Raw genomic sequence first — 70,562 nt, forward strand, 5'->3', positions numbered from 1 at the left:
ATGCACCAGGAGTCTTCATGGAACTAATGAATAGGGTGTTCAAGGAATTCTTAGACACTTTTGTTATAGTGTTTATTGACAACATTCTAGTGTACTCTAAGTCAGAGGTAGAGCACGAAGAACATTTGAGGAAAGTTCTACAGTACTGAGAGCCCAGCGGTTGTACGCCAAGTTTTCCAAGTGTAAGTTTTGGCTATCTGAGGTAGCATTCCTGGGTCATGTGGTGTCAAACAGATGAATCACAATGAACCCAGCTAAGATTGAGGCAATGATGAAGTGGCCAAGGCCAACCACAATCACTAAAGGACGAAATTTTCTGGGATTAGCTGGATATTACATAAGGTTTATCCAGGATTTCTCCAAAATATCTTCAGCGCTAACTCAGTTAACCAAGAAGGGCAAGCCCTTTGTGTGGATATCAGCTTGTGAACAAAGCTTCCAGAAACTCAAGAAGAGGTTGGTGACAGCACCAGTTCTCATAGTTCCAGATGGGTCAGGGAATCTAGTGGTGTACATCGACGCATCAGGAAAAGGTCTAGGGTGCGTGCTCATGCAGAAGGGTAAGATGATAGCATATGTTTTTAGACAACTAAAGGAATATGAACGAAACTACTCCACTCATGACCTTGATTTAACGGCAATGGTGTTCGCACTAAAAACATGGCAACATTACCTATATAGGGCGAAAGTCCAAGTATTCACTAACCATAAGAGCCTCAAGTGCCTATTCAAGCACCAGTCCTCATAGTTCCAGATGGGTCAGGGAATCTAATGGTGTACATCGAAGCATCAGGAAAAGGTCTAGGGTGCGTGCTCATGCAGAAGGGTAAGATGATAGCATATGCTTTTAGACAACTAAAGGAATATGAACGAAACTACTCCACTCATGACCTTGATTTAACGGCAATGGTGTTCGCACTAAAAACATGGCAACATTACCTATATGGGGAGAAAGTCCAAGTATTCACTAACCATAAGAGCCTCAAGTACCTATTTATGCAGAAGAAGCTTAATATGAGATAGAGGAGATGGTTGGAACTAGTAAAGGATTATGACATCGAGATCCTGTATCATCCAGGGAAAGCCAATGCTGTAGCTGATGCATCGAGCAGGATGAGATGAAGAGGACAGGAATCGATGTTGTAATTAGAGGTGGTACTGCTCAAATAGCACAAATGACCATGCAACCCACCTTATGAAAACAAGTTATTGGCGCTGAGAAGTCTAATGAACACCTTAGGAACGTGTGGAGTTAGACAGAGACAGATAGACCAGCGGGATACTCTATCTCCTCAGACGAGAGCCTGTTGTGGAAAAATTTTCTGTGTTCTCGTGACGAGAAAATCCTTAAAGATATTATGATGGAAGCCCTACTTCTTACACGTTCCACCCTGGAAGTACAAAGATGTATCATGATCTTAAAGGATGTTATTGGTGGCCAGGGATGAAAAAGGAGATAGCAGATTCATAAGTTGATGCTTGACCGGTCAGCAGGTGAAGGCCCCGAGATAGCGTCCAGCAGGATTGCTACAGCCCTTGAATGTCCCTCAGTGGAAATGGGAAGCAATTTGTATGGATTTTATCTCGGGTTTGCTCAAGACCAAGTAGAGTTTCAACATAATCTAGGTAGATGTAGACAGACTTACCAAGACAGCTCACTTCTTCCCAAGCAAATCCACATATCGAGTGGATCGGTGGGCTCAGTTGTATATCGGAGAGATAGTACGCCTACATGATGTGCCTGTGTTTATAGTATCAAATCGGGACACCAGGTTCACCTCTCAGTTTTGGAAAAGTCTCCAAAAAATATTGGGAACTTAGATAAGGTTTAGTACAGCATTTCATCCTAAGACCATGTGTTCTTGAAGGTAGCCCCTAGAGTGGGTGATCGGGTTTAGAAAGAAGAGAAATTAAGACCAAGGTTTATAGGCTCCTTCAAGATTTTAGAGAGAGTTGGGGTTGTGGCTTATAGAATTGCTTTACCACCAAACCTCGTCGACATTCACAATGTATTTCATGTGTCTATGCTGCAAAAGTAAACCCCAGACCCTACTTATGTGATCGAACACGAAATGCTTCCTCTATGGGAAGATCTGTCCTACGAGGAAAGACCTAGTAGAATTTTGGCTCGGGACACTAGAAAACTACGCAACAAAGTTATTCCCTTGGTGAACGTCTCATGGGGTAACCACCGAGACAAGGAGGCGACCTGAGAATAGGAAGATGACGTAAGGAGAGCCTAGGTCTCATGGGGTAACCACCGAGATGAGGAGGCGACTTGGGAACAGGAAGATGGCATAAGGAGAGTCTATCTCAAACTCTTTTAAGAGCTGCCAACTTCTAGGGACGAAAGTTTCAAAGGAGGGGAGAGTTTGTAACGCTAAAAAAAATAGTTAAAGTCAGAGGGGCAAAATGGAAATTTTCCCTCAACCCATTATAGGGTCTTAAGGATTTTTCACAGAGCACCTACAAAAGAGAAAAGAGAAAGAAAGAAATGTTTTTTTGAGTGAGCAAATTGGAGGAAATCGTTGACGAGGAAAAAAGAAAGCCAAAGGAAAATTTCTAAAGAAGAAAATAACGGAAAAACAAAAGAGAGAGACAGACGTATTGAATACATTTGTTTCTCATTCATTTAGCATATTTAAATAACAAGCATAATCTAAAAATGGAAAGAGGTGGTGACTCAATTAAAGCTCTTCCACTCCACATGGATATTTCACTCACTCTAATTTTGTGGCATTAACAAGAAAATAGGTAGGGATTTATCTAACAATCTCCTCCTAAAGCCCTATCGTATATCTACCTTATTGTTTGAACTTCGATTTAAGTCCTATTGCTAAGTGTCCTGGTGGCATGTTCTCTAAGCTCCACGTCTTGTTCGGCCACCTCTTCTTTGAGCTCGCGCGTCGCCAGTCCATGTGGTTCACCTCCTCCCAGTAGGTCTTCCATCCTCTGTTACCTGGCCACCAGACCATCATTGTGATCGACATCCAACATCGAATCTATAGTACATGGTGTTGCGAACTCCACTAGTTCAGGGGGTGCAGCCGGAGTTGTGGTTGAGGTTGGCGTAGGCGTGTCTGGTGCAGCTGCTGGCTGTGGTGACGACTCCCGATGATGCGCTCATCCTTCTCCCGGCTCGGTGACAATGTACTCCACCTTGAATTGATTTGGGTTTTGGCCTGCCTCGGTCACATCGTTCCACTGCCAGAAGGTGCTCTCGTCAAAGATGACGTCACACGACACGTGAGCTCGCCCCTCTGCAGGATCATAGAGCTGATACGCCTTACTCCCGGGTTCGTAGCTTATGAAGATGACCTTCAGCTCTCTTGGATCGAGCTTGGTGAGGTGGGGACACATGTTCTTCATGTATGCAACACTGCCGAACACTTGGAGATGATGTACCGTTGGCTTCTTATTGTACCAGGCCTCATATGGCGTCTTCCCGTCGAGGCTTCGTGTTGGGTTCATAGACGATGAAGACGACCTTCAGCCCCCTGGGATCGAGCTTAGCGGGTGGGGATGCACGTTCTTCATGTATGCGACACAGCCAAACACTCGGAGATGATGTACCTCTGACTTCTTGTTGATACCAAGCCTCGTGTGGCGTCTTTTTGTCGAGGCTTTGAGTTGGTGACCGATTGAGGAGATAGACGGCGACCGTCATTACCGCCTCTCCCCAGAACCTCCTAGGCATACCGACCGTCATCAGCAATGACCTTCCTATCCTAACGATGGTCTAATTTTGGCGCCCTGTATGTCGAGCTCATCGCAATACTTACCAAAACTCGCTGAGGTGAATTCTTCACCTTGGTCCGTGTGCAACACTCCCATCTTCTTCCCCCATTCGGCCTTTGCTCGTACTTGAATGCGCTTAATCGCCTCTACCACCTCACTTTTCACTTGTAGCAGGATCAACCACATGAAGCGGCATTTGTCATCGACCAGTAGGAGGAAAAGTGTCTTGTCGCCTAGGGTCATCGATTTGATGAGCCCACAAATATCATCGGCTTAACTGAGTAGATGATTTGTTTCTCATTCATTTAGCATATTTAAATAACAAACATAACCTAAAAATGGAAAGAGGTGGCGACTCAATAAAGCCCTTCCATTCGACGTGGATATTCCACTGTTTTATGGCTTTAACAAGAAAATAGGATCACTCTCACTAAAAGATAAGGATTTATCGAACAAGAAAGTTGAAAAAAAAAAACTTGAGAGGGGAAAAGTAACTAGCCAGACTTCTCGACGAAAAACCATCATCAAAGTTCACTCTTGACCAAGACTTACATGCAGAAACTTCTTCTTGAAGAAAAGGAGGACTCGTGTAGTCGAAGTTCAGTCTTTCATCAAGATTCGAGAGGAATCCGCAAGGTAAGATCTCGAATGTTCGTCTTCAAATATGAGATCTTCCTTTGTGAATAGAATGCTAAAGTTTGATATCTTCATCTAGGGAAGATCCATCGTTGATCTCGTGAAGAAAATCGGCCTAAACCGTTGAGATTTGAGAATTCTTCCAAGAACGGTAAGGGTGTTAATGGACCATCTTTCGACACTCATAACTCATCGTATGGTTAAGCAAAAATCAAGAAAAAAAATACTAGCACATAATTTGTAGTACGATCTAAAACTTCGATGAAGAAATCATTTTAATTTGGATTAAGAATAGGGAGATAAAAAAAAATAGAAGAACGTCGGAAAACTAATAAGAAATCTCATTTTTCTGGTAGGAGGAGAGAGCAGGCGACGGCGTGCCACGTGTCTAACAGCGAGAGGTTTCTCGTGTGCTGATAGCCACTAAACACACATTGAACGTCGCCTAGAGCGACACGATTCCATTCTTCCAGTGACACTCATCTACAGCAGCACCAACCCGACCCGTGTTCCTCAGCCGACCTGGTACTCGCACGAAAAATCGAACCGCAGCTACCCATAGTCCAGCCAAACCACCTTACCCGAACCTAACCGATGTCTCGTGACTGCAGAAAAGCGTGCGCGAGCGTGGCACTCGCACGTGGAACTTGCGAGTGGGCTCATCTTGGCGCGTGGTGAGCGCGTGGCAAGCGCATGTAAGCGTGTTTTGGTTCGTTCGACTTCTATTTTCCTAATTTTCAACCTGATTCCTATTCTAACCCAATTTTTATGTGATTTAGGACCTAGTTGGACAAAATCAGTATTTTTGAACACTCTACTCACTTAGGAACGCTAACGTAAGGGCACGAGTCAGCCAGGTAAGTCGCCACACCGTATTTAGGAAGGGATATTTGTAGGAATCACTTGGTTTGCATGCATGCTAGTCTATTTTCCTTATATGTAGCTCTTTATGGATCAAATGTAGGTATTTTGATTGTTAAGAGTATGGATGTATTATGAAGAATTATCTAAGTGTTGCAATTATGTTTTAAGCTTCTACTTTATATGTATATGTTTAATTCATGCTAAAAGGAGGAAGGGTAATTCATGCTAAAAAGAGGAAGGGAACTTATGAACTCTACGCTCCGGGAGCTTGATGGATGTTATCGTCCCGTTGAGCATATTTGTTTATTTTTGCATGAATTATGTATGATGATGCTAGATACAGATGTATGCACACTCAGTTAGCTTTCATGAGCCACTGTAACGATAAGTCTAGGGTTATGTGGTTAGAGTGACAAGTCACTAAGTATAGACCTAACCCCCTCCCTAGAAGCCTAACAAACCACCACGACATACGAACCACCTTAGAGTACCCTTAGGCTGCTTGTGCGTGATTGGTGTCAACTTCGTGGGGGACCAGGGGGTTCCTGATCAGAACCTGACTGCTCTTAGCCGTTTTAGCATGGGAAACGTGTGTCCACGTCGTATAGACCATTTAGCTGGATGGATTAAGGGGGGTAGCTCTCCCCGACTAGGGGGACTATCATGGACCTAGGGGGTTGCAGCTCACTTCCTAGGTAAGATACTAGGTAGTCTCAGAGCCATGCCGAGGTGGCTACTTGTAGTGCACCAAGCATACAAAGGTCGGCATAAGGGAACTCTTAAGGTTTAAATGAAAGAACGAAGAACCAAAGAAGCCCCAAGGAGATAAGACCAGAACTAGACGTCCTAGAGCCAAAGAAAAGTTCATGGGAATTTGTTAAGATTAGGATGCGATATGAGCCTACAAGTAGGTGGCTTAGTGAGTATCACTTTTATACTCATCCTTGCTATATCTTCCTTTTTCAGGTACGTGAGGCGTTGGGTCGAGAGAGAGCGCATTACAGGATGTGGATTGTCTCAGAGGAAAGCATGTCCCCAGTCGTCAGTCCGGTCTTACCAAATAGTAACTTTTGTCCTACATGTTTTCTTCCATTGTCAAAACGCCCTTCTTATGAAATATATGATTGATTTTCGAAATGATGTTTTCCTTTGAATTTCATGCATACGCACTACACATTATTCTCCTTTTGAGTCACGACTCGTAGTAAATACTGGGTCGTGACACTTTGTCTTTCACAACTCTCATACCTCAAGCTTCAAGGCTTGGTAGACGCTCACAGGTTTCAAGTGCAAGGTTTCAGGCGAAAGTGGGTTTGTAACGAATATTTCAAGCGGGTGGATCCCTGAGGATTAATGTGATTCCACTTCACCCAACGCCTCCTTAAATTCTTCTCTTATTTTCTGGTCTCAAGTGGCCTCGAAAATTGGTGGCTAAGCAGTCCTTTCGCTATCAATGGCGTTTGAGCACCATCGGCAGCAGTGTACGGTCGTCTTCCCTCTTCATTTTTTTTTTTTATTTATTTACCCAGTGGGTATTAGAGTTAAGAATTGTTGGAGTTCCACAAATTGACTAGTTAAAGAGAATATCATGGGTATATATGTGAGAGACACTATTTATATTGTTATGAGATCTTTTGAGGAACCAAACACAGAGTCAAGATAACTTATGCTCAAATTGGGCGATATAATATAAAAGGAAATACAAAAAACTCCAAAATGTAAAAATGGACTGACACTTTGAAACGACCCCCTTTATGACGGCACAGCTCTCAAACACTCCTCCACCTCGACCGACAGTCTGCGAACACCTGAAATGGAAGGAAACAGGGATGAGTATAAAAGTTATACTTAGTAAGCCACCTACTTGTAGGCCCTCATTACCTTCTAGGAATAACAGATTCTCACTAGCTCTAGGACGTCTAAATCTGGTCTTATCCCCCTTGGGCTATTCTGGTCTCCATTCATTCATTTTAAACCCTGAGATTTCCTTATCTCAAGGTGTGAATGACTGATGACCTATGAGGCGCTACCTCGCTGTAACCTCCCAAGTTCATAAAGTCACCCTCATTGGGAGGCACGACCCCTCCCTTATCCCATTAAGCTAATGGATTGTACGACGTGGGTCTCTCATTTTCCATGCAAAACAGCTAAGTTCAATCAGGTTTTGATCAGAAACTCTTGTTCTCCCACAAAGCTGTTGACATTGTTCACACATCTTATAGCATAAGGACAACTCTTAAGATGGCTCGTAAGTTTTGGTGGTCTATTAGACTCAAAAAGGTTAGGTCTAAATTTAGTGACTAGTCAACCTAACCACAAGTTCCTAGTCTTAACATGAATTGGTTCATTAAATACATGAAAAGTGCAAAACATTCATCTAGAGTCATCAAATATCATTTCATGCAAAATAAACATAGATGATCAACGAAGCGATAACATCCGTCAAGCACCCAGAGCGCAGATCACAAATTCTCCATCCTCCTTTCAAAATGAAATAAACATTTATATAGCGAAAACATAAGGCATATTAATAGTCTACACAACGTGCTTCCATACTCTTAATATACTAATCATCTAAGTTCAATTCATAGGAAAAACTATATACCTAGGGTAAATATTTTAGCATGCATGCAAACCAAGCGATTCCTATAAATATTTATTCCTAAAGTCCATATGGTGATTTACTTGATTGATGTGTGATCTTTCGTTAAATGTTTCCACACGAATTGGGAGTCTAAAAAGAGAGATTTTCTTCCATTAGGTCCTAAATCACATAAAAATAAGGTTAGAATTGGAATCGAGATAAAAATCGAGCAAATGGAGATCGAACAGAAGCTACCACAGGCTAGAGAGACATTCCACGTGCATGTGCAAACGCACCTTAGATGGAGGTTGCGAGTTTTGATTATGCCACGTGGCGTGCCCTTTCATTAAATGTTTCCACACGAATTGGGAGCCTAAAAAGAGAGATTTTCTTCAATTAGGTCCTAAATCACATAAAAATAAGGTTAGAATTGGAATCAAGGTAAAAATCGAGTAAATGGAGATCGAACATACAAAAAACTGACCCTCACACGCCAGCCACATGCTACCACACGCTGGAGAGACATTCCATGTGCATGTGCAGACGCACCTTAGATGGAGATCGCGAGTTTTGATTATGCCACATGGCGTGCTCGAGTTGGTCAGTCGATGACAAGTGCGTGGATTTAAATCCGAAGGCAAGCACTGTGAACCCAAATTTCCTTACATTGACGTGTGGCACACGCAGATCAGGTCGGAGCATCTTTTGGGTCGGACGTGGGTGCGGGTTGGAGAAGTAGTCGCATTCATCGGTCAAATGGAGCTGCGTCTTTTTGAAATTTTACTTTAACACGAATTGATTTATGGACGTCGGAAGTTAGTATGTTACCCCTTTCTTACCGTTCTTGAAAAATCTCTCGGGACAGCAGTTTTCGATCAAGATTTTCGCCAAGTTCCTTTATGAAATCTGTGTAGAATCCTTCCTAAACAAACATATCAAAATCTTAGGACTTAATTTGTAAGTAACGGCTCAAATATGAGGGAAAACGGTGAAAGATTTCCTCGCAAATCTTCTCCATTCTTAACAAAAAAATGAGACTCCAGTCACCCAAATCTTCTTCCTTCCAAGAAGTCCTTGCAACTAGATTGTGGCCAACTTCCAACCGTTCTTTCTTCCTCCCCTCTTTAGGTTCTCTCAACTCTCTCTCTCTCTTTTCTCTCTTGCAGGCCATTTGCTAGGGCTCGACTCGAATCCCTATAGTGGCTGGAGAGGTAAAATGACTTATTTGCTCCTCTGTTGACTTTGATCATTTTTTTTAAGTGTTACATCTTCGTTCTTCCACTTTATAATGGCATGAGCTTATGACCGTCTAGGATTCTAAAAAATCGGGATGTTACAATCCATATAGTTTTCCATAACTATTTAAATGTATTAAGAGAATTTATTATTTGAAGTTTATAAAAGCTTGGTGTAGTTCCGTTTGGGATTTTGCTACTTTTCCATATAAACATTCATAAAGATGAAAAAAAAATGACAAGTTGCATAGAAGTGACATTGATAAGAAGACTACATAGTAAGTCCTAAAAAGGCATTTAACCCACCGTCAAAAGTCTAAAGTCTAAAGGCAATTAACCCAATGAATTATATAATATTTGGAAGCTACATGGTTGAAATAGCGCACCTTATTATTCTTGTTAAGCATTAATCTCTATCATTCTTGTGTCTCACCACCCATCACTTCACCAGTTGCCATTTGTAAGAGCTGACCCTTTACCTTCATGTTGCAGCAAGAGGTGTTAGTTAACACTTAACTTCTGATCCGATCCGATCCGATCCGCTCTGCTGTGATGTTTTGAAAAGTTGGGGTGGTCTTTAAAGCTTTTTAGTTGCGCATTTGCAATATAGATTTGGAGATAAAGGCCTTTAGTTGATTGGAAAACAGGTGAGGCCCAACAAGACCAGAAAGCATGCAGGCCATAGTTGAGGGTCCTGCTTATCTTTCTCGTTTGAGTTGAAAGCTTCTTAACACAAACCAAGTTTCTCAAATCATACGAAAAAAGTTTTAACATTTTTCCCATCAAGTATCAACGAAAAGCATGCAACAACAAATAGAAAGTACAAAAAATAAAGCGTTGTTTGGAAGCCTTAATGAATGAGCAATGTCCAAGTCATCTGATCTAAATGTCCAAATGGCGGATGGCTCCAATCTGATCTAATTAATTGAATGGCAGCTCAAACATAAGACGCAGTTATGAATATGACAGAAAAGCCCAAAACAATTACAAGCATGAAAAATAATACGCTACTTTTCTCTATCTTTTCTTTCCTTTTCTTGCTTTACATCAACACTAAAGTACCACCAAACATCATCTTTTCTTCCTCTTTTGGGCATTTCCATTTACACAAGTTATTGATTCCCATCAAACTTGTACACCCAATTAGGTGAGTATTAGTTACAACATTCCATTTCTGACTCTCCATTCACTCCACTTTACAACTTAAGTTTCTTCAGGCGCTTCTTAGTTTTCATTATTACACCTCTCTGCGTGTGAAAGAGCATGCTATTCTTGTTCTGTGACAGGTGTTGGTGTGCAGTCAAGAAGAAGTCAAGAACCCAATGATTGAAAATTGGGTACTGAGGAAGTCAAGAAACAAGGAAAGAAGGTCGTCGAAGTAAAAGATGGTATTGGTGCATCTTTCCAATATCAAATGACCTCACACCCCCATGTTCTGGTGCATCGCCTTGAACAACACTCAAAGGGACAATCTTGGTACCAGAAAAATAAAATGTGTCTCTTAAGGATATTCTTCTACCATAAACGGGTACAAATGTTAAGACGTCTTACATCTCAATTGATGCGACATGCTCCGACCAAGTGGTTTACTGTTCTTCTCTAAAGCCTCCCTTTAGACACACTGGATAACCTTGCCTCTCTTAATGTAAGGTTAGTAGCTAAGGGATCTACTCAAAATTAACGACATAGCTACAAGGAGACATTTGCCTCTCTTAATATTCATATCACAATGGAAATAAGTGACAAATTTATGAATGGAAATAAGAAAAAGCAGATGTAAGATTGCATCAATGGAAATGGATCCACATCAAAAATTGGGAGTGTCAAAAGAACTTCCTTACAATGAACAGAGAGTTTTACTAGAGGCTAGTGGGGAGACTTGTATATCTAACTCACATTCGACATGACATAGCATACTCCATAAGTATAATTAGTCAATTTATGCATCACCGACGAGAGCCTCATCTTCAAGCAACATATAGAGTATTACATTACTTGCAAGAGACTTCAGGAAAAGGAGCCTTATTTAAACAAAAACAATCCCCGTGCATTGGAAGCTTACACGGACATTGACTATGTTGGATTAATAGTAGATAAAGATCTACGACAAGGTATATACTTATCTTAGAGGTAATTTAGTGATACAGAGAAGCAAAAAATAATTAAAAATAAAAAATAACAAGTGTAAAATGTGGGGGCTACACCATTTGTTGAATTGGAGTTTCAAGCTATTACACAAGGGCTATGTGAGCTCTTACAGTTGATGATAATCTTTGATGACTTGTAGATTAAGGGACAAACTCAATGTTTCATGACTTAGTCTACATGAAGGTGTAGTATTGAAGGTGGAAGGTATAATACCTAATCAAATGTTGAAAGTTAGCTCCCCATTGTGTTCAAATTGCGTTGCTGCAGTGAATTTCTGATGGGAATACATTTGAATATTCAACAGTGTCCAATTTGTATCCCTGGATTCACACTGCAAGCATTATGATATCAGATAAATCACAGTTGCCTCAATAGAAACGTAACAATGATGAATAGGAGAACAAATCAAGATGAACAAAAACTTGATGATCCATATTACCAACTCTAACTAAATTAATCTTGCAACTCTAGACCGTACTTCAAAAGTTATATTTGTTGTACTGGTGTTTCATGAGCTAGTTTTAGCTCAATGGGCTCCTAAGGGTGTTATCCACCGGATCATCAACCTCCAATCAATCACCAGTAATCTCCACAAGAACAAATGCCATTGGTGAAATGATGAAATCTGCTTATGTCTCTTACTATAATCTCTCGCCCAAAAACTTCTGATGCAAACTTCATTACGGTATGACAGTCTCCACAGGTTCTTAAGTTCTTTTTTATCCTAATTGGAGCCCCGGCGGGAAGGCTCAGCAGCCCAAGTGCAAGGGCTAGTTTCTCGCTATGGTACCACAAACTCTGCTCCTTGTATGCTTCTGCCATGTTTATTGCAAATTCAGTTTCAGCCACATACCCTTTCTTCTTTACCAACTCCTTCACCTTCTCCAACATCTCGTAAATCTCCTGCGTTTTCTCATGTGACTTATCATGCACTGTGAACACATATGTTGAATTCTTTATGTCAATCCAGCTACATCCTGGTTCCTTCCTCACTCCAATGGCTTCCATCTTTCTTCTAACCACGTCGGCCTCGCGTAACATCCCATTACGTGTCAAGATGTTACAAAGCAGCACATAATTTCCAGGATTATCTGGTTCCAATTCAAAAAGTTCCAGAGCCACTTCCTTACCCATTTCAAGGTTGCTATGATTCCTGCAAGCACTAAGCAGAGCACCCCATACAGAGGCGTCTGGTTTGATAGGCATCAGTTCTATAAACCTCTTAGCTCTATCCAACTGCCCAGCACGACCAAGCAAGTCGACTATACACGCATAATGCTCATATCCAGGGCAAATTCCATGCACTTTTATCATTGAATTAAAGTAGAAGAATCCTTCTTCGATCCGGCCAGTGTGGCTGCAAGCAGAGAGAACAGAAACAAAAGTAATATAGTCAGGTTTAATCCCCTCTCTCAACATTTGCTCGAATAACTCAACAACCTGGTTAGCATGACCGTGTTGTTGACAAGCTGCAATTATGGCTGTCCAACAAACCACATTACGGTCCACAGTCTCTTCAAATGTCTGAAAAGCATCTACCAAGCTGCCGCACTTTGCATACATCGTGACCAAAGAGCTTGCAACACACAAATTCTTCACGAATCCAGATTTTATGATCTGATTATGGATGAGTGCTCCCTGATATAATGCTGCAAGATTTGCACAAGAATGAAGAACAGAGGAGTATGACGCTTCATCAGGTATTAAACCTTCCCTCCTCATCATCCAAAAATTATTGCAGGCATCTTCATAATTGTTATTATAAACGCATGCCATGATCATAATGTTCCAAGTAACAACATCTCTAGCTCCAATGTTTGAAAACAACTTCACAACATCGTCAAACAAGCCACACTTACTATACATGTCAATCAGCGAGTTATTTACATAAACCAAATTCCTGACACCAAGCTTGAGAGCAACTCCATGAACTTGTTTCCCAAACTCCCAGTTACCAACATTGGCACAAGCACTCAAAGCGCTAGAAAAGCTTACCTCATCAACAGCAGTTAGATTCTCTAGTAGAAGCGTCTTAAAGAAGAGAATGGCCCGATCATATAGCTTGTTCTGCAGGAATCCCACAATCATAGAGTTCCAAGACACTAGGTTTCTCAGGGGCATTTCCTCGAACACCTTCTCGGCCCTGCACATATCACAACACTTGGCATACATGTCAACTAACGCACTGGCAACAAAGACGTCAGCATGGAACCCGTGTTTCCAAATCAAAGAATGCATCTGATCCCCATGAACAGAAGCCATAGTGTCAGTGGAAGCAGATAAGACAGCGGAGAAGGTGTAGTGATTGGGAAAAACCCCAGAACACCTCATACGGTTAAAGAAAGTCAAGGCGTGAAAGGGTCTTTTAGAACGGGAAAATTGGGTGATAAGAGAAGTCCAAGAGACAACGTTCTTAGAGTCATGTGGGGTTGAGGAGAAGAGCAACAAGGTGTGGTCGAAAGAACCAGATTTGGCGTACAAGTTGAGGAGGTTGTTGAAGAGGAAAGGGAGGGAAAGGAAGGCAGTGGTGATGAGATGGGAATGAATTTGAGTGGCATGTTTCAGGGTCCGCCCAGAATTGATAAGGCTGTTCAGAGAGGTTGGAAGGGGAAGTAGTTTACAACTCATAACTCGTACTCCTACATTAATCACTACGAGGTTCAACCAGAGATTGTTGGTCCGATTAAGAAGAGAATTTAAAAGGAACGGAAATCACTTGCGATTCTTCGGCCACTTGGGTCAACAAGATTCACAAAACCCACTGCTGTTCTCGGCATAGAATCTTCAGATCAGGACTACTGCTCTCCAATTTTGACGGTCATAACACACAAATGTGAAATTTGGGTTGAATCAAACCCATGTTTGTATCGAACCTACTCCAAGCTCACCAGACATTCAAGCCTGGCCCAACAGCACAAATGGCCCAAACCCACTAGATTTTAGTATCCAGGCCATAGTTGAGGGTCTTGCTTGTCTTAATTCAGCTCCATAAAGTCTACCATGATCTGGAGGAGACCGGAGGGTTTAGCTCGAGTTGGAAGTGACATATAAGCACTTATGAATATGAAAATCACTTAACGAAAAGGCCAAACAATTGTAATCATGAAAAACAATACAGAAGCTGTAGACCCAGTTGCTTTTCTCTCCACCCTGTTTGATTCTGTTTTTGTTTATGATAAATAAAGGAGAACTAAAAGGAATGGTATATCATCATCATCATCCTCATCCTCATCAATAATTCCAGGCAAGATCATGTGACAAAAGTGTGTCAGTGACAGACTGGTTTTGGCTGCTTCTTCTCTTTACTCTTCTACTAACTTGGTTGAGTTTTCTGAGTTCTTCCCAACCGCATCATTCCTTTCCTTCATTTCTTCATCTTCTTTCAATCTCCATCCTTAACACTCCGACAACTGCCGTTTTGTTCTTCACTCCACAATCATTATGGCTACCCAAACCCAAACTTCTACATCCGATGAGGTGAGTTTTTCCTTAATCATTAATGGATGTGAAGATCGTTTGTTCATGTTCTTAGATTCTTGATCAACACCCACTTCTTAGTTTCTTCTATTTTTAACTTTAAACACCCTTCTCTGTGATATGTTTGATACTTTGCATGTAATACAGACTGCATCAATTCCCTAATATTTACTTCATCTGGGTAAGAGATCATTACCAACATCTTGATAGATTATAGCAGAGTTATGTTTGTTTCAATCTGTCAATTCCTTCACCAAAATTTAATGGATTCTTATAGTTAATTATTACTGTACTGTAGCAAACCAAGAAGTTTAGTGAAGCAGTAAAAGTAACAGAACAAATAGAAGAGACAGGAAAAGGTGAAAACTTGCCCACATCCGAAGCAAAGGCAGTGGATGAGCCTCCTATTCCTGAGAGGCCATCGAATGAACCCATTGTAGGAGAAGCACCAGAGCTGCCAGTTATTGCGTTCATGGAACAGGGTATAAAGGAGGAGTATGATGCAGCTGAAGGAGAAGTCATACAAAAAGAGAGTCTGGAGGTTCTACAAAATGTAGAAGAACAAGCGTCAGAGATTGTGAGCCTCGTTCCAAAAGCACAAGACGAATCATCAGTAATGGCAGAGTGTGGCAAGGGTCCAGCAGATGCAGAGGAGGAAGAGACAGAGGCAGACAAGGAAGCAGAGAATAATGTTCCAGAACAACCTGTTGAACCACAAAACAAAGAAGCTGAAGCGATTGAGGTTCTTCCAATGGAAGAAATGATTGGAACAGCTGAAGCTTCAACACAAAAGGAGCAGGCAGTTGACAAAGAATTGGAAGAAGTGATAGCAAAAGAAATTAGCATACCCACAGAAGCTCCCAAGGAAAAGGAACAGGCAAGGGCAGAATCAAGAGAAGTGATAGAGCCTAGTACAGAGTTTGTAAGCGCAGAGAAAGAGCCAAGTTGTGTTGTAGCAGAATCTGCTGAAACTCCACTTAAAGTCATAGCAGAAGACACTTATGAAACTCAGCCTGTGGTAGCAGGGAAGTCATTAGTTGATCTGATAGCAGAAACCAAGATAGAAGAACCCCAAGTAGCAGGGCTTGGAGCTGCCAATGTATCTGAGTTGCAAGTAAAAGATGAACAAATTGTGAGCACAAAGGGATCAAACCCCACTCAGAAGCACTCGCACAATCTCTTATCCAAACTAAAACACTCATTGGTGAAGGCAAGGAAAGCCATCATTGGAAAGTCACCCACCTCAAAAACTCTTTCCTCCCAACCAAGGGATGATATTAAAGTCAAGTGATGGTCTGCACTTAATAGCCAGATTCAGAGTTAAGTAATTATCAGAATATATGTTGTGAGGATTGGATTTTTTTTTTGCATAGTTGATATAGTTGCAATGTAAAATTTGATATTATACCGTCATGTGTACATTGACTGCAAATTTGTGGATTTTGTGTGTGAAGTGATACGGTATTACTTATCCAAGGCGTGTTGTATGTGGCTGCATGTTGGATGTTTCGGTCATGCTTGTCTATGATGTATTGTTCATGACCGTGTTGGGATATGGAGCCTGATGCCTATATTTGAGAGATATTTCGAAAATATATAATAGAGATATATTTGTTAGATTATATATAGTAGGTTTAAATCTTTGGAAGCTATATTTAGTAAACTGAAATCATATATATACCAAATTAGTCACTACTCTCAAAATGTACTAAAAACCTTTAGCCAATATTTCTACTTGTATTTCCTCTTTCCTATTTTTTGTGTTCATCTTGAGTGTGCGATGTTAAGCGATCCTAACAATGGTATCAGAGCGAGGCGAAATTTACCACGATCCGCGAAGATAGAAATTTCAAAGATTGGAATTGAAAAGTTTGATGGATCCGATTTTAGTTTCTGGAAGATGCAGATTGAAGATTGTCTGTACCAGAAATGTCTTCACGAGCCCCTGTTGGGGGTGAAGCCGAATACTATGACCACGGAGCAGTGGAAGCTCAAGGATCGTCAGGCCTTAGGGTTGATCCGGTTGACGCTGTCCAAAAACGTGGCGTTCAATATTATCAAGGAAAAGACAACGTCAAATTTGTTGAAGGCACTGTCGAGTATGTACGAGAAACCGTCATCTATGAACAAGGTGTATTTGATGCGGAGATTATTCAATCTACAAATGTCTGAAGGTGGATCTGTTATGGACCATATAAATGAATTCAATATGATCTTAAGTCAACTGAGTTCGGTGGAAATTAATTTCGAGGATGAAATTAAAGTGTTGATTTTGATGTCATCTTTACCTGAGTCATGGGATACTATTGTTGTCGCAATCAGCAGTTCTCGAGGATCTGATAAACTGAAGTTTTATGAAATTCGAGATGTAGTTCTCAGCAAAAGTATTCACAAACGAGAAATTAGAAATTCATCTAGCAGTGCTCTCAGTGTTGACCAACGGGGAAGAAGTAAATCAAAGGGCCCAAACAATGGGCGATCAAAATCAAGGAACCGAGAAAAATCTCCAAACAAACCAAATGTAAAGTGTTGGAGTTGTGGAGAAAAAGATCACTTTCGGGCAGATTGTACAAAGAGGAAGCAGAATCACAAATCAGAGAATGACGATGATTCGATACATTCAGTAGAAGACAATGGGGATGCTCTAATCCTCAGCATGGACAGTCCGATTGAATCTTGGATTTTGGATTCAGGTGCATCTTTTCATTCGTCTCCAAATAAGGAGTTGTTTCGAAATTTCAAGTCTGGAAGTTTCGAGAAGGTGTATCTTGGTGATAACAAAGATTTGAAAATTGAAGGAAAAAGGATATCTGCATAAAAACTCCGGCAAGAAATCAGTGGACATTAAGGATGTCAGATGTATTCCTGGTCTCAAGAAGAACCCGATCTCTATTGATCAGTTGGATAGCACAAGTTATGCAACAAAGTTTGGTAAGAGTTCGTTGAAGATTGTGAAAGGTGCTATGGTGATTGCATGTGGCACAAAATCTGGAACTTTATACACCACTACAAGGTGTATGTATATGACTGTTATTGCTAAGAGTGCTTCAAATTCAAGTATATGGCACAATAGACTTGGACATATGAGCGTTAAAGGAATGAAGATGTCGAAAGGAGTTTTGGAACGTCTGAAATCTGTTGATATGAGTCCTTGTGTGAACTGCGTTATGAGCAAACAGAAAACTGTTAGCTTCACAAAGACTACCAGAAAATTGAAAAAAAGTACCGGGACAACGAAGCAAGTGGAAGTTGAGGTTGAGTTGCTAAAAGATTCACATAGTGATGTTGTAGCAAATACTCAAGAAACTCTTGAGACTGTTGCTAAGAAACCAGAGGTGAAGCAAGTGGGAGTTGAGGTTGAGTTGTTAAAAGATTCACATAGTGATGTTGTAGCAGATTCTCAAGAAATTCTTGAGTCTGTTGCTGAAGAACCGAAAGAGGAGCAAGTGACACCTGAGCAGGTGTTGAAAAGATCATCTAAAGCCATCAGATTACCAGATAGGTATGTACTTTCTTTACACTATTGGTTCGTGACCGATGAAGGAAAACAAAAGCCCCTTGATGAGGCCCTACAGTTGGAGGATACCACTAAGTGGGAGCAAGCCATGGATGATGGGATGTCTAGGCTTCAGAAATGCGTTGATCTTTCCTCTGCTGAAGCTGAGTACGTGGCATTAGCTGAAGCTGAAAAGAAAATGATATGGATGACAGACTATCTAGAAGAATTAGGCAAGAAGCAGCGCGAGAAGATTCTTCAGGTCGATAGTTAAAGTGTCATACAGTTGGCGAGGAACCCGATCTATCATTCAAAACTCAGAAGGCGATACTATTTCACTCGGAAGTTAGTTGAAGATGATGTTGTGTTTGGAGAAGATAAAGGGTGCAAGGAATCCAGCAAACGTTTTGTGTTGATGTTGTAACATTGAGGTTGTGCACAGCCTCAATTGGTATGGTACAGATTTAGAATGAAATTGTTGATTGACTGTATTAGTCTCCAAGTGGGAAATTATTGAAATATGGAGGCTGTCGAGATATATTTGGAAGATATTTGGTAGAGATATGATAGAGATATATATTACCGAAATTTGGTAAAGGTTAAATATTTGTTAGACAAAATAAACGGTAAATAAAAATTACCTCTAAATTGACAAAATCAACCCTCCAAAATTTTACTGAAGAAATGAACAAAGACGTTAAAAAAAGTGAGATTTGAAGCCGAAAAATAGTATTAAAACAGGAATAGGTTGCCTTTCAATGAGCCATGAAGGAGAGAGAAGGTGGGAAACGTGTCAAATTGTGATGATTTGTCCGTTTGAATTTTGTTTCGCCACGTTTCGCCATTCTACTGGGTTGCCACCTCAGCTGTCCACCTCATCACCGCTAGGATATCTCTTTTTCCATCCTCTATATTTAAAATCATACCTGAGAGTTTGAATGGGAGCAATTTTAAAAATAAGTTAATTAAGAAATGCTTAAAAGAATTTAAAGTTATTATTTATACCAACAAGCTGCACTTTTTTTTAGATAGTTCGATTATAGAAATTTCACAGTTAACGTATTTTGCTAAAATTGATTTTATATTACATGTGAGAATAGACTAGACGTTATTTGATGATGATTATAATAAATATTTTGGTGTAATTGAGTGGGTTGTGGGTACGAGTTTGTTGTTGACAACACAAGTAACCACGTGTGACCAATTTTTAGGCAACTAAGTTATAGAAGGACTCATACGTGGCTCAAATTCCCATCTCTCTTGCTTCATTTCTTATATATTAAATATATTTCTACAATTTCTACTATATTGTATTTTTATTGTCTAGAACTCAATTCCCGTAAAAATTATTTATTTTTACAAAAATAGAAATAAAATAGGAGACAGAAAAGAATACTCTCTTGTCCAAAGTATGGGGAATAATCTTTTTTTAGTTAAAGAACATAAAGTTAAACAAAAAAAAAAAAAAAAAATTAATTAGTAATTATATTAAACTTTAAAAAAATGTTCAAAAAAATATCTTTTATCTGTTAATTTCGAATAAAAATGTTTAATACTGTGTTAGGAAATATACAAACGTGGAGTGTTTCAAAATTATTCTTGAAATTCAAAAATTTTCATTAATACTTTTCAACTTAAAAAAAATAATAATTATAAATTTAAGTGCAGTAATAACCCCTTTTATTTCGATAAAAAAATATATATATATAAAAAAGTATTACCATTAATATATGAAAATGAAACTTGTCTATCTATATTTCATAATCTTTTCAATTATAAAAATACTATCAATAAAAACTATTAAAAAAGATTCTAAAAGAATAAAGGGGTTGATGTTACGATGAAAGTTGAAACATATTGGTTAATCTTGATACAAACGATATCATTCATATATTACTGGTTAAAAGTATTTTTTTTTTATTTTTTAAATAAAGGTGTTTTTTAAATTTTTAAATAAGTAGAAGGTATTAATAAAATTTTTAAAAATTTTAGTATTTTTTAAATATTTTTAGGAAGATAAAAATATTTTTAAATATTTTTAAAAGTGGAAGGATATTTAAAACTTATTTAAAAGGTAAATCCCAATATTAATATAAGAGTTTTTTTTTAAAAAAAAACCTATTTTAAAAATTTAAGGGTTTTTTTGAATTTTTTTTAAGGCAAACTTAAAAGGACTTTTTTCTCTAGAGCCTTCAAACAAAGGACGCTCTCCTACTTTATTTGACACTTTAGTCACTTCTTGATATACCTTCGAGGCTTACAATTCTTTATTCGATATTTGAGGATTCTATTGATATAATTAAGTTTAGGGCATGACTCTGATACCATATTAAAAATCATAAATCTCCACAGTAATATGATATTGTCCACTTTAAGCATCTTCCCCAAAAGGCCTCATGCTCACTTATAAACTCATGATCTTCCACTAAATTAACCAAAGTAGGACTCTGCTCCTAATAATCCTCAACAACATATGCTCGTATCATATCTTAATCAATAACTTAAATTAATAAAAAGGGATATGAATATAAATTGTAAAGTCAAAGTTTAATTAATGGGTTGTATTTCTTGGAAATCAATCCCTACTAATCCTTCTTTTGGTTGGCATCGAAAAAGATGTTTATGAACCAGCTAGGCAGCCAACCAGAATCCAATTTCACATGTCCTTTCTCATTTACAACTCTTTTTTATTTTATTTTATTTGTTTATAACAATAATTTTCATAACCTTTTTGCGTCAAGAAAAAAGAAAATACACGTGGAAACGCATTAAACCTGCACGTGACTGGGCGGTTAGCTTCACGTGCATATGTGCTAAGAGCTTGAGAGGGAAGGGAGGGACCATTCCACATGCCACGTTAAAGCGCTTTAATCTCCGCCCTCGCATTTGCAGTTGCCAGATGCGGCAACATCTCCACCGTTGGATCTCTTCGTTTCAAAAACATTGCCCCGACACGTGTCTCATTTGCTCTCTTTTACGTCACTTTGTTTGCACTTGTTAGCCCACAATCCATTCTACCTGTTTCAATTTTTAATTCTTTTAATCACGCGCTTTCCTATGCTACAACAATTTTTTATTATACCACAACACTCTAAATTCATCCTATAACTCAATAATTAAACTAATTCGGACTAATTAACCCAAATCATATTCGTTAGATTTTTTTTAGTTAAGGTTGTTAGACGAACACGACCCTCTACAATGATATGAAATTGTCCATTTTGAGCATAAACTCTAGTAACTTTACCAATGGAGAGAGTATTGTTTGTGTTATAACCCCATGATCCAACACCTCCCTTCGAATAAAGCACGTCTTCCCTTAATTGAGGCATGACACCTTTGGAGTCTTAGTCATTTTTTATTGCCTTCGTTTCGTATCTTCGAGGAGACTTGACTCCTTTTTCTTTTTGGAGTCCTTTGTTCGACATTTGAGGATTTATCAATCTATTGGCACGAATAAGTTTAGGGCATGACTCTGATATCATGTTAGACGAACACGACTCTCCACAATGATATGATATTGTCCATTTGAGTATAACCTCTCATGGCTTTGCTTTGGGCTTCCCCAAAAGACGTTAGAACAATAGAGATAGTATTCTTTAATTATAAACTCATGATCATTCCCTAAATTAGTCGAAGTGGGACTTTCATCATCGAACAAGGGTTAGATTTGAACTTTTTAAAATTTGTTGGGTTGGGTTATAAACTTTCTTGGAATGGTTCCCATCACAAATCCAAAAGCACCCATGAATGCAAATTACGTGTAAATAAGGGGGCATCCCGCGACCAATGGTGAAAGGCCACGTCACCTCCACGACTACTATTATTCCCAATAAAAGAATTAAAAAAAAAAAAAAAGGCTCCCTTGTGTAAGTTGGTGTATATATATAGAAGTGTGAAAGAGGCGAAACCCCACCATTGCTACCCACAACCACTGCGTCTAAGGCCTCCTCCATTCCCCTCTGTTGAATCCGAAGAAATTCAAAAGCAAAAAATGGCCGACCCGGGCACCGCCAACTGCATCGATATCCTTCTGGCTATTCTTCTGCCGCCTCTCGGAGTGTTTCTCAAATTTGGATGCCAGGTCTGTGTTGCTCTCTTCTTTTCTTCTTATACTTTGGTTAATCGATTTTGTTGAGTTGATGAACATGTAAACCCTAATTTGGTGTTCCACAGGTTGAGTTTTGGATCTGTTTGGTGCTAACTTTGTTCGGATACCTCCCCGGGATCATCTATGCTGTTTATGCCATCACCAAGTGATTCCGAGTGGTGCTTCAACATCATGATCATCATCAAACTGTGTGTTTAGTTTGGTTTGTGTTATGTGTTCGTGTGCTTCCTTACTAAATTCTTTTTTCTTGCGTTTTGTGGTTGTTGTTGGTTGTATTGATTGAATTGGTTGTTGTAAACAATATCCATCCAACTTTTTCTTCAACTTAATTACAACTTTACTTATATTTTAATCTTTGATTGTTCTTCACATATCCGAATTGATGTTTAAATAATTAGGAACAAATTAGGCACCAAATAAAGGAAGAAAAGAGGCCCCACCCGTTGATATCTATGAATTATATAAAACAAGGATGCCTATCACTTTACAACAAATAAAGTATCCAATTCCAATTCCAATTCCAATTTCCAGACGTATTTGGTCCTCTTTTTTAACTTTTCCTCAAAATGGGATTCAAACGCCATCAATTTTTTAACCCCTTTTTCTTGCATCTTCATCCTCTTTCAAGTCCAGCTATCCTCTTTTGAATGCCAATTTCTGGCCTTAATTGCTTTTAATTTGTTTTGGGAGTGTTTTAATTGATTTTAGTGTGTCGGTTCAAATTTGTTGAATAAAAAGTTTCAATAAAAAATCAAAAGTTATCACATCACTTATTAAATCAATGATAAAATTACAAATTATTAAATTTGAAGCTACTTCGAATAACCAAATATAGTCCATTAAATGATATAACTTGGACCGACAAATAAGGCCAAATTCAAATAATTGAGCTCAAATGTCATCTAAATTAAAAGTTCACAATATTATAAGGTATTTCTTTAGGGTTTAGAAGTAGTGAGAAAGTCCAGATTTCTCCGAACTCTTAAGAGTTGCACCTTCAAAGATCCGACGACTTCGAAATCCAAAAACTCTAATATTAAAAACGTGCGTTACTAGCTCTTTAAATGATCCATACACATTTAAAAAAGAAAATCAAACAATCAAAACACCAAAAATGAAACTTAAAATTTAAATATTAAAATAAATGAATTATTTTGAACAAATCTCACCCCACAAATTTAAAATATTTGATATTTGATTCTACCAAATTTGATCTCAACTTTTTATATATATATATATTTAAAAAGAAATTTTTTTTGAAAGTGGGGTCTAATTTTTGGATAAAATATCTGTGGATAAAGTAATACATATGTGTATATATAAATATATATAATAAGATGAGGAGAATGGCAGACAAAAAACTTCGAAGCTTATCTATCACCTTATTTTGATGTTTGGACAACTTACTTACAAACAACCCCTAATGCCATCTTCTCTCTCCTCATCTTTAGGTTTACATAAATAATACTAGGTGTATATTCACTCCAAAAATGTGGACCAACCCACCCAAACTAATACTAGGTGTGTATATTCAATCCAACTATCTGGACCAACCCAACCCAATTCTTATAGTTTGGGTTGGGTTGGATTAGCCTTTCGGGTAGGGTTAGGTTTATTTTTCTAAACTCGAATTGAATCGGTTCGGTTTCGGGTTTGTGAGCAAAACCTTCGGATTGACCCGAGCTAAATAAAAATATATAAAATATACTAAAAATTATTTCGTAAATGTACTCGCTGGCGAATATTATTTTGTTATTTTATTATTTTTTTATTGGTTTTATGACAACGTTGAACTATGTTAATATGTTATCATTTTTGTTTTTTTTTTATTGAATTTGTGTTTTCTAAGCTCTAAACTAATCATGTTTATTGTTTATGTTATCCTTATATTCTTGTTATTTTTAGTTGTCTTCCCTTTTTATTTTTTATTAATTTTTTTTCAATAATTATAGATAGAATGTGTGTTTGTCGGTCAATTTTTAATATATTTTATTTAAGATTGTATTAGTTATAAATGACAAGATAAATAAAACTAAAAAAAATTGACAATCCAACCTTGACCCAACTCCGAAAATAGAGGGTTGGGTTAGGTTGTGAAAAATTTTGGATTAGGTTGGGTTACTGATCCAACCAACCCAAACTGTTGGGTTGGGTAAAAAAAAATCTCCCAACGCGACCTAATTCGGACCATGTACACCCCTACCATCATTCATTATTCTAATTCTATCCTATTCCTTCTCCCACCCAATTATTTTTTACTATTTTTTTTTTAAATTTTCGACCTCCCAACAATTTGGTCAACTAAAGGTAAAAACATAGAGGTTCAAATGACCGAAAATCTAACCAACTAAACCACCTGCAACCTTTAACCTCATGCAGCCCACACCACAACCGAAGCCCAGCCCGCGTGCAATGCACTACAGCAACCACACCTTTACCCCAATAACCACGGTACCTACCCTGTGTTAACCCACTATTTAAGCCATTAGACCACACGACCCACTTGCAAGTCACCACCCATCAAACCAGACCCGCATAAACAAAGAACTCAACCCGACCCAAAAAAGCAACCCACGCCTCGACCCGACTTGTAACCCGCACCCGCGTCAGCCCCCTGCTACGTGTCACTGTCTGCAGTCACTGACTCCATCGACTCGACTCGGCGCGGCTCCTCAGCTAAAAAGGCTTTCATTCTGCTAAGTTTATACGTTTTTACACCTATTCTTGTTTGTGAGTCACTGAACCGGAAATTGACCTTAAGACAATTAAAGTCAGTATTAGGTCTGATTCCTCATTTAAGTTTAATTAAATTAGCAAATGAGATTTCCCTGGTATATTTTTTGTTCCAACTTTGTCGTTTTATTGGACCTTAGGCAAAGTTCGCCAATCAAAGATTGCAGAATCCAAGCTTGTTCGACCACACACGCCGCCTACACGTGCATGTTCAATCGTCGGTGACACAACCAAATTTCCTCCACACTAGGCCAAGTCATTCGGCTTGACCTTGCCTCTACTCGGGGTCAAGGTCTCTCAATGCAATATTGCGTCTCATCTTTTCATCTTGATCTCCATCGACATGGCCCATATGTCTTGATGTCATCCCATGTCTCGGGGTGTCGTTGGCCATCACAACTCACTCAGTTATGCCGTCGAGAACGGGCCCATGTGTCGCTCATCTCATCGAAACATCCCGAACATCCATCCATCTGGGTTCTATCGAGGCATTGGCCCTCTTGTACCCGTGCCCGTATACTGTATCGGATAGCGGGTGTATGTAGCAACCTCCAACATGTGGGTTGAGGTGCAATATCGGCACACCCGTGCCGCTCGGTACTGTCCTTGGAAAACTCATTTCAAAGGAAATTGCCTGAGACACTCGTCTCGACACGCTCGCTTTTGCTGTGACACACGTATGTGCCACAGGGTAGCTCGCTTAGGCCACAGGCCCCAGGGGTGGTGGAGAGCTAACACTATGGTACCCCTACACTACATTTTGAGTAATTTTTAATCCACTAGGCATAGACATGATTTCGACAAATGGTCATACGGTGCCATGGAGCACCCATCTGGTGTCCGATTGACACCAAATTTGGCGAGCATTCATATTTTGTATGGATGGAATTAATTCCAGAACCGTATGTACGAATTCCTTTCGAAACCTCGAATTTTGAGGTTAAGGCCTGGGACCCTACCTGACCCTTCAACAAGCCTATATTTGCCCCTCTTGCCTATTCGATGTCTCTATCTTGCTTATGTCTTGAATTGTCTTCAATTCCCACTATGTGGTTGTGTTAGATGATGCACCATTCTCCTCGGTCGCATCATGACACTTGTCTAGGCACTCGTGTGGTCAGTGGACGCCGCTTCTCTTGTCGCAATGTGAGGGTCACAACCTACTCTCTTCTTGTCGCAACGTGAGGGTCACAACCTACTCTCTTCATAGTTAGGTTGTGATACAAGGAAACCTTGTACGGTTGACGACAACATTGTAAGTACAGACCATGACACATGCATATAATAGTGATATTTAAATTATTAGACGGTAGGTTAGTATAGGGCATGTTCATTTTCAATATTTACTTTGTTTTATTTAATATTTCGTTGAGACCTTTCTTTGAAAATATGTGAGTCATGACATTGTTTAATGAATATGTTTTTAAAGGATTATTTCAACATAAGAGAGCATGTTATGATGATGATAGTAACTTTAGGTTAGCAATCATTATATTAATGTTATACGTTGTTATACGTTGTAGGCAATATATTGATATCCATATATACATATATATATATATATATATATATATATATATATATATTTGGAATTTTTTTGTAAATGTTATATTTTATCTCAAAAGGCCTCCAAGTTTGTAATATACATTTGGTATATAGATTTTTTTGTCTTGCAGTTTACATGCATAGATGTCAAGCATTCGTCTTTTTTAGTGACCCAAATACTTGATAGTAAGATTCGACCTACTGATGACTTACTACTCCGAGTGATCTTTAGCAAACCTTGAGCATTGGCTACGTTCTAGGCTCACGCAGGTATGTTGTTGTCGATTTTCTCGTAGCACCATTGGTGAGTAACGATCAAACTATGTAACCGTAACTGAGTAACGTCACACTAGAACAACAAGTTCGAGAGAGAAAAAAAGAAAGAGAAAGTCGTTAGGGTTTCGGAGTTTATTAGGGAAGAAAAGAATAATGTGTTTGTAACGTTTTGTTATTCAATACTCGTTTTTATTTTAATTTAAAAATTTTGAATGATTTGGATAGATATAGTTAAATAGGGAAGGAGAAGTAGTTAAATGTTATGGATGATATTAGATGCAAAGAAGGGAAGAAACAGAAGGCATGGAAGAGCAAGCCAACCCAAACGCACGAAGGTGATAGCAATAAATAATGATTATAAGGTTACTATAAAGGGTAGGAAGTTATTGGATCTTATGAATAAATAATACAATATCAATTAATAATCCTCACGATCATCTCAATATTTGAAAATTAAAAGCGCCACCAAAGACCAAATTTAATTGCTCCAACCAGGAACAAGATCATACACACACATATATATATGCATATGAATCACAAGCATAAAAAAGAAAAAGGAAAATCATGACAAGGAAGAAAGTGAAGCTGGCTTACATTGTGAACGACTCCGCAAGAAAGGCGACGTTCAAGAAGAGGAAGAGAGGGCTTATGAAGAAGGTGAGTGAATTGAGCACGCTTTGCGGGATTGAGGCATGCGCGATCGTGTTTAGCCCCTATGATGCTCAGCCTGAGCTGTGGCCTTCCCCCATCGGCGTCCAGCGCGTTCTCTCCCAGTTCAAGAAGATGCCAGAGATGGAGCAGAGCAAGAAAATGGTGCGTTTTTCAGACACCCTTTTGTTTCTTTTCAAAATTAAAAAGGAAACAGAGTGAGTGTACTAACACAAGCTGCGCTTTCCCTTGACACAGGTGAACCAGGAGACGTTTCTGCGGCAGAGGATCGCCAAGGCCAACGACCAACTGAAGAAGATGAGAAAGGACAACCGGGAGAAAGAGATGACGCGGCTTATGTTTCAAAGCCTCACCGCTGCCAAAGGCCTTCATGCTCTCAACATGCTCGACTTGAACGACCTCACTTGGCTCATCGATCAAAACCTCAAAGACATTACTAAACGCATCGACTCCCTCAAGAAGCCTCCGCCCCGCTCTCAGCCACACCCTCACCCTCACCCTCAGCCGCCTCCTCCTCCGCAGACGGCCGCCTGGCTTATGGAGCTTGTCAGCCCTCAGGACCAAATGGGGTTCGTGGGGGATGACATGCTCTTGCCCTTCGGGGATCAAACTTATAGCCATAATAATGCGATGTGGTCAAATGCCTTTTTCCCTTAGCTTTCTGTAATTTTCTTTTCTGGGTCTTAGCACACTCCTTCCCCATCCCCATCCCCATCCACATGCAATCTAATCTATTCTATTCTATTCTATTCTCATCGTCTTTTCTATATTATTAGAACTCAACCCAAATAATTTCATAACCTAACTTAAATCATACGAGTTGGATTGGATTGATCAAGTTTCGCGTTTTATAAACGTGTACCTAAATGAAGAAGTTGGTGCCAAAATTACAATTATTGGTAAATTACAAACTCTAAATCATTACATAAATAACAATGGAACTAGTTTTTATGATTCAAAATTTGTAAATAATTTAGGGAGAGGAGCAATAATAGTGAATAGCAATTTAGGGAAAGAAATTGAGGGAATCCAAATGGATTGTTGATAATTGATGACAGAGTAATTAATATTGGATTACATTTAATTTTGGAGAGCTTTGAAGGTAATTTAGTGTATTACCAAATTTTAATTATAACTTTCCATCATGGGATTGATGCAACCAAATGATTAATGTTTCCATTTTATGCACCCAACAAATTTATATAATTCTCATTCCCTTATTTTCTTCTTATAATCTTATCTTAATCTTCCACGCACCACGCAGTAGTTCAAAAATGAAACATGTACGTTTAATCTATGAGTTGTTAAGTTCTTATGTTTCAAATAATGCAATATTAATTTCAAATTAATATTTATGGAATGATTTGAAAATAATCCAGACAATATAGACATGTCAATCTAGTTCTTGAACTTTTAAACATGTTTGATAGATCTCTAACCTTTTCATTTTATGTTTAACAAAACCCTAAAATATTTTCAAAATTTTCTCTCTGTAAACACTAAAAACTCGTTAACGAATTAGTTCTTGCAATTGTTTAGAGATTAAATTTGTCCTTTAACTCGTCCAAATGAAGCTGGCTCATAATCAATTACATGAGTTTGAATTTTGAATTTTCTTACCTTGCATGGATATATTGAATACATTATGAACCCGTGCAAGTGTTGGGACTTGGGTAATGCCAATCGTTCAATCTACTCCAATATCCCAATGAACCGGTGAAGCACGATCTCAGTTTCTATTTATCTCCAAACCTTTCGACGTCTTTCCTAGAAGCTATTTTCAAGAACACATTATTGCTTACCTCAAACTCTAGATCCCTACATCGTGCATGGTTCCTAATCGCTGGTAGAATCTCATTTATGGTATGAATCAACTTTGGTTCCAGTAGTTTACGTTCTCCAACTTCATCTCAATATATAGGAGTCTTAGATCTCTTCCTACAAAAGGCTTCAAACAATATCATATTGATAGCCGTCTGTAACATTATTATACGTAAACTCCACGACATGTCCTCTAGAGTTTGATTTAGGCGTTCGGTTTAATTTTCTAGTATTGGATGAAAAGTTGTCTTGAACTCAAATTGAATACCCGCACATGAGAGAAAATGATACTCCGTAAAATCTAAATATCTCTTTCATATATAAATGTCCTCAACAGTCTACTGAATATGTAGACTTCACTAGTATGAGGTGTGCTGATTTGGCAAGTATGTCAATTATGCCTATATCATTATGTAGTATTTAGTTGTTGCACGATAAAATTCATAGCTACGTCCTATCACTTCCGTTCTAGTACATTTAAAGGTTGCAACAAGTTTACTTTCTTTTTTCTTTGTGCTTTGACGAGTTAGCAAATTCTAACACATCTCTCTTTTTACCTGTTAAGAATGAGATAGAAAATAGAATTGGAAAGGTGTATATTATCTTTGATATTCATATCATTTAAATAGGATACAAGAAGTACAAATGAGAAAAATATAAAATAATTAAATGCTAAGAATAAAATAAAATATACTCTATTATATCTAAATATATTCCATAAATAATATATCTCAACCATACCTCACTACCATAAATACTTGTACATTTTGGTGCTATTGGGATGTATCATGTAACACCCAAGAACTTAAAAAGGCTTCCAAGGAGGAAGTCATGCTATTATGTACGAGGTTTGGAAAACAAGAAAAAATGAAAATTTCAAATTTTTACCGAACTTCTTAGATTTTTAACCATTTATGGGGAAAAATGGTCGGATTTTTCAAGAAAAATAATATTTAAATAATTAAAATTTTGAAATTACCAAATTACCCCTGAAAGAGTGGACATATACGAAAATGCCCCCTGTACGAAATCTGAACGTCTACAGTAGCAGTCTGCACAAAATGCCACGAAACTCAGTTCCCAGCCGTCGGATCTCCCCCAAAACTGGGGAGGATCTAGAACACGCACACCTCAGCATATCCAACGGCCAGAATTCAAACTTGAGGTCGGTGAAAGCCTGGTCGGAGCAGAAATTCTGGCGAAAAAAAAAAAACCCAGAAAACTCAGGGAAGGAATTGCAATGATTCTGGACAATTCAATGGAGGTGGAACATTCCTCTATAAATTATGTGGTAGGGGAAACTAATAGGAACAAGAATCGAGCTCAGTCGGGACCTTAATGGAGTGTTAAGAGCATTAAGATTTTGGGTATTGTATCCTCGGATATTCTCCAAATTCTGAAGCTATAGTCTATCTTTTTCATTCAAACCTGTTCCTACACATTCTAAAGATAATTACCCAGAGGTTTGGTGAAGGAATAAAGCTCTGAAAGTGTCCCTATTCTAACCCCCCAACTTCGTACGCCATTGAAGAAAATCCCAAAGTAAACTCAAACCCCAATCCGAAGCTATAAACGTTTTCGACGGATAAAACCTATCCCATGCGATTTCTGCACCCCTCGGGATCATTTTCAAAGAAGGCCTCGAAGGGAGGCAATCTAAGGAACAAGCGTTATCGAGGAAATTCGCTATCGCGCAAGTTTTTGAGGAAGAAATCCGAATTCTTACTTACGGCCATTAATTCCCACAATTGATGTTCCAAAGTGTTTAAGGGGACTAAATGTAACATGTTTGATGAAGGAATCGAAGATTAAGACGGCTTAGTTCGAGCTGACCCATCGACGGAAAAATCATGTTCTGGGTTAAGTTGCAAACAGAAGGAAAGAATATTAGCTTATTTAATCTTGTATTAACCCTAATTTTTGTGTATTTGGTGTTTGTATTTTAAATTAGGTCAATTTTTAGTATTCTTGAATAAGATCAAGAAAAATTATTAGCAATGATTGGTGTATGGTTAAGATTAGGGAAGTTATTATAGTTATTAATATGTGGCTAAGATGGTAAGTAGTTGAGAATAACTTTATTGTGCAAAAATCACTTTCTTGTATGAGTGTTTCTGTCAAAGAATTCAAGATTCGCCTCAACCACGCCCAATCAACTCCTAAAGACTATCCCTTTAGTTTAAGATATATATAAGGAAGACTTTTGGTGAAGGAGGCGTGACCTGAAAGTGCCTGCATCGTCGTAACCAATAGCAACATCTCTTGGGTGTACTCCGGCGATTGAACGAGTTTTCCCCCAACTTTGAATGCCTATAACTTACGCTGTAGTTCATTAGAAGGTGAGTTATCTATTCCAAACTCGTCCCTGATAGTTGATCGATAAGTTTTATAAAGGAATCAAGGGGATAAATGTTTTGGTTTGGGCTGACGGACTTCGTTTTCAGACAGAGGAGCAATGCCGCGAGTCGTCTCTTTCCCGTGGGAGGAAGAAGACGATGACGTGGCCGGTTCAACTGAACCTGCCACATCAACCCTAAAATTGACCATCTTTGGTTTTTCATCAAATTGAACCCCTTTCTAACCGGTTCTCACAACATTCTTAATGGTTCCAGAAACTAGACTCATTCAGAAAGCTACTAAAGAAACTTCGGAGGAAAAAGAGTACCGGAAGCTTGAGGAACAGGATCCCAAACACTAGACAAGAGGTAAGTAGTCACTTTGGACTTTTATCAAGAAATACTGGTAGGAATCGCTTGGAATTCTATATGAACCTTAAACCAAGTATGATCTAAGGTTACATGAAATAAAAATCCAAGAACCACGAGTTAAGACCCTGAACCAATCCAATTTCTCGAGAATTAGGTAACGTTTAAATCACCTACTAAATGATCTCCACTGCATATGAAATTTTAATCCTGTGCATTTTATGTCATTTTGGGCATATGTATGAAGTTTGGTGGTCATTGGAAGAGATCAGATAAGAAAATCGAGTAACGTTAGAAGATGACCGTATTGCCCCCTAAGGAAGACTCTTTACGATTCAAGCCCTAAACAACCTCCAAATAGAATGAAATGTTGCATGAACCCTCATCTTTGGAGGTGGTAGATGTTAGGGAAGTTGAGGGTCATTAGAGAACATTAGGGGTGAAAACAAAGATACGGGGTAAAACGTCCCTTACGACCCTTATGGATTTATCCCCTGGGTGACTAAGAAAACATCCGTGAAATAAGTGACTCCCCATATGCGCCCTTGGCCTCTAACAAGATTCTACATGCTCAAGAACATGTTGGGCTATTCCTAAAAAAAGAACCCTTACGATTAAAGTTTGGCCCAAGACATTATAGGTAAAAATCTAGGATTGTCAAGAATCCAAGAAAACACCTAGGTTAATGCAAACATCATGCTTAAGAAGTCGCTAGGATCCATACGATAGTAACCAATATCTCCCGTCTCGGTGGTGTACCGTGAGGCCCCTATTCCTCTTTAGGTGGGATGCCCTATTATGTGTACCATAAGCAAGATGCCATGACGGGCCTAATATTTTCCTCACCTAAATGAGATGCCTGCGTCACGATATGTTAGTAGGATGTTATGATTATGACAGCACCACCTATGTATTCATGAGGAGAGAAAAGCAAGGTTGTTCTGAAAAAGTTTTCAGAACTAAGATACGATGCATGACCCTTAAAGGGTGTTACCTAAAAACGAAGCAAGAAGTCTATCCTCGCCCAAGGACACGATTAAAAGCCTACAAGTAGGCTACTTACTGAGTTTTACTCACTCCATGTTTATCATTTTTTCAAGTAACTAGGAGCTGGTCGTGGACGGAGCTGACTTTGGAGTAAGGGCCATGGATCAACCCTATTTTTAAACATGTTTTGTGTTAGTTTTTGTGTCCGCTTTTTATTTTGTATTTTCAAATTAGCCTATGTGATCACTACTTTGTTATATTACTAGTATGTATGTAAGTTTTTCTTCTTTTTCATCTCTAATGAATATCAACATTCGATTAGATATTGATTTATTTGTTGAGCATCTACATGTTGGGATTTATGTTCTAAAGTGTAACGACCCTAGATTTCTACTAGCCTAAAGCCGCTACCATCTTCATAACATCATCTCTTATGCGGAAATAAGCATTTAAACATCATCGTAAAACATTCCATGAACTTACATATTTCAAAGTGTTTTTAAAACAATATAACGAAATATTAAATAAAATGGAGTAATATTAAAATTGAAAACGCCATATACCAACCTATTATCTAAAAATTTAAATATAAAATATCCTATGCATGTGGCATGGTCTTTATTTGCAATGCCATCGTCAGCCTTACATGGGTGCCTTGCCTCTACTAGAAAAATAGGAGTGACACATGGATGGAGTAGTTAGAGTGTCATACAGTTGGTGAGGAACCCGACCTATCATTTAAAGATAAAACACGAAAGGCGACACCATTTCACTTGCAGGTTAGTGGAAGATGGTGATGTGTTATGAGAAGATAGAGGGTGCAAAGAATCCAGCAAACATGTTGAAAAAATGTGTTGATGTTGGAATATTGAGGTTGTGCAAAACCTCAATTGGTATGATGCAGTGAAGATATTCATGATCGTTTGAGAATGAAATTCTTGGTTGACTGGATCGGTCTCCATGTGGAAGAATTGTTAGGTTATGGAGTATGTTGCTTATTTATAGATGAGTCAACGGTTATAGTAAAAAGCTATATCGGTTAAAGTTATATATAATAAATGGTTATATCTGGTAAAACTAAATATAGTAACCTAAACTATATATATATACCTCGTGCATAGCTTTGAAAATGTACTCTCTATATTCTCTCTTACTTACATACTTGAAGTCATCAATATAAATCCTTTAACCAGAGTTCTCCTTGCATTTTCTTTATCCTGTTTTTTGTGTTCATCTAGATCGAGTGTGTGCGTTGTTGTGAGATCCTAACATATCATAACACTTATATCATATCATTCACATGACATATCATAACATACGTCATAAAATTTGCATAACGTATCATATCATATCATTTCATAACATATATCTTATCTTCACGTATCATACCTCGATTATATCATTAGACACATCATATCATAACATATATCCTATCATAAGCATATCATGTCATACCATGCACGTATCATAACATATATCATCAGACACATCGTATCATAACATATTATAGTCATACAACATCGCTATCAAAGTTATATACAAACGGGAAAAAGGGCATGGGATACAAGAAGAATACAATTGATTGATGCCCCAGGTCGACACCTCTCTGTGACAGAGCAACTTTAGCACCTCCCCTGCAACGCCAAAAAAAAAAAAAAATTGATAGGGGAGCTTTTGAACACCTCTTTGTGACAGAGCAGCTTTTGAGCGAACTTCTAATGTTCTTAACTCGATCGGTAGTCAAGAAAAAATTACAAAAAAAATACTAGAACGTAGCCTGTAACACGATCTAGAACTTTTCCAAAGAAATCATATCGATCCGATCTACAAATCGAAAGATATGAAAATTGGAAAAGGAGACTGTGTTACGGATTTTAGAAGACAGAGAAGGAAAAAAAAAAGGGTTGACTGGCGAGCGGCGGAGGGAGGCGTGAAGGTGCCGGACACGCATCGACTGTAGGCTGGAGCAACGCAGCTCCAGCGAGGCGACGACACGTGTCGCCTGCGAAGCCGAGTTGAATTGCAAACGCGAGCCGAGCCGAGCAAAATCGGACCGGTCGACCCACGACCGCACAAGGACTGTCGCACATGGTAGGCGCGCGTGCGGCCTGCGACTGGCGCACATCCACGTGTGTGGTCAGCGCACTGCTAGCGCGGAGCACGCGTGAAACGGCCGTTTTGGCCCGGTTGCCCTTTGTTTGCCCAATTTTTGTCCCAGTTCAAGTTCTAATACTGTTTTTACGTGAATAGGGACCTAATATAAAGAAATCAGCATTTTTGGACACATCACGGGCAAAGCAACGCTAGCAAAAAGGCACGCGTCAACCAGGTAAGTCACCACCTGGTATTTAAGAAGAAATACTTGTAGGATTCGCTTAGATTGCATGCATGCTAGTAATTTTGCTTCAGATTAGCTCTCCATGTAAAATATTAGTCAGATTGATTGTTATAATTGTATTGGGTGAATTATCTGAGTGTTGCTTGTATGCTTTAAGCTTCTGCCATACATATGCATGCGTTTAATTTATGTTGGAATTGTGTATTCCGTGTTCCGGGTGCTTGATAGATGAATTCGCCCCATTGAGCGCGAACTCCGTGTTCTGGGTGCTTGATGGAGGTCATCGTCCTGTTGAACCGGCATGCCTAGTTTGCATGAATTATATATTATGATATTAGAAGACGGTTGCATGCACATTCTGTTAATTGCTAGGGCCCATTTCTATGGTAAGCTTAGTGAATTACTATTAGGAGCGATATGTCGCTTTAGCCAGACTTAATTTTCCCCTAAGAACTTAGCGGTTTACCACGACTACAAGGTACCTCAGGAGTGTTCATAGATTGCTAGTGTGAGAACGGTATCTATAGCTTCGTGGGAGGACCAATGGTCCCTGATCAGCCCTTACTGCTCTTAGCCATTTCGCATGGGAAATGTGTCCCCACATCGTACAACCCATTAGCTGCATGAGAATGGGTTGGGTCGAGCCCCCCCATAGGGGGACTATACGGTGTAGGGGTATTCAGCACACCCCTAGGCTAGATACCATGTAGTCCCAGATAGCCATGTAAAGGTAGCACCTCATAGAGAGATACCGACCATATTAGCTTGGCGTAAGGAACCTCTAGGCAATTAATGAAAGGACGATGAATCGGTGAAACTCAAGGGACAAGCTCCAAGGGACTAAGATTAGAACCAGATGTCCTAGAACCGAATTAGGAAACCGTGGGAACCTATTAAATTAAGATGCGAAGAGAGCCTACAAGTAGGTGGCTTACTGAGTATAATTTTTTTATACTCATCCTTGCTATGTTTTCCTTTTTTTCAGAAGCGCGAGGCGTTGGTCAAGGGCGGGCGTGATGTAGACGGGGATTGTCACAGAGGAACGGGTTGTCCCGGGGCGTCAGTCCCGTCTTTATTTTGTGTTTCCAAACTGTCATATGTTTGTTGTTTGTTGTCCAAAAACTTTATCAGAATTTAAGGATTTTCTTTTTTTCATATTTAAATCACTTTGTGCATTTGTGTCTTGTCATTAGTCACGGTCCGTAGTAAAATATTAGGTCGTGACAAATTTAATTTCAGAGCAGTCAGGTTATAGGTCCTATAGACATTTAGGATAGAGAGTTGTGTTCTCTGTGACCTCGCTTGTCAAACACATGCCGCTCACGACCAGACGTTCTCACGCGACGGAAACATAGAGACAAAGGTTAAGCTAGTATTTATAGAGCATACCATGATCGATTATGGCATTATAATCGCACATTACCTAGGAGATGTGCTAAGAATGAATTGTAACTTTAGTTCCTTTTTTTATTGTGGTAGATAATGGTACCAAAGAGACGCGAACCATATGTAGGGCCCCGACCCAGAAGGGGAAGAAGAGAGGAAGTTCAGGACACCTCGGTTCCAACACCAGAAAAGGAACAACCTGAATTTCAGGAGGAGGTTGGGGATACGCCCCGAACTAACGAGGGGACAGTACCATAGCCATCAAGAACAAAAAGACGCTGAAGGAAGGCCAAGGCCCGAAGGCTGCTTGATACACCCCCTACTACTCCCTTCTCCGAGGAGGTCCCATCGGGCCCAACCCCGTGTACAACAATCCCGCTAAACCAGCCGTTAGCCATGCCCATAGCAGAGATGTTTCAGACATTCATTATGACCTCGATAGAAAATCAGGCTCTAACGAACCAGATGATACAAACCATGATGGCTAATCAGTCAACAGGGCAAGGGGGCAAGGATTCAGGGACTTTGACTGTGGAGTCTCGCTACTTAAGAGATTTCCAGAGGCATAAATCGCCTTCCTTTGACAGAGGCAAGGTGGATCCCATTGCCGCTGAGAACTGGCTAGAGGCCATAGAAACAACTTTCTATTTTATGAACTGCCCGCTAAAGTATGAAGTTCATTGTGGGACGTATATGCTGAAAGGAGAGGCGCACTTTTGGTGGAAGGGTGCTCAGAAGACCATTATACCACAAGGAGAGTTTATTACATGGTGTCAATTTAAAGATGCGTACCTCCACAAATATTACCCAATCATTGCCAGAGTGAAAATGCAGACAACATTTCTCGCACTGAAACAAGGAGACAGATCAGTGGAGGAATATGACTTGGAGTTCAATAGGCTGGCGAGGTTTTCTTCAGCCTAGGTTAGTTCTAAGGAGTTGAAGGGAAAACGATTTATCGTTGGCCTGAGGGAGGAACTAAGGGGGAATGTGGCATCCCAATCATCCTTCCTTCAAGTGACGACCCTTCTCGACGCGTCCCGCACCGACAAGCTGCAGTTGGGAACAGCTCAATCATCCCACACTTCAGCCCAGGGAAAGGTGACAGACCCTAGCTACCCCAGAACTGGTAGACTGCCTCGTGACCGCACTAATAAACGAAGAAGGGCTCCGGTACGGAACATGACCCTTTGTCCTAACTGTTGGCGTCCTCACACGGGGGAATGCAGAGCGGGAACATGCACTTGCTATAGATGCGGCCAGGTAGGGCACTTTGTAGTGGATTGCCTTCAGATGAACGATCAGCGTGTCAATTGGCCTACAGTACAGCATCAGAGGGGCCAAGCTACTCAACATCAGTAGGGGCGAGCTGTAGCCCATGTAACAACAGCCAGGAAAGCTGACCAGCCTGACGCAGTTGTCATAGGTACGCTACCCGTATTTGGCCATCTTGTTTTAGTATTGTTTGATTCGGGTTCGACGCATTCATTCGTATCTGAGGAGTTTGTAGAGCTAGCACACCTAGATAAAGAACTTTTAAAGATTACCCTATCCGTGTCCACCCCTGCTCACGAGCTGTTGCTAGCTACCCATAGGGTTATGGGAGGTGGTGTAACAATATCAGGGCCTGTCATCAAAGCTACACTGATAGTTTTAAGCATGCAAGACTTTGATGTCATCTTGGGTATGGATTGGCTAGGTGAGAATCCCGTTTTGATAGATTGCGAGACTCGAATAGTGACTCTTAGGCTCCCATTAGGGGACAACTTTACCTACAAGGGAGCCACTTCCAAAGGAGCCCCAAGCGTCATAACATCATTAAGGGCTAAGAAGCTGATTCGTAGTGGAGTAAATGCATTTCTAGCCAGTGTGACCTTAGACAAGAGTAACAAACAAATAACCTCATCGATACACATCGACAGGGAGTTCGTAGATGTCTTTTCGGAGGATCTGCCAGGTTTGCCCCCAGATAGGGAAGTCGATTTTGGGATCGATTTAGAACCAGGAACTGTGCCGATCTCCAAGGCACCTTACATGATGGCACTTGCAGAACTTAGGGAATTGAAGGAACAGTTACAGGAGCTATTGGATAAGGGTTTCATCCGACCCAGTGTATCACCCTGGGGAGCCCCTGTTCTGTTTGTCAAAAAGAAGGACGGGTCCATGCGAGTGTGTATTGATTACAGAGAATTAAACAAGGTCACTATAAAGAATAAGTACCTTCTCCCAAGAATTGACGACCTGTTTGATCAGCTATAGGGAGCAACAGTCTTCTCCAAAATTGACTTAAGGTCGGGGTATCATCAGTTGAGGTTAGAGAAGGGGATATACCCAAGAAAGCTTTCAGAAGCCGTTATGGACATTACGAGTTTCTTGTTATGTCCTGGAACTAATGAACAGGGTGTTTAAGCAATTCTTAGACACTTTTGTCATAGTATTCATCGACGACATTCTGGTATACTCTAAGTCAGAGGCAGATCATGAAAAGCACCTAAGAAAAGTCTTAACAATACTGAGAGCCTAGCAGTTGTATGCCAAGTTCTTTAAGTGCGAGTTTTGGTTGTCTAAAGTAGCATTTCTAGGTCACGTGGTGTCAAGCAAGGGGATTATAGTGGACCCAGCTAAGATAGTAACGGTGATGAGGTGACGAATGCCGACTACAGTCACAGAGGTGAGGAGTTTTCTGGGGCTAGCTGGATATTACAGAAGATTTGTTCAGGATTTCTCCAAAATTGCCTCAACGCTAACTCAGCTAACCAAGAAGGGCAAGCCCTTTGCTTGGACTTCAGCTTGCAAACAGAGTTTCCAGGAACTCAAGAAGAGGTTGGTAACCGCATCAGTTCTTACAGTTTCAGACGGGTCAGATAATATCGTGGTGTACAGTGATGCATCAGGGAAAGGTTTTAGATGTGTGCTCATGCAGAAGGGTAAGATGATAGCGTATGCTTCTCGACAACCGAAGGAATATGAACGAAACTACCCAACGCATGACCTCAAGTTAGCAACAGTAGTGTTTGCTCTAAAAACGTGACAACATTACCTGTATGGGGAAAAAGTACAAGTCTTTACCAATCATAAGAGTCTCAAGTACTTGTTCACGCAGAAGAAGCTCAATATGAGACAAAGGCGATGGTTGGAACTGGTAAAGAATTATGACATAGTGATCATGTACCATTCAGGCAAAGCTAACGTTGTAGCAGATGCATTGAGCAGGAAGGCTGTGCATACTTCTGCAATGATCACCACACAAGAAAGACTACAAGATGAGATGAAGAGGGCTGTGATAAACGTGGTGGTTAAAGGTGGTACTATGCAGATGACACATCTAACCATACAACCCACCCTACGAAAGAAAATTATTGACGCTCAGAGGTCTGATGAACACCTCAGTAAAGTGTGGAGTCAGACTGAGACAGAGAGGCCAGCATGGTAATCTCCTCAGACGGGGGTTTCCATGGCAAAACCACCTGTGTGTTCCCCGAGACGAGGTAATCTTAAAAGATATTATGACCGAAGCCCATGATACATCTTATATGTTCCACCCTCGAAGTACGAAGATGTACCAAGATCTAAAAAGATATTATTGGTGGTCTGGAATGAAGAGGGACATAGCGGATTTCGTAAGCCGTTGCTTGACCCGCCAGCAGGTGAAGACCCCGAGGCAGCGCCCAGCAGGTTTGCTACAACCTTTAATGTTCCTCAGTGGAAATGGGAAGCAGTCGGTATGGATTTCGTCTCGGGTTTGCCAAAGACAAAGTGGGGTTTCAACGTCATCTGGGTTATTGTGGACAGAGTGACCAAAACGGCCCACTTCATTCCAAGAAAGTCCACATATCGAGTGGATCGGTGGGCTCAATTATATATCAAGGAGATAGTACGCCTGCACGAGATACCAGTGTCCATAGTATAAGACCGGGACACCAAGTTCACCTCTCAGTTTTGGAAAAGTCTCTAGAAAGCACTAGGAACTCAGTTGAGGTTCAGTATAGCGTTCCATCCTCAAACGGACGGACAGCCTGAAAGGGTGAACCAGATTTTAGAGGATATGTTGCGAGGCTATTCCTTAGATTTCTCTGGGTGCTGGGACGAACATCTGCCTTTAATGAAGTTTGCCTACAATAATAGTTATCAAGCGACCATTCAGATGGCCCCCTTTGAGGCACTATATGGGCGTAGGTGTCGAACACCAGTCTTTTGGGAAGAGGTAGGCACGCAGCACCTACTGGGACCAGAGTTGGTCTAGGTCACCAACGCAGCGGTGCAGAAAATCAAGTAGAGGATACTCACCTCACAGAGCCGACAGAAAAGCTATGCAGATGTGCGTAGAAGGGACCTCGAATTTGAGGTGGGTGACCACGTGTTCCTAAAGGTAGCCCCTATGAGGGGGGTGTTAAGGTTCGGAAAGAAGGAGAAATTGAGCCCAAGGTTCATAGGCCCCTTCGAGATTCTAGAAAGGCTTGGGGCATTGGCTTACAGAATTGCCCTACCACTGAACCTTGCCGCCGTGCACAATGTGTTCCATGTATCCATGTTGCGAAAGTACACTCCAGACCCTACTCATGTAATCGAGCATGAGATGCTTCCCCTTCGGGAAGATCTATCTTACGAGGAGAAGCCTAGCAGAATTTTGGCTCGAGACACTAGGCGATTGCGCAACAAAGATATTCCCTTGGTAAAGGTCTCATGGGGTAACTGCCGTGAGGAAGAGGCAACCTGGGAACAAGAAGAGGATGTGAGGAAAGCTTATCCCGAACTCTTCCAAGAGATAACTACTTTCCGGGATGAAAGTTCCTAAGGAGGGGAGAGTTTGTAAGGCAAAAAAAAAAAAAAAAAAAAAAAAAAAAAAGGGCTAAGTCAACTGATGGGTAAAAATGTCATTTTCCCCTTCCATCCCTAATAAGGGTCCAAGGAGAATCCCGTCAAATCCCCTGCAAAAGAAAAAGTGAGTTAGAGAGAAATTTGAGAGGAGTCAGCCGCGAAGTTTATCGGACCACTGTCAGAATCCACCGTCAGACGAGACTTGTACAAGGACTGAGAGGCTAGCGAGGCCAACGCTTCGTCAGGACCTAAGAACATTTTGTGAGGTAAGGTTCTGAACGATATTTCTCAGATCTGAGCTTTTCCTATGTGAATCGAGTCCTAAAATGTTGAAATAATCACATAGGAACAACTCTACCCACGATCTGTGAAGAAGTTTGGCCGAGATCGCAACCCGAAGGCAGAGATCCGAGAATCATCTGAGAACGGTGAGCGAACATCCAACGCTCTTAACTCGACCGGTAGTAAAAAAAAAATTACAAAAAAAATACTAGGACGTAGCCCGTAACACGATCTAGAACTTTGCCGAAGAAATCATATCGATCCGATCTACGGATCAAAAGATATGAAAATCGGAAAAGGGAACTGTGTTATGGATTTTAGAGGACAGAGAAGGAAAAAAAAATGGGTCGGCCGGCGAGCGGCGAAGGGCGGCATGACAGGCGCCAAACACACGTCGACCGTTGGCTGGAGCAACGCATCTCCAGAGAGGCGACGACACGTGTCGCCTGCAAAGCCGAGCTGAACTGCAAACGCAAGCCGAGCCAAGCAAAGCCGGATCGGCCGAGCCGCAACTACGTAGGGGCTGCTGAGCATGGTAGGCACGTGTGCGGCCTGTGAGTGGCGCACATCCATGCGCGTGGTCAGCGCACTACTGGCGCGTGAGCGCGCGAAACGACCTTTTTGTCCCAGTTGCTCTCTGTATGCTCGATTTTTGTCCCGGTTCCAGTTCTAATACTGTTTTTATGTGAATAGGGACCTAATATAAAGAAATCAGCATTTTTGGACACCTCACGAGCAAATGAACGCTAGCAAAAAGGCACGCGTCAACCAGGTAAGTCGCCACCCGGTATTTAAGAAGAATTACTTGTAGGATTTGCTTGGATTGCATGCATGCTAGTAATTTTGCTGCAGATTAGCTCTCCGTGTAAAATATTAGACAGATTGATTGTATTGGGTGAATTATCTGAGTGTTGCTTGTATGCTTTAAGCTTCCGCCGTACATATGCATGCGTTTAATTTATGTTGGAATTGTTTATTCCGCGTTCCGGGTGTTTGATAGATAAATTCGCCCCATTGAGCGCGAACTCCGTGTTCTGGGTGCTTGATGGAGGTTATCGCCTCGTTGAGCAGGCATGCCTAGTTTGTATGAATTATTATTATGATGTTAGAAGACGGTTGCATGCACACTCTGTTAATTGCTAGGGCCCATTTCTATGATAAGCTTAGAGGATTACTGTCTCGTGTGTGAAGCTCACTTTTAGCCAGATTTGAGCCACGACATATCACTTTTAGCCCGGAGAGGACACGCGCTTAGGGGATTACGGATGCACCTGAGGGAGAGGACACGTGCTGAGGTGTTGGTACGTGGCACAATCGGAATGGTCCATCGAGGTCGAGGGTGATTTCAAAGCTTGAGGCGCACGTTGGGAATTCTTCTCCTATAGGTTATGTGAAGGATTTGTAAAGGAAGCTCGGCTGGAATCGAACTCCTCGTGGTCAGATCAAAGTTGTGGTGGTTATTCCTTTTCTCTCTATAGAACCTTCCTGTCTCTCTATTCTCTTTTTTTTTTCTTTTCTTTACATTTTTCTAATATCATGTTTCACGTATCTAACTAAGGAAGAGGGCAAAATAACTAAAATACTCCTCGTGTGTTGACTTCGATCACTTTTCCAATTTTTCAACATTTTTCAAACATTTCTGTTTTGTATTTTTCTTGAGTTTGTGGAACTTTTCTAAGTATTTTTCTCTTGAAATTCTATCTTTAATGCTCTGAATAAAATCCTGGAAGTTTGGGTTCAATATTAAATACCCGGTATTTAATACCTCGTTGGGACTTTGGTGTTACAGTTTCATAACATATATCTTATCTTCCTTGTATCATATCTCAAATATATCATCAAACACATCGTATCATAATAATTATCATATCATTCACCGATCATAGCATAACATATATCATAACATTTACCTAACATATCATAATCATATTATTTCATAAATATTTCACACATGTCCAGCATATGACAAATGCAGAATCTACGGGGCACGTTTCATCACACAACATAACTTTTTAACCAAATCGATAGTAAGACCACTTATTTGGTTGGCCTTAGCCGACATTTTATCCTATTTTCGAGATTGACTTGACTTGTCCCTTGAAGTTTGTAACAACCTACATAGAGGTATTATACCATCTTAAGAATTTCTTCTTTGAAAGTGTTTATCGATCACCAATGTTATTGATCAGTTCAATAGAGCTTTCATTACATGTCTCAACCTTTCATTTGTATGTCACCATTTTTATTCGATCTAGAATCTCGAAAGCCCCGTTGAAGCGTGGACTTAACTTGTTCTTTCATCCAAACCTTAGTTTGTCTCTAATTTAGGCAACCTTCAATCATACCTTGATGCCTACCTCAAGCTTCAAGTGTCTATGCTTCACATTGTCGTGACTCTTTTTCTACCCTGATTCATGTGCATTCTTTCCTTAATCTTTTGCAGACCTCATTGGTGGCTTGGACAAAATGTTCATCGTTTAAAATGGTTCATTAGACCACATTCTAACATTTAGTGTTCAAGGAAAACATTTTTGATCATCCAAGACTCGTACTTTAAGAGCTTTGTGTAACGCTCACTATATAGAACATTAAGTTCACTTAAGTTTTATCCTGTGACTTATTTGGAATTCTTTTACAAACTCTCCCCTCTTGAGAAACTTTCGTCCTCGAAAGTTGGTATCCCTTAGAAGAGTTTAGGATAAGCTCTTCTCACATCATTTTCTCATACTCAAGTTGCCTCTTCCTCACGGTGGTTACCTCATGAGACCTTCATCAAATAGTTGCTTTATTATCATAAAATATCATTGTTACCCCTTTTTATTCTTGTTGAAGATCAGCTAACACTCTTCTTAGCCAAATGACTTGACACGCTGCTGAAGTTGCTGCAACATATTTTGCTGACATTGACAATACCACTATTGCTTGCTTCTTTGACTCCAAGTGATCACTCCTAATCCTAAAGTAAAAACATTGACTGAAATGCTTTGTCTATTGTCTAATGATCCTGCCCATTCACTATCAGTGAACTCATATAATTTGAAATTAGATGATTTAGAATACCAAATTTCATACTCCATAGTTCTGGGGTAACTTAAGACTCTTTTTGTTGCTCCATAATGAACCTTTAAAGGATATTGCATAAACCTAGAAATAATACCAACAGGAATTGTAATGTCGAGTCATGTGTGGGTTAAGTAAATTAGTCCGTCAATCAAGCTTCCGAATCTTCTAACATCTGTCATTTCTGCTCCATCCTCATGTTGTAATTTCTCATTAATATTCATCGGGGTAGCTGTAAGCTTACAATTAAACATACTAAATTTACTCATAATATATTTGACATATTTTCTTTGTGAAATAAAAATCTCATCTTCAATTTGATATACTTCAAGACCAAGAAAAATAGACCCATATCCAACATCTCAAATCTGCTTACAATTTGAGACTTAAATTTATCCAAATGAGAGTTAGAAGAGCTAGTATAAATGATATCATCAACATAGAGACAAATAATGATGAAATCACTTTTACCTTCCTTCTTCACATACAAAATATGCTCATTCTCACTTCTCATGTATCATTTTTCTTGAAAATACCCATAATCTTGCTATACCAAGCTCGAGGGGCCTATTTTAATTCGTACAATGCCTTTCTTAGCTCGTATAACTTTGTTTCTTTGTCTTTTTTTATGAATCCCCTGGTTGTGCTACATAGACCTCTCTTGTAAATCTCCATTAAAAAAATGCTGACTTGAGATCAAACTGATAAATAGGCCATTGCAATTCTGCTGCTAATGCCAGAATAGTTCTTATAGTTTCAAAACGAGCTACTCGAGATAAAGTTTCTTCAAAATCTATACTCTTTTGCTATAAGACGAGCCTTATGGTTTTGTATGCTTCCATCTAGTGCAAATTTTGTCTTGAACACCCATTTCAAGTTGATTGTAGTTTTTTCGTTTGGTAAGTCAACCATCTCCCATGTTCCATTTTTCTCAATTGACTACATCTCTTCTACCATGATTTTCTGCCATTTTTTTTCCAGTTGCTTCTTCATAACTCATTGGGTCTAAAATAGTAGAAGAAAATTGACATGATCCATATATGTCAGCTAAAGATTTATCTTCCATGGAGGTGTCTCATCCGAAAATTCTTGAAGAGGAGAGTTGCTATTTAGTGGTTCTGAAGATGATGGTTGTAACGCCCCTAATTTTCTTAACCTAATTAGTGACGTCACTCATGCATACATAACTCATTAAGCGGAAGCTCATCATAAATAACTTTGGAAAACACAACAAAGTCTTTCATAAAGGTCCAAAAATTCAAAACAAACATATCTCTGAAAATAAAGCCTTCCGTAACTAAATTCAAAACAAATCTAAATAAAACAATGTTCAATGCTTTAACTTAAATCAGTAAAATAAACATAAACTACTAAAAATGTTCATCATCCACTTCCATGGTGTCCTTAGCTCTACCGTCAACCATACATTGGCGTCTTGCCTTTACCTGAAAAATGTAGGTAGCACATAAATATCGTATTTCGTTCTTTCGTAACATAAAGGAGAAGTATCCCGATGCAAGTGACATACATATATGCATGAGGTCCCTTAACATACCTAACATGGCATTACATAAGCATTGCTAACATTACATATACGTTTCTTACATTACATGACACGTCACATAACTTACATTACATGACACGTCACATAACTTACATTACATGACATATTACATAACATGAAGATACATTCCAGTTCCATAAACATCTTATGACATGACTCGATAATACATTTTCATTGCATATAATACTAGCAGATCCACACTCTTTTCACAGCATAAACAGTCAACAGTCAACATTATCCTTAACTTTCCATAGCATAAACAGTCACATAATCCATATATCATATAATCATAACACTTAACATATGGTGCACCCAGGGGCCACAGGGCACGCAACATCATACAACACGTAGTAAGCTAACTTCAGCAGTTAGGGGTGCACATGGTCCGAGTTGGGTTGGGTTGAAGGATTTTTTTGACCAAACCCAAAAGTTCGGGTTGGTTGGATTGGTAACCCAACCCAACCCAAAAAATTTTCCAACCCAACCCAACCCTCTATTTTCGGGTTGAGTTTGGGTTGGTCCAAAAAAACATTAAAAAAAAAAAATTAATTTGTATGACCTAAAATGATAAAACAATTACTACCTATAAGTAGTAGATAAAAAATATCATTGCATTCATATTATCACCTATAAATATGTAAAAAATATGCATTGAATCAATTCCAAAGTTACCACATCTAGTTAAATTATCAACATTCACAATATATAATCATTCAATAAAATGCCTAAAAATTCACCTATAAATATGTAAAGAATATTCAATGAATTAATTCCAAAGTTACAACATCCAACAAAATGCCTAAAAATTTAAAACTATCCAACCCTTTATTGCATTCTTAATTCCTACAAAAGAAAAATAGCATCTTGAAAGTTAATACCGTTTTAAGATTGTTTGGATAAACCATAGTGTAATTTCAAATATTTTACTTAAATTGAAAAATAATTATTCTTGCATGACATTGGTGGAGCTTGAAGGTCTTAAATCATCCCAAAAATAAAATATAAATTGTGATATACAATATAGAATACATTTTAACAAATAGACAATAAATAGATTTGGAGTTACGTGTCTCAATCTGAGAAAAAATCTCTGTTGAGGGATATCTATCGATACTGATTTTCTACCAATCCAATTTTGTGTATATATAATAGCTTCCACTTTTTTAGGTGTCAAAGAACTCCTAAAAGAATCAAGAATTCTCCCACCTGTACTAAATATGTACTAAATATACAGTCTGACACTGGAACGACCAAAACATCTTGGGCAATTTTCGATAAAACTCTACATTTAAACTCATTTGCTTTCCACCATGCCAAAACATCAAAATTATCATCAAGTTCTTCACTAGGGTGAAATAAATATCGATCCACATCATTCTTTAACTCGAGTGAATTTTGCTCTTCTCTTCTTCTTTTGTATCTTGATAATACTAATATTGAACTATTCAAATTCACTTCATCAATTGTGTCCATCTCCATACTCATGGACTTATAAGTGAGTCTTGATTCAGATTGATGATGATCTTGAGCATTATCATAAAACTTGTGGTAATCATACAAATGAATTAAATAATTCTTTATGCCATCTACCATCACTTTAGCCATAGCATCTTCATAAAATATTCGAAAAACAAAATGATATGTAATCCAATTTGTAACGAGGATCGAGTACCACTGCTATGAAAATCAACTTATTAATTCTTTCCATTGAGCCCCAATATTTGTCATACTTAACTTTCATATTTGAACTCATGTTACTTGAAACAGAGTTCACATTTGTATTCCACTGAATGAAAAGAGTTCTCGAATACCCTAAAGTGCATGAAAATAAGAATTAGTCACATATAAAAAACCACTTATCTTCGTAGTGACATCATAGAAAACCTTAAAAAACTTTAGAAACACTGCAACGTTTTTCCAATCATCAATGGTTGGTGGCTCTATTCTTTTGTTTCCATGATCCCATCTTTGAAGTAATCAACATAATCTAATTCCTTTCCTCTAATACTTTGGAAGTTTTTTCAAATTTCAAGGCATGATCAAGCATCAAATAAGTGGAATTTCATCGAGTCGCCACATCCAAACAAATAAGTGTTTTACATTTAATTTTTTCTTGTTCAACAAGATCTTTAAATTTTGTCAATCTCTTAGGGGATAATCTAACATACCTCACGACATTGCGAACACTAGAAATGGAGTCATGCATTTCTTTAAGCCCTTCATTCACAATCAAGTTAATTATGTGAGCACAACACCTCATGTGTATATTTCTCCATCTAAGACAAGTGAATTCCAACTTCTAAGCCTTCTCATAATATATGAAATAACAATATCATTGGAACTTGCATTATCAACTGTGACAAAGAAAACCTTTTCGATCCTCCATTCCAATAAACAACTTTCAATAATCTTCCCAATAGTCTCTCCCTTGTGGTTAGCAACTTGACAAAAGTTGAGAATTCTTTTATGCAAATTTCATTCTTAATCAATAAAATGTGTGGTGATTACCATGTTTTTAATATTTTGCAACGAAGTCCATGTGTCAGTGGTAAGACAAACCCTCTTGGAATGACTAACTAAAAAATCTTAAACTATTTTTCTTCTAGATAGAGCTGAAATATATCTCTAGCAATGGTTACTCTTAACGGAGGGTCAAACTTAGGACATGTAATACTACAAAACCATTTGAAACCCTCATTCTCTACAAATTTAAATGACAACTCATCTATAATTATCATCTTGGCACATGTTGCTCTACATCTTGTTTGACTAAATAACGAAGTAACAATATACTACCACCCTTTCCATCTATTGAAGGTTGAAAACTTATAGTGGTTTGTCCTTTGTCCTTCACCTTATATGCGTACTTTTTACACTGATCTTTAAGTGCTTCCATAACGTGTTAGTTCCACAAGAATTAGTATCACAAGCATACTCCTTAGAACAATTGTTGCACTTGCACCTTTTATTATTGTTCTCTAATCTTGTAAAATTATCTCACACGGTTGATTTACTAAGTTTCTCCTTCTAAAATTCAGATTGTGCAGCCAATGATGGCTTCGATGTATTATAATTGCTAGAGCTACTTGCACATCCAGTTGCACTATTGTTTTCCATCTATAGAAAGTAAACTAGAACTATTATGATTTAAACATTCAACCTAATTTGAACAATTACCATAGGATGCATCAAAGATAAAATATACAATAAATCTTTGCAAAGGAATATAACAAAAAGAGAAAAAGTTTACCCGTTATGGCGTTCCAAGAGACTAAAGAAAGAAAGACCGCGTGCAAGAGAGAAACAAGACAAAGAATGCGAGAGAATGCTATTGAGATCAAATTTCTTGTGAGAGACTAAATGTTGAGAGAGAGATTTGTATTTTGGCTGAAGGTTTGTATTTTGGCCGGAGGCTGAGAGAGAAGAGGCTGAAAGAGATAAAAAGGCAGTGAGGCTATGAGAGAAGAGGCTGAGAGAGTAAGACAAGAAACCTATCTCGAAAGTAGAAAAGCAAAGGATATACTCAACCCATACTACAATAGAAAAAAGCAATACAAAAGTGAAGTTAGAAATATGTCATGGAGAATGATATAAGGGCTGAAGAGCCGTTAATATCCTTTTATATATTGTATCAAAAGTTCATCGTAGTGAACTAGAAATCTATAGTGAATGCTTACAGAAATTATTATGAATATAAGAGGTAAAAAGTTAGCTATTTTTTAGGGTACAAAAAGAAGAGAGAAAGAGAGAGAGATCGCTGGACTGAGCATGAGGATGAGAGAGAGAAATGTTTGGTTGACTAAGAAATGAGGCTTTTTGTCCCATTTAAGTAATTGAAGCCGAGGGAGAATTGTTATTTTAAATTTGTTTACACCATTTAAGTAATTATTGGGCTTTGGTAAAAAGTGTCGTGGTTAGAGACAAGATAAGACATTAGCAATGGGTTATTGGGCTTTGACTTTGGGCCCTTAGGCTTCAATTTCTTTTTTTTTTCAATATTTTCGGGTTGGGTCGGGTTGACCCAATCATTTTCTTTTGAAACCCAAACCCAACCCAAATCAGATCGGGTTAAAAAAAATGGTCCCAACCCAAATCCGAAATTTAACACAACCCAACCTAACCCTTATATTTCGGGTTGGGTCGGGTTGGGTTCTTGGGTTTCCGGGTTGGGTGTACCCCCTACTCCTCGTCCTCTACCTCTGACTTAGAGTAAACCAAAATATCGTAATAAATACTATTACAAAGGTGTCTAAGAATTCCTTAAACACCTTATTCATTAGTTCCGTGATGACGCTTGATGCATTGTTAAGGTCAAAAGACATAACAAGAAACTCGTAATGTCCATAGCAACTTCTAAAGGTCGTCTCAAGTATATTCTCTTTTTTGATCCTCATCTAATGATACCTTGGCCTCAAGTCAATTTTGGAGAAAACTGTTGCCCCCGAAGTCAAATTCCCTAGCTGGGGGCAAACTTGGCAAATCCTCTGGAAAAATATCTACGAACTGTACTGTCTGCTAGTTGATGTTGTCCAGGGTCACACTCGCTAAAAATGCGCTTGCACCACTACATAAAACTACCCCCTGACAGGAGTCTTAGAGTCACTTTTTGAGTCTAAAAAATCAGAGCACAATTCTCGCTTAGCCAATTCATACCTAAGATGATATCAAATTTTTGCATGCTTAACACTATCAGTGTGGCTTCTATGACACTTCTTGACACTAATATACTATCTCCCTTAACCCTATGAGTAGCCATCTATAGCTCGTGAGTAGAGGTGGATACTGACAAGGTGATCTCTAAGGTTCCTTTTCTAGGTGTGCTAGCTCTACAAATTCCTTAGATATGAAAGCATGTGTAGAACCTGAATCAAATAACATCAAGGCAAGATGACCAAAGATGGTTAGTGTACCTATAACATCTGCATCAAGGTTGTTGGTTTGCCTGGCTGTTGTTGCATGAACTACTGCTCACTCTTACTGCTGCAGAGCACCCCGAGTTCTTTGACTCTGTGCTGCATGTCGGTTAGTTTCTTGATCTCCTTTATGAGGACAATTCACCAAAAAGTGCCCCGTTTGGCCACATCTGTAGCATACATTAGTTCCTGCTCGACATTCCCCCTTGTGAGGACGTTACGATGAAGCTTGAAGCCTTGTCGGCAACGTTAGGGTTGAACGGTTCAAGAAGGGAGAATGCTGACAGTAAGCCCTAGTGGTGTGATTTTCGTTGCTCCTTTTCCAAAAACCCTAATACGTTTCACTAGGTCGGTGTACATAGGTTATGGTCGAGGGAAGTTGATGAGTCCTCGTGAAGAAGAAGTCATGGGGTGCTGAGAGGAAAGAAAGATTAGGAAGAAGGTGGGAAGAAGAGGGCGAAAATCGTGGGGCGTAGCCTGACCCAACTCGTTGGACCGACCCCACCCAACTCACCTGTACAGAACCGAAACCCAAATTTTTCTTTTCATTTCACACCATTTGATTCGTTTTTATTCAGATTTAGGTATTTGACTCGCACATTCCATAATGCCTTATTTATAGGAAAATTCTCAATTAGCTTAGTCAAGTGGACACTTGAAGATTCAATAAAGTTTCGGGAAGTCTACGATCAGGTAAGTAACCATCTGAAGCAAGTTTCTATGTAATTGCTTGTAGGCGTCAGTTTTGGTTTATGGGCAAATAATTTAGTATCGTATTTAGGGATGGATAAATTTAGTTCATGGAGGTGGTACTTCGATAGTTTCGTTGGCATGAATGTGAAATTTCTGATAGGCGCATGGAATGATATGTTTTATGTTGAACTAGATGGTTATTACGTGATTTAGCATGGTGACGTGTTGTTGTCGTGACTCTTTGTTAGGCATTGGGTGTGGAGCTTGGGTAGCCATTGTTGCCCTTTGTGAGTTGGACGATTTATTATGTGCTAGTTATCATAAGTTATGAATTACATAGACGACAGTGTATCGTTTTGGTAGTCACCCACAAGGGGTTGAGGGTAATCATAGTATATTACTATGCTAACCCGTTAGAGGTGAATAGTGAGACGAGTCATGGCCTATTTACTGATCCAGCCAAGCGGCATAGTGACAGATAGTTACTTTTCCTAAGACAAGTAGTTTTACTGTTCTAAACCTACAAGGGCATAAGACAGGTAGTTACTGACCCGGCCTAGCGAGACATAGTGGCAGGTAGTTACTGATCTTAGGAACAATTAGACGTTGCCAGGCACCACTAGGTCTCTGACTAGCGACTATTCGAGCACAAAGCTTACGAGATCTCGTGAATAGGGCTAAGATCGACAAGAGCTTACGAGCAGGTTGCTTACTGAGTATTTGTATATACTCATTCTGTGTTATTTCTATTTTTCAGGTGAAAAGTAGATCTAGATCGGTGGCGGGAACGTGTGGAGGCATGCAGCTATAGAAGGGGCCCTTAGATTGAGTCCTCTTCTCCCATGTCGTTTTGGTTATGATTTTGATGTTTTTGGAAAAACACGCGATATTTTGCAACTATTTCCTTTTGATGTGACTCCGCGGGTTCTCGTTATGTGTTTTGTAGTAATTTTGATATTTTGAAATGTATATCAGACAACTTTTAACTTTTAGTCCCTATTCAAACAACAAGAAGTGTTGAAAGGTTTTTACTCTTGAGTCCACGTGCCGACCAGTGATTCTATGCGTCGAAGATCGATTGTTACAGTTTTGGTATCAGAGCACTAGGTTGTTAAGTCTTGTAGACTTTTCTTAACTAGAATTTCAGTTGGGCTCTCTGCAGCTCCACTCGTAGCCACGTTCCTCCTTGACCAGGTAACCAAGGAAGTAAGTTACAAGCGGTAGTAATAGCTGTAATCGTATTATGGTTTAACTTTTCATGGTGTGACGTGAACCATAAACTATTATGGTTAAAGTTTGATTTGGACATCCAGTAACCTACTTGTGGAACAATGTAGATACTATGGTACCTAGAATTAGAAAAAGAATGAGGGGTAGGAGATCCACCAGGGCTCCAAAGGAGTTTGAGCTTGCTCAAGATTCAGCCCCAGAACAGGCACCGCCGGATCAGGCGCTTGAGAGCGTGCAAGCGCCGTCAGTACAGATATAGGGGCAGACAAGATCCCTACCTTTAGATCTAGTATTGGTTTCTAACGAGACTCTCCAAGCACTTATACTAGCCGCTGGAGCCAACCAAGGGGGGGATAGTGCTAGCATGACAAGGGAACAGAAATTCATTAGGAATTTTCGAAAGCATGACCCTCCGACCTTCGAAAGAGAGGAAAGTGATCTAATGACGATGAAAACATGGGTAGAAGTGATTGAGACCCTATTCAGGCATATGAATTTTCCTAAGGATTAGAAAATAAATTGTGCCTTTTACGTGCTCAGGGGTGAGGTCTACTTTTGGTGGAAGGGTGCTTAAAGAATGTTAAGGGGAGACGAGAATGAAGAGCCAATATGTTGGCGTGAAATGAAGAGAGCATTTTTCCACAAGTATTACACAAAAGTGAGTTAGTATAGGAATGAGGTCGCCTTCCTTAACCTGATGCAAGGAAATAAGACGGTCGAGGACTATGACAGAGAACTGACCTGATTATCCCGTTTGTACCAGATCAGGTTGATACGGAGGAAAAACAAATACGAAGATTTATTGCATGTCTTTGAGAGGAAATCCAAGGAACTGTGGGGACAGTAACACCTACTACATATGCCGCTGCCTTAAATGTTGCTACCATGATGAACGTTCAACTCCAAAAAATGCTCAGGAGGATGGGAATCAAAGGAATCTCTAGGGTAAGTGAGAATGGAGTGAGCATCTTAACAGGGCGTCACGACTCGAGAACAGAGGGAAATCACATAGGCCACCTCCAACAGAGAGGTAGCGGGGCATTAGAAATGAGGCCCCTAGACTTGAGAGGTCCACTTGCCCCATTTGTGGCACTAGACAAACAGGGAGTCCAAGGCAAGTTCTGATGCATATTTTCATTGCAGTAAGAGCGACCATAAGAAAGTTGATTTCCCTCATAGGAGGCGTCAAGAGGAGAATAGAGCGTCTGTGTCAGGCTAAGGAGGCAGAGGGGGTATGGCGCAGAACCGTGGTACTGCTAGGGCAACTACCGAGAAAGGAGCAAATAACATGGACACCGTGGTGACAGGTACCTTACTAGTACTTGGCTTTCATGCTTTTGTATTGTTTGACTCTAGGTCCACACACTCATTCATATCTAGTACCTTTGTAAGGTACGCACGGTTAGGACTAGAACTCTTAAGATACCGATTGTCGGTGTCTACGCCATCTAGGAAAATTTTAGTAACTAATGAGAGAGTGTGAGCAAGTCAATAGTAATAGCAAGACGACCTTTGGAGGTAGTGTTAATTGTTCTTGACATGAGTAATTTTGACGTGATCCTTGGCATAGACTGGCTGGCCAAGAACCACGCAATTATCGATTGCAGGGCTAGAGAGGTAATTTTTAGGCCACCTAACGGACAAAACTTTAAGTTTAAAGGGGTGAATTCTCAAAACACCCCAAGGATTATCTCTACTCTAAAAGCAAGAAAGTTAGTTGGTCGAGGAGTTTGGGGTGTTGAGGATTATTGGGAGTGAGTTCCACGTTGACTAATTTAGGGAATGATCATGAGTTTATAAGTGAGGAATACTATCTCCATTGATATGAGGCCTTTTGGGGAAGCCCAAAGCAAAACCATGAGAGTTTATGCTTAAAGTGGACAATATCTACTATTGTGGAGAGTCATGTTCTTCTTTTAATTGTTGGGATTTATGTCCTAAAGCCTCGTAATTAATTATTTAGTTTTTAACAATAATTTATATTATTTTATTTGTAATTTAATTGTTATCCATGGTAGGAAAATCCAAGATTATTAATGTAATCTTGAACAGTATGTGGTTGACATAGAAGAGGATCGTGTTCAAGTAATAACCTAAAGAGTCTATAATATATGGATAAGATTGGGTGCCTTATCCTGGTAACACTATTGATATGACCCACTTTGTAATCGTTACAAATGATTTGATCCAAATCATTCATGTGGAGACATGTAAGTGGGGGTATCCTATACAATGAGTTTGTATATGACTGGACCAAGAAATATTTAGTCTCTCTTTATAAATCCGTTAATTGAGAAGATTAATATTTCACATGATGATCATATCCTGAGTGAGTTATGAATTCCTGTCTATGAGGGCTTTTTCTTTAATTTACATGGGTGAGAATGACTTTTTAAACCATTCAATATGCCTACTATTTTGGGGACTTGACCAAATAGGGAGTTGGAAACATAGTATAATAAGATGAAATTCACTCCTTTCCATATAAGGAAAGTAGATGAGATGTTTTCTTAAGTAATGATTTCGGGACTTGAACAATGGGGCCCCATCCTCTCATTGGCTCGAGAGGGACTTGGTTTATGATTGGATCACAGACAAATGGTTCATTAGAGAATCAGTGGTACTTAAGGTGAAAGATGTAATTACAGGGGTAAAACGAACTTTTGACTTAGCTGTAATTATGAACAACTCGTGAAGGATCGACTTGCTTCTAATTATGACAGTGCATAAGAGTGCAACTCAAGGTCTATAGTGGTGTGACTTATAGTTAATGAATAGAAATTGATTAATTAGAGAGTTTAATTCATTAATTTTGTATCATTGGAGCTTATAATCGGTAGGTCCATAAGGTTCCCTTGGTAGCTCATAGTAACGCTAAAAGGTTCAATTTATTTGAAAGAAAATTAGAATGGTTCACATTGATATTTAGTATATTAAATATATTAAGTATAAAGAGAAAATAAATTTAATTTGAAATATCAAATTAATATTTAATATATTAGATATATTAAATAAAGAGAGAAAATATATTTAATTGGAAGGGTTGAGATTAATATCTAATATATCAAATATGTTAAATATAAATGGAGAATAATATATATTAATTTGAAAGGTTCATATATTAATATTTAATATATTAGATATGTTAAATAAAAAATATATTTATTGTATTTAATACAATTAAATATTAAATCAATTAATGTATTTTAATACGTTAAATAAAAATATATTTGAAATTTGAATAAGATTCAAATTAGTTAAATATATATTAGGATATTTTATAATATCTAAATATGATTTTGGTAAGGTATATCTTAATATATTAAATATGCAAATATATTATTTGACAAATATTCTTCAAGAGTTCCTATAAATAAAACCCTCGAGTTGAGTCAAAGATATACTATCTTTCCCACTTTCTTTGGAGAATGAAATTACATTTCCAGAGAATTTTTGAAACTCTCTTCTCCAATCCCTTTGAGATTTTCTTTCGAGAGACCCCCACAAGCTTGAGCTTGTGTTAAAGTCATAGCAAGAAAAATCTCGAGGAATGTTGAAAAACTTCTACATGGTTGGAATACTCCGAGTAGTCTTGCAAGCTACAGTTCTACAAAGGTAGAGTTTTTACTCTCCTATTTATTGCTTTGTTTTAATTACGTGGATGAAAAGTTCATTCCTTTCCATTGATATTAGAGCCAAATTAATTTGTATTTAATTAAAAAGTGCATGGTGGATATTTTATTTCAAATAATACATGTGATATATTTATGAGTTTTTTTGCGAAATTTATTGTTTTGATTTTTATTAAGAATTAAAATAAAACAATAAATACGAGAATACGAATTTTACTTTGGTAGAAACCCTAACTTGCAAGACTTTTCGGAATATTCCAATCATATAGAAGTTCTTCAACATTCCACAAGATCTTCCTTACTATGACACTCTTGACTTTGTGGGAGCCTCTTAAAAGAAAATCCCGGATGGGATATTAATAAATATATTTTTTATTTAATATATCTAATATATTAAGTATTAATATAACCTTTCAAATTAATATATATATCTAATATATTAAATATTAATTTGATATTTCAAATTAAATTTATTTTCTCTTTATACTTAATATATATAATATACTAAATATCTTTCAAATAATTTGAACCTTTTTGCATTACTATGAGCTAGCAAGGGACCTTATGAACCTACAGATTAGAGCTTATAAGTCACTCCACTATAAACTTAGAGTTGCACTCTTATGCACTGTAGAACAAGTTATGTTCATTGATGTAACTATTACAAACAAGTCGATCCTTCACAAATTGTTCATAATCACAGCTGGGTCAAAAGTCCGTTTTACCCCTGTAATTACATATTTCACCTTAAGTGTCATTGATTCCCTAATGAACAATTTGTCTATGATCCAATCATAAACCAAGTCCCCCTAGGACCAATTAGAGGGTGGGGCCCATTTGTTCAAGTCTCAAAATCAATACTTAAGAGAACAACTCATCTACTTTCCTTATATGGAAATGAGTGAATTCCATCCGATGATACTATGTTCCCAACTCACTATTTGGTCAAGTCCACATGCATATTGAATGGTCTAAAAGAGTCATTCTCACCCATGTAAATTAAAGGACAAACCCTCACAGGCAGGAGTTCATAACTCACTCAAGATTAAGATCGAGTCGCATATGATTATCATGTGAAATATTAATCTTCTCAATTAACGAATTTATGAAGAGAGATTAAATATTTCTTGGTCCAGTCTTATATAAACTCATTGTATATGATACCCCCACTTACATGTCTCCACATGAATGATTTGGATCAAATCATTTGTAACGATTACAAAGTAGGTCGTATCAATAGTGTTATCACGATAAGGCACCAAACCTTATCCATATACTATAGACTCTTTAGGTTATTACTTGAACACGATCCTCTTGTATGTCAACCACATACTGTTTAAGATTACATTAATAACCTTGGATTTTCATAGCATGGATAACAATTAAATTACAAATAAAATAATATAAATTATTGTTAAAAACTAAATAATTAATTACGAGACTTTATGACATAAATCCCAACAATCTCCCACTTGCACTAAAGCTAGTGAGACATGTGTCCTCAGGCATACTTTATACCCAACATGTTCTCCCACTTGCCCTAGAGAATATGAAACATATCTCGTAATCCTAGACATTCTAGATGACCCTCAAACACTTTAGCCTAGAGAGTCATTTTATATAAATCAAAATAATTATCATTAAAAGTCACCTTGGTCACTACCACGATGCTTTCTCTCAATATCATTCTTGATAGATTGATCTTTTACAATTACCTTAATATTAGTCTTTGTATCACTATCATCACAATGAAAGTGACAAACTAAATCACATCTAAAACAACTTTCAAATGTTTAAGAAATTATTATAATCATACCAGTCATTTGTTACTTTAAAAGCAAAAAAATATTCTACTTGTATACCATACTTCACAATCTAATTGATCTTAACATAAATTTTACTAAATTTATGTAACTAGTTTATGGCTTAAATATCAAATCTTTAATTCCATACCTAAAATAAAAAATTCTCATTATCCATCGATACTCTGAAAAAACTTTAATTTTTCACTTAATGGTCGTACCATTAGTTTAACTAATATAATCTAACTATAATGGTATATTTAACTTTAATTCCCATCTTCACATTAACTGTCTCCCACTTGGGAAAGATAATTAATCATACTCTCTAACATTTGAGGTTACTTAAGATCCTATTCCTCTGACTTCATATTTCAATAATCATTATCATTAGTCTTGCATCAAATATTTGACAACAATTTTGTCAATATAATATATATGAGACAATATTAACGTTTATTCTTTAATCTTTATTTTTAGGATATACACAATTATCCCAAATCATTTATTTGAAATTGGTTAGGTAGTCATTCATTTATATTTGATTGAAAGATTATATCATTCATAAGTAGTAATATGTCACCAACATAATAATAATAATAATAAAAAAAAATCCGCTCATTACAATTTATTCAAAAATCTATAGATTAAATTCATTTCAAAAATGAATTTTATTCTTTTTAGCAAAACTTGGCTTTTATCTTTAATAATAAATCCATATAATAATATGTGTGGATGCATTCTCTTAGATTTCTTTTCACACAAAAAATTCTAAATATTCATTTAACATACCTCATATAAAAATGAATTAGAGAATAATAATAGACTCTAAATGTTAACGGGAGAGAAACCTACTTTTTCCCATTAAGTTCAACTCTTTGTTATGAGTCATGTTTTGAAGATCTATATCTTCTTATCTGTACATAATTTTCCTTTTGTACATCCATTCATATCCTATGAGTTTAACTTCATCAAGAATATCTACAAATCCCGAAATTTTATGACTTTAACTTATTTATCCTTTGTCATCATCCCTCATAACTATTGGGTAATAAGCCTTAAAATTGGTCATCTAACATGAAAATTTTGAATCATCTCATAATTCTTCGACTTATTCAATTAATGACCAGGATCTACTTGATCTCAGTGAAATTAAATGGTTAACAACTTTTGTTAAATATTAGCTCCTTCACTTGGAACTATTTAATTAACACTATCTCACCTTAACAAAGGTGTATGTCCTATTTGAACTTCTTTACAAAATTATATTGGTCCTGCAAATATGTTTTTCTATTTAAAATTAAATAAAAGACTATTTTGTTTTTCTCAGTAGCCTTGGTAATGACTACGTGAATATATCTAATATAGTCTTGTTTTCTCCTCTTACACCTCACAATTTTACAAAATTGTATTATGTTTAGAGTTGGAAATCAATTCCACTTTCTATCAATTAATTTTAGTACATAATGTTCTCGTACTATTCATTATGATATGATCATAATGTCTTAATAGATTTATCAAAATAGATTGAACTTTTCAAAAAAAAAAAAAAAAAAATTTACATTTTGGTAAGAATACTTATATATTGAATAATCATCAACCACATTGATAAAATATTAGCAATATTCTTTGGCTTTTGCATTCATCATACCACTTCGATCAAAATGCATAAACCCAAAACTCTCTTTGGTCTTGTAGCCTTATTCAATGAAAGCCCAATGATTATCTTGCATGAAAAGCGAGATCTATAGACATGTAAAGTAATTAACTCCAACACTTATATGAACTACCTAATAATAAAGTTTGAGAAATTGAAGTTCTCTCCGAGTTACTAAAACACCATGTTCAACATTTAGTAACAATTTTTACTTAACATCTTAATGTCTCCCACTAAATGATTTCCTCGTGTCAACTAGTAGAATCCATTCTTCCTCATTAAAAGTCTAGTAATAGCACATCTTATATCAACTATTCAGGTGGTGTCACTTAGTCTCTACCAAAAGTCTAGTAAATCAAATTTACTGTGATTTAGATTTTTTTTTTCCATAGAGTAATTTCGAAAATTTCTCTCACTATGACTGTCCTAGTTAATTAGAAACTATTTCCTATCATAGCTTTAGTCATAAGACTTTTCTTCCATTTTTGTAATAATACTTAATTTGAGATCATTTAGATAACTATCTAAATTTAGCTTTTATTGACTTAAACATCTCACATGTTCTTGTCATTTTCTTATCTTTTAGTCATGACATCCAACATGTCAACTAGAAGACATGAACAAAGCTTTCTCATCACCTTTGATCACCAATCATATGCTCTTTGAATAATTCGATTCAAATTGACAATAAGTCTTGAGAACATTTATCAATAAAGACAACAAAAATATATATATATATTTTTGTTGGAAAAATAATATGAGCACTATGGTAATATATATATATATATATATATTACCATAGTGCTCATATTATTTTTCCAAGTATTAAAATTTTCTCAATCTGATTTATCAGTAATAAAAATTGAGTTCAATCGAAAGAATTTGAACATAATATTTGAAATATATAAAATATTATTTAATTACAAACAATCAACTATCCATTCAATTTGAGCATATAAAACAAACAATTTTATAAAATGAACTCTATAAATCATTTCTAATGTTATGATACTTTAGTGATTTAGAATAAGTGCCACCGTAGAGTAAGTCAAGTGTTCCTCACTAAACTGAGACAATCTCAACCAAATATTATACTAAAATAACTCTTATTCCTATACTATTTAGTTACCATTAGTTCGGTCAAGAACATCATTAACAATCTTAATGATTTCTTTATAAATGTAACCATCATTTTAGATCTTGTAGTTTTATCCCAACAAGTGCCGCCATAGGGTAGGTCAAGTATTGGAAATAAAATTACTATCTTATCCTTCTCAAGAGTTCACCTTGATATTGACCCATGCAAACACCTTCCGTAAGGGGAGGGTCCAAAAGGCGCCACGAGGCCTTACATAGATCTCACGTTATGATGAACTAATGATAGAGACCATAGGATATGTTGACACATTTTCTTCTCCCATTTACTATAAATACTTTTTCAAGATTCACCTTAATATTGACTCATGCAAACATCTTCCGTAGGGGGACAGTCCAAAAGCCGCCACGAGGCCCGCATGGATCTCACGGTGTGAATCAATAATAGAGAACATAGGATATCCTGACATGTGTTCTTAATATCTTTATATTGACAAACGTCCTTCTCCCACTAAGTATTTTGAAATTGGGTCTTCTATTACTCAGACAAATTAGGCTAATCTCATTTATCTAAATTTCTAATCTACCTTTTCATAACCCTTATGTGGGTGGGATTGCTTTTAATGTGAATGGCTTAAAAAAACTAATCATTAATTCAACTCCTAGGTCATTCCTTAGACGGAACCTTCCTTAGACAGAATTCCAATCAATTTTTATTTATCATTCATTAATCTTTAATTAACTATTCATTACTAGATTAATGAATATATTTGAATTAAACGGTTTTTAATCCTATTAAAAATTAATTCAGTTATTGAATAATTTTAAAATTCTCGCATTTTAAACCCCTTTAAAAAAATTCTAATCATATTAAAATATACCCTAATTTATTAGGTAAATATCATGCATTCAATTTAAGAAATATATATCCTAATTTAATTTTTCAATCTATTTTCTAATTATGGAATCGAGAAACAACTAACAAAAAATTTTCAAATATAACATTTATATTAAAAAAAAATAATTAAAATGCATGATTATGCTAGGGTAGGATTTTAACTTAAATGACATACTTTATGCCTTCAATCAATTAAATAAAAAACATACATTATCATATGCACAATTAAATTTAAAACAAATCAAAATTGATCGTAATTTAAATCCAGATCTTGAAGATCTTTTCCTTTTTGAACTATTTCAAATTTAATAAAATTAGATTTTAGGATCTTTCTCGAATCATTCCAAATGTAATAAAATTAGAGTTTGAGATCGTTAAGGGTAACTATTTAATATATAATAAAATTAGGGTTTGCTTTTGAACCATTCAAAATATGATATTAAGATTTCTAGATGGAAACAATTCCAAATCTATAACTTTTCCTATTGGAACCATTCCAAATATACATATTTTCCTTTTAAAACCATTTCAAAAATGTTTTTTTTTTTTTAATTTTTGGAACAATTCCAAATGTAATAAAACTCGGTTTCAAAAACCCTAAATTGTACAGCGAATGGATGAACGTTGTCATCGCAGCCGCTGTCTCTTTTCAATTTACAATGAACCTAACAGTATACATTTGTCTAACAAATCAGTAAATCTAATGCCACACTGATATGCCAAAAACAATCAATTTTATAAAACAATATTACATATATCACATATATGAGAAATCAAATATCCACCCTACTACTTTTAATTCAAAATAAAAATCAATAGGATCTAATACCAATTGAAGAGAATGAACTCTTCATCCACGTAACGGAAGCATTAGAAACCATTTTGATTTTTATTAAGAATTAAAACAAAGCATAAATAGGAGAGTAAGAACTCCACCTTTGTAGAAACCCTTGCTGGTAAGACTCCTCGGAGTATTCCAACCATGCAGAAGTTTTTCAACATTCCACAAAATCTTCTTTACTATGACTCGAATACAAGGTCAAGGCTTGTGAGAGCCTCTTAAAAGAAAATCTCAAAGGGATTAGAGAAGAGAGTTTCGAGAATTTCCTAGAGATGTAATTTCATTCTCTAAGAAAGTGGGAGAGATCGTATATCTTTGGCTTAACCCGAGGGTTTTATTTATAAGGACTCTTGGAGAATATTTATCAAAAATATATTTGCATATTTAATATATTAGCATGTAATACTTTATACAAATCATATTTAGATATTATAAGATATCCTAATATATAGTTAACTCATTTAAATCTTATTCAAATTTCAAATATATTTTTATTTAAGGTATCAAAATATATTAATTGATTTAATATTTAATTGTATCCAATACAATAAATATATTTTTTTTATTTAATATATCTAATATATTTAATATTAATTTGAACTTTCAAATTAATATATATTTTTCTTCATTAATATTTAACATATCTAATATATTAAATATTAATTAGAACCCTTCAAATTAAATATATTTTCTCTCTTTATTTAATATATTTAATATATTAAATATTAATTTGACATTTTAAATTAAATTTATTTTCTCCTTTATATTTAATATATATAATATATTAAATATCAATGTGAGCCATTCAAATTTTGTTTCAAATAAATTTAACTTTATTAATTAATTAAACTCTTTAATTAATCAATTTCCATTCAATAAGTCACTCCACGGCCTAGAGTTGCACTCTTGTACACTGTAGGACAAGTTATGTTTATTGATATAACCATTACAAGCAGGTCGATCCTTCACGAGTTGTTCATAATTACAGTTGGGTTAAAAGTCTGTTTTACCCCTGTAATTACATCTTTCACCTTAAGTACCACTGATTCTCTAATGAATAATTTGTTTATAATCCAATCATAAACCAAGTCCCTCTCGGGCCAATGAGATGGTGGGGCCCAATTGTTCAAGTCCCGAAATTAGTACTTAAGAGAACAACTCATCAACTTTCCTTGTAGAGAAAGAAGTAAATTCCATTTTATGATATTATGTTCCCAACTCCCTATTTGGTCTAGTCCTCAAAATAGTAGGCATATTGAATCGACTAAAAGAGCAATTCTCACCCATGTAAATTAAAAGACAAGCCCCTTATAAGCAGGAGTTCATTACTCACTCAGGATTAAGATTAAGTCGCAAATGATCATCATGTGAAATATTAATCTTCTCAATTAACGAATTTATAAAGAGAGATTAAATATTTCTTAGTCCAGTCTTATACAAACTCATTGTATAGGAATTCCCCACTTACATGTCTCTACATGAATGATTTGGATCAAATCATTTGTAACGATTACAAAGTGAGCCGTATCAATAGTGTTACCGGGATAAGGCACCCAACCTACCTCAGTGTTTCCAGAAGAGCTGTCGGCGTTACCGCCAGTCAGGGACAGGGACTTTGCAATTGAGCTGGAGCCAGGTACTACCCCAATATTCAAGGCATTGTACATGATAGCTCCTGCCGAGTTGAAAGAACTTAAAGAGTTGTTGCAAGATCTATTAGATCGAGGTTTTATCAGGCCAAGTGTGTAGCCATGGGGGGCCAATACTGTTTGTCAAGAAGAAAGATGAGACCCTGAGATTGTGCATTGACTACCTAGCATTGAATAAAGTAATAATAAAAAACAAATACCCATTGCCTCACATTGATGATCGATTTGATCAACTACAAGGTGCATCAGTATTTTCGAAGATCAACTTGCGATCAGGGTACCACCTGTTGAGGATCAAGGAAGGCGACCTCCCCAAGACGGCTTTCAAGAACGACATGGTCATTATGAGTTCACTGTGATGTCTTTTGGCTTGACAAACGCCCCAACAACGTTCATGGACCTTATGAATAGGGTGTTTAAGGACTTCCTGGATACGTTTGTCATAGTATTCATTGATGACATATTAGTATACTCCAAGACTAACGGGGAGCAAGAAGCGCATTTACGTTAGGTGCTGTCAAGGCTAAGGGCACATCGACTTTATGCCAAATTTTCCAAGTGTGAATTCTGGTTACAAGAAGTGACCTTTTTGGGGCATGTTGTGTCCGGAAAGGGCATATCAGTGGATCCAACCAAAGTTGAGGCAATTATAGATTTGCCCTGACCTACCTCAGCAACCAAAGTGAGGAGCTTCTTAGATTTAGCTAGATACTATAGAAGATTTATTCAGGATTTCTCCAAAATAGCTGTCAGTCTCACACAACTAAGGAGGAAAAGAAAGATGTTCTCATGGGATAGTGCATGTGAGCAAAGTTTCAAGGAACTCAAGCACCGGCTGGTTACATCGTCGGTAATTGCAGTACCAAATAGCTCAGGCAATTTTGTGGTCTATAGCGATGCTTCAGGAAAAGGTCTAGGTTGTGTCCTAATGCAAAATGGCAAAGTCATAGCCTATGCTTCGCGACAGTTAAAGGATTACGAGAGAAACTACCCGACGCATGACCTAGAGTTATTTGTCGTAGTATTTTCTTTGAAGATATGGCGACACTACTTGTACGGCGAGCGTAATACAAATTTTCACCGATCACAAGAGCCTAAAATACTTATTCACTCAAAAGAAACTCAACATGAGACAAGGCGGTGGTTGGAGTTAGTCAAGGACTATAACCTTGAAATAATGTATCACCCAAGTAAATCTAACGTCGTAGCTGACGCTCTAAGTAGGAAGACTGCTCACTCTTTGGCGTTAATTACAAGGGAGTATACGTTGTAGGAGGATATGGCGAAAGCTGGAATAGAATTAATGGCAAGAGGTGCAATGGGAATATAGAGTCAACTTAGGGTCCAGCTAGATCTGAGGTAGTGAATCATAAAGCTCAGAGCAACGACCCTTGCTTGTACTTGGTTTGCCAACAGGATTTGGCCGAGAGTGAGGAAGGATTTTACCATGTCTTCCGAGGGAGGATTACTATGGCAGGGACGACTATGTATCCCCGCAGATGGGCAAATCAAAGAAGACCTCTTGGCTGAAGCACATGAATCTCTGTATTCAATACACCTTGGTAGTACCAAGATGTATCGTGACCTGAAGAAGTGTTATTGGTGGCCAGGGATGTTGCTCCCAAAGTTAGTAGGTGTCTCACTTGTCAATAGGTGAGGGCCCCTAGACAAAGACCCTCAGACTTACTACAACCCCTAGACATCCCATAGTGGAAGTGGGAGGATATAGTCATGGACTTCGTAGCCGGATTACCTAAGACCTCGAAGGGATACACGGTTATTTGGGTGATTATTGATAGACTGACGAAATCCGCCCACTTTATCTCAGGTAAGGCTACTTACATAAGGGATAAATGGGCGAAGTTATATTTGAAACAAATTGTCAGATTGCATGGGATTCTGGTCTCCATTGTGTCAAATAGAGATTCACGTTTTACCTCCCACTTTTCGAAAAATTTGCAAAAAGAAATGGGGACCCAACTCAGATTCAATACAACGTTCCACCTCCAGATTGACGGCCAAACCGAGAGGCTGAACCAGGTCCTAGAAGACATGTTGCGAGCATGCGTAATAGTCTTCGCCTGTGGTTGGGACGAATACCTGCACCTTATAGAATTTGCATAGAATAGTTACCAAACGATCATATAGATGGCACCTTTTGAGACCCTGTACGAGCGAAGGTGTCGGTCTCCAACTTTTTGGGAAGAAGTGGGAAAGCGACAACTGTTAGGACCAGAATTAGTTCGATAAAAAATGCAGCTCTACAAAAGATCAGAGTACGAATTCATACTGCACAGAGCCGACAAAAGAGTTATGCAGACACGTGTCGCAAGGCTCTAGAGTTTGCCGTTGGCGATCACGTCTTCATAAAATTGGCACCTATGAGATGGGTAATGAGGTTCAGAAAGAAGGGCAAGCTGAGCCCAAGATTTATCGATCCTTTCGACATCCTAAAGAGAGTTGGTTTTGTGGTGTACTGACTAGCCTTGCCTTCTGCTCTAGCTGTTGTTCACAATGCCACCTTTTGAGGCCCTGTACAGGCGAAGTGTCGGTCTCCAACTTTTTGGGTAGAAGTGAGAAAGTGACAACTGTTAGGACCAGAATTAGTCCAACAAAAAATGCAGTAGTGCAAAAGATCAGAGTACGAATTCATACTACACAGAGCCGACAAAAGAGTTATGTAGACACGCGTCTCAAGGCTCTAGAGTTTGCCGTTGGCGATCACATCTTCCTAAAATTGTTACCCATGAGAGGGGTAATGAGGTTCGAAAAGAAGGGCAAGCTGAGCCCAAGATTTATCCGTCCTTTCGACATTCTGAAGAGAGTTGGTTCTATGGCGTACCGACTAGCCTTGCCTCCTGCTCTAGCTATTGTTCACAACGTGTTCCACGTGTCTATGTTGCGTAAGTGCACCCCAAATCCTTCTCATGTGATTGAGTATGCAAATCTTCCGTAGAAACAAGGAGATATCACTTGTCAAGGTGGTATGGAACAACCATCTTGTTGAGGAAGCAACCTGGGAGTTAGAGAGCGAGATGAGGGCCAAGTACCCCGTGTTGTTATGGGATCAGGGACGAAAGTTGTTAAGGGGGAAGATTGTAAAAGTCTTACAACAGACATTAAGTGAAGAGAGAGAAAGGCTAAGCTGTACTGCTTTTTTAGGTTAAAAAAAAGAAAGAGAAGAAAAGAGAAGAAAGGAAACGAAAGACCGATAGGAAAGAAAAAAGAAAAGAAGAAAGGAAAAAGAAGGAAGAAGAAGAAAAACAGAGGAGAGTGTGGAGAGGAGGAGACGAACGACGAAGCTTGAAGCGCTCATCGGCAACGTTGGGACCGATCAGTTTAGGAAGGGAGAATGCCGGCAGTAATGTTAGATAAAACCTGAGTTTTACCGTTTTTCTTATTCACACGATTTCAGAAAATCGTGAGTTTGACCATTTGACAAATCACGTCGAATGGATCACCATAGTTTTAGACTGAAACTTTGTAGGAAGTGGCACAGATTTAGTTGGCCACTCTCAGCCAATTTTAGAATCCTTTTTACTTTAAATAGGATATTTGTTCAGAAAATAAAACAACGTGAACGCAGTCAGAGTTATTTTTCTCTCTCCTTTTATTTTTCTCTCTCCTTTTATTTTTCTCTCTCCTTTTTTGTTACGCATTTTCCCAATTTCCTCTCACCGAAATTCTGTGAAAACCAACAAGTGGTATCAGAGCCAAGTTGAAGATAGGTGTATATCATTGCAGAGGAGCCAACCTATCAACAACCAAGTTGAATAGCTTTGACCTAACATCACTAAGGTCTCAGGTTCGAGTAGAAAAAAATGCGAAGTGTAAAAACACATACATCATGGGGCCCATCTCGGGCAGGCTCACTCACTCCTCCACGTCGTCGCCGTGTGCCGACATCTCCATCACCGCCACCACGAAGAGGCCGACGCCGTGATGACGGGCGTCAAAGTTATCGTTGAGCGAGTGATCAGGGAGACAACAACTGCCGTTGTTCAGTATCCAATATTGACAAAGTCCAATTATAACGAATGGATCTTGTTGATGCGCGTCAACCTACAGGCGCAAGGGTTAATGGCATGCTGTCGAGCCAGAGGACGGAGAAACGATTGAGTACCGTGAGGATCGGTTGGCGTTTGCCGCCATATTACGATCTGTGCCCCTAGAGATGCTGGCATCTCTCTCCACCAAGCGCACCGCGCAATCGGCCTGGGAGGGAATCAAATCCCGTCGGGTCGGTGTACAGCGAGTGCGGGAATCCAACATCGAGCAGTTGCGGAAGGAGCTCTCGGAGATCCACTTTAAGGACGGTGAATCCGTCGATGATTTTTCAATGCGGATCACGGGGCTCGCCAACAACATCACCACACTCGGTGGCAGCATCAGCGAGACAGAAATCGTGAAGAAGATGCTGCAGGTTGTCCCTGATCACCTCGAGCAAGTTGCGATTTCAATCGAGACATTGCTTGACGTGAACGACCTAACGGTAGAAGAGGTGACCGGAAGACTGCGTAACGTCGAGCAGCGGAAGAAAAATACCATTTCAGCTGTCGACAAGGGGGGTCGCCTACTCCTCACTGAGGAGGAATGGCTTGCACGTATAAAGCTCCGTGACAACACCGGCCAGAGCAACGGGTCCTCCTCCAGCTGCAAAGACGGTAAGAAGCTATGGATCTCCCACGGGCGCATGCGCGGGAAAGATGGGAATCAAAAGAAGGAGTCGACCAATGGCAGGCCAATCTGCTCGAACTGTGGGAAGAGAGGACACCTAAGCAGGAATTGCTGGAGCAAGCTTAGGAACAAGGAGAAGGCCGAAAAGGCCCATGTGGCTCAATCCGAGGAGGACAAGCCAGCTCTCTTCATGGTAAGTGCATGTGTCCCCATTGTCGATTCCAAATCCACGGAAATGGAGGTAATCAACAACAATGTTGAACTCGAGAAAGAGCTCCAGCTGGGCGTAGCAAAGGTGGCACCAGCTAGGGAGCCAATTCAACTGGAGGAGGAGCGAGTGTTCGCTCAGATCAGCGAGCGGGACGAGCAACACAAGGACCGGCGATGGATCCTAGACACAGGGGCAACAAACCATATGACCGGGGCTAGATCTGCATTCTCCGAACTCGACTCGGGGATCCGCGGGACGGTGAAATTCGGCGACGGATCCGTCGTAGAGATCGAAGGACGCGGCACCATCCTGTTCGCCAGCAAGGGAGGCGAGCATCGCAAGCTGACCGACGTCTACTTCATCCTGAGGCTCAAGGCTAACCTTGTGAGCCTGGGTCAACTCGATGAGACAGGCTGTTTCATCTCCATCGAGCGCGGACTACTCAAAATTTGCGATAATCAATGACGGCTGCTCACACAGGCAAGGCGCACGACAAACCGTCTTTACATCCTGGAGTTAGAGATAGAGCAACCTGTCAGTCTCTCGGCCAAGATCGAAGAGGTATCTTGGAGGTGGCACGCAAGGTACGGGCATTTAAACTTTCCTGCTCTAGAAAAACTACAGAAGAAGGAGTTAGTGCACGGTTTGCCAGCAATCAAAGGTGTGAACAAGCTGTGCGACGGGTGCCTCATCGGCAAACAGAGGCGCACACCCTTTCCGTCTCGAACATCCTATCGAGTCGATGAGCCGTTGGAGCTTGTACACGGCGATATCTGCGGGCCCATCAAGCCGGC

General features: G+C 38.5%; 4 protein-coding genes and 2 long non-coding RNA genes across 8 annotated transcripts; 4 read left to right on the forward strand and 2 right to left on the reverse strand.

Annotated features, from left to right (window-relative positions):
• Nucleotides 1-11,324: 11,324 nt before the first annotated feature.
• On the reverse strand, nucleotides 11,325-14,293 carry LOC111467973 (putative pentatricopeptide repeat-containing protein At3g23330). Of its 3 annotated transcripts, XM_023113068.1 has the most exons (3): nucleotides 11,779-14,293; nucleotides 11,645-11,659; nucleotides 11,325-11,536 (listed from the first exon to the last, which is right to left on the reverse strand). In XM_023113068.1, the coding sequence occupies exon 1, from the start codon at nucleotides 13,831-13,833 to the stop codon at nucleotides 11,782-11,784; it is 2,052 nt and encodes a 683-aa protein (XP_022968836.1). In that variant the 5' UTR covers nucleotides 13,834-14,293; the 3' UTR covers nucleotides 11,325-11,536; nucleotides 11,645-11,659; nucleotides 11,779-11,781. The 3 variants fall into 3 exon arrangements, with proteins under 3 accessions (XP_022968836.1, XP_022968835.1, XP_022968837.1); XM_023113067.1 differs by having other exon boundaries at nucleotides 11,325-11,659; XM_023113069.1 differs by having other exon boundaries at nucleotides 11,325-13,348; nucleotides 13,926-14,290.
• A 159-nt stretch (nucleotides 14,294-14,452) lies between these two features.
• Nucleotides 14,453-16,176, forward strand: LOC111467975 (actin cytoskeleton-regulatory complex protein pan1-like). The gene is made up of 3 exons (XM_023113072.1): nucleotides 14,453-14,682; nucleotides 14,830-14,863; nucleotides 14,981-16,176. The coding sequence occupies exons 1-3, from the start codon at nucleotides 14,678-14,680 to the stop codon at nucleotides 15,971-15,973; spliced, it is 1,032 nt and encodes a 343-aa protein (XP_022968840.1). The 5' UTR covers nucleotides 14,453-14,677; the 3' UTR covers nucleotides 15,974-16,176.
• A 5,886-nt stretch (nucleotides 16,177-22,062) lies between these two features.
• Nucleotides 22,063-22,643, forward strand: LOC111467977 (hydrophobic protein LTI6B-like). Its single transcript, XM_023113074.1, has 2 exons — nucleotides 22,063-22,262; nucleotides 22,355-22,643. Exons 1-2 carry the CDS (start codon nucleotides 22,173-22,175, stop codon nucleotides 22,436-22,438), a joined length of 174 nt encoding a protein of 57 aa, XP_022968842.1. The 5' UTR covers nucleotides 22,063-22,172; the 3' UTR covers nucleotides 22,439-22,643.
• A 4,764-nt stretch (nucleotides 22,644-27,407) lies between these two features.
• Nucleotides 27,408-28,169, forward strand: LOC111467976 (agamous-like MADS-box protein AGL80). Its single transcript, XM_023113073.1, has 2 exons — nucleotides 27,408-27,656; nucleotides 27,750-28,169. Exons 1-2 carry the CDS (start codon nucleotides 27,408-27,410, stop codon nucleotides 28,167-28,169), a joined length of 669 nt encoding a protein of 222 aa, XP_022968841.1.
• A 17,253-nt stretch (nucleotides 28,170-45,422) lies between these two features.
• Nucleotides 45,423-60,216, reverse strand: LOC111467969. The gene is made up of 3 exons (XR_002714667.1): nucleotides 60,087-60,216; nucleotides 53,060-53,065; nucleotides 45,423-45,434 (listed from the first exon to the last, which is right to left on the reverse strand). It is a non-coding gene; the product is annotated as an uncharacterized LOC111467969 (long non-coding RNA).
• Nucleotides 51,969-53,054, forward strand: LOC111467956. Its single transcript, XR_002714651.1, has 2 exons — nucleotides 51,969-52,079; nucleotides 52,837-53,054. It is a non-coding gene; the product is annotated as an uncharacterized LOC111467956 (long non-coding RNA).
• Nucleotides 60,217-70,562: the final 10,346 nt, after the last annotated feature.

This window comes from Cucurbita maxima, unplaced genomic scaffold, assembly GCF_002738345.1.
Source record: "Cucurbita maxima cultivar Rimu unplaced genomic scaffold, Cmax_1.0 Cma_Scf00035, whole genome shotgun sequence".
NCBI classification, from domain to species: domain Eukaryota; kingdom Viridiplantae; phylum Streptophyta; class Magnoliopsida; order Cucurbitales; family Cucurbitaceae; genus Cucurbita; species Cucurbita maxima.

Bases quoted from the DNA above. Each gene is read 5' to 3' on its own strand.
- LOC111467973 (XM_023113068.1), bottom strand. From the start codon at position 13,833: ATGAGTTGTAAACTACTTCCCCTTCCAACCTCTCTGAACAGCCTTATC.
- LOC111467977 (XM_023113074.1), top strand. From the start codon at position 22,173: ATGGCCGACCCGGGCACCGCCAACTGCATCGATATCCTTCTGGCTATT. The intron at 22,263-22,354 runs GTCTGTGTTGCT...GGTGTTCCACAG, and splicing joins TTCTCAAATTTGGATGCCAG to GTTGAGTTTTGGATCTGTTT.
- LOC111467976 (XM_023113073.1), top strand. From the start codon at position 27,408: ATGACAAGGAAGAAAGTGAAGCTGGCTTACATTGTGAACGACTCCGCA. The intron at 27,657-27,749 runs GTGCGTTTTTCA...CCCTTGACACAG, and splicing joins TGGAGCAGAGCAAGAAAATG to GTGAACCAGGAGACGTTTCT.
- LOC111467975 (XM_023113072.1), top strand. The intron at 14,864-14,980 runs GTAAGAGATCAT...ACTGTACTGTAG, and splicing joins CTAATATTTACTTCATCTGG to CAAACCAAGAAGTTTAGTGA.